We start from the raw sequence: 72089 nt of genomic DNA, 5'->3' as shown, positions 1-72089 counted from the left end.
GATCATCGAAAAGACATGTGGCGCTTCCGCCGTGAATAACATGCAGTGGCCTGTACGGCCAGAATATAAAAGTTGTATTATCATAATAGTGAAGCGCATAAGTAGTATATAAGTCAGAAAAATTGTAAGAAAATCAGTGATGGCTCTTAAATTATAATTATGAAAACTGGGCGACAGTCCAGTTAATACACATTTAAGAAAAGAGAAAATTTACATGAGGGCCAATGTAGTGGCAACCATACATCGTGAGATAGACACATTATATAACTGGTAGTGAGCTAGAGGAGTAGAAAGTGCATTATAGCTTCCTGAGGAAACAAACCACCGAGGTTACTAGCGATAATGTTATATATTAAACAGTACGGGTTTAAAGCCTTCAAAAAATTGTCTACAGGCGAGGTTCAATTGATCATTCAGTATATTGCCGTCTTTGAGCTCTAGATGTTTAAAAATAAATAACTCTTCCCACAGATCTAGTCTACGTCCTTTGGCTTGTCTGTGTAGAATAACCGTGTCTTCTAATTGTTTAGGCGTATGGCCGGCGATCAAGAGGTGCTCAGCAAAAGTAGAGTTGTGAATATTCGTTCCTTTTTTACCTAATAAATGTTCTTTATATCGTGTTTTCACGGCTCTGCCTGTTTGACCAATGTAGTATGAGGGGCAGTTGTTACAGGTTAGTTTGTAAATACCTGAATTAGAAAACCAATCCCTGGCGATCTCTATTGATTGTACAAGATTTCTTTTTAAACTGTTACCTGTAGAGAAGGAGACGTTACAGTTAAATTTTTTATTTAGAAGACGTTTGATCCTATAAGATATGTTACCTAAGAAAGGGATGGAAATAAATTTTTTAGTTTCTAAGACATCTGTGGTGAGGTTATTTCTCAAGGTCGAACAATTTTTGGAAATTTTCTTATTGAGCAGGTGATCGATCATATTCGGGTTGTACCCATTATTGACCGCAATAGTTTTAATGACATTCAATTCCTTTTTTTGGTCCTCAGGCGATAAAGGAGTGGTTACCATTCGATGAATGTCGGAATGAAAAAATGCCAGTTTATGAGCTTTTGGATGAGTTGAGTCAGCAGGAATGATATTATCTGAAAATGTTTCTTTACGGAAGATATTGAAATGGAAGGTGTTATCTTGTATAAAAATTGTTAAATCTAGAAAATTTAGTTCGCGTTTACCATTTTGAACTTCTTTAGTGAAGGAAATTTCTTCATGAAAACCGTTGAAAGTGTTAAAGAGATGCTCTAGCTCAAGATCAGTGCCATCAAAAGCAATGAAAATGTCGTCAATTTAACGCTCATAATAGCGGATTTTTTGGCGTAATTCTGAATTAGAATTGAAGAACGTTGTTTCAAGGGCGTTGATGAAAATTTCTGCTAGAATACCGGCAAGGGGGCTACCCATTGCTAGACCATCCGGTTGTATATACATTTTCCCATTAAATGTGAAATAATTGTATTTTAAAACGACCCTAAGCAAACTAATGAGTTCCGCAATCTGTGTTTCACTTAATTTTTTATGCTTTAGAAGATTCTCTTTTATAAGGTCTATGGTTTCATCCACCGGGACATTTGTGTAAAGACTGACGATGTCAAAGGACACCAGTCTAGTGTCAGATGTACAATGTACCGGCTGAATATTGTTAATTAATTCCTTACTGTTTTTTATAGAAAAATTATTTTCAAATATGAAAGCATCTTTAATTTTATAATGAAGGCGTCTTGCAAGTGTATGTAAGTATCAGCAGTTCTTCTCACATGTTATAATACAAGACTCTCCTAATATATGTTACTTTTTATTCTTGACTCGCGTTTCATACCTTTAAGATACTAATGATGTTCATTGTCTCCAGGCCATCTTCTGAAGAAGATAGTTTTATAACTATTGAAACCTAGGTAAAGATTACTTTATCTTTCGCAACTGGTTGGCTGTTTTTTATTCTTATGACGTGGAACTGTTGCTGTAGCGCAGCTATGTTTAAAATACTGAAATTCCTGCCTGCCAAGGTATCAAAAGCTGCATCCAGGTATATGAACATCAAATTAAAAATTATGAAAGCAAGTATGGCTATTGACTTTAATCACCAGTGCCTAGAGAAAGACATTATTCCTGATTATGTGAAGGCGTACGTAAACTTTAAACAGTGTAACAGAGTTCCTTCTATTAAAAAGAAGCTAGTGCATTTAACTATTTCGGAGAGCACAGTAAATTTGTATAAGAAAAAAGATGTTCTTAATAGTGAAGCATACTGTATACACCTGTTTTTAACGAAAGCTTTTAAAGATCTTTGTAACTTTCAAATTGATCACTTATGGAATAGTATTAATGAATGGCTCTTTAATCGTAAAGAAATAATCAAAGCTAGACATGAAAAAAAGCTTTTGAAATTTAGTAACAGGACCACAAGTGAAAGTGCTAATATAGCAGACAATAGTGTTAAGCACCTATTTTATGATAGAGTATTAAATAAAACCAATATTTCTTTTACGCAGGCCGAAAATGACTTGCTGCGTAAAGGCCTTAAATATAATTTGCCTACTAAACTCGATAAACATCCTGCTGTTTGTAATCTTATTGTAGATCTAAAAATCGGTTTAGAATCTCTGAAATTAGAGAAAACAGAGCAAGTCAAATGTGCCTACGAATGTAACAACATAATAGAAAAAGAAATTAAATTATCCCCTAATGTGCAATCAGATGATTATAGTATTGTAAAAAGCATTAATCACAAACTTAGAGAGCACGAGGCCTTAATCACTAAGAGTGACAAAGGGAACACTACTGTCGTGTCATATAAAAATGAATACATAGAAAAGACTGTAAAGTTTTTTGAGGAAAACGATATCACCGAGGTTACTGTAGATCCTACTGCTGAGCTGCAGGATGAAATCCGGCGTACTTTAACTAATTCCGTCAGCCTGTTTAATAAATTTCAAAAGAAAGAGCTTATAAATATGAACCCGAAACCACCTGTACTTAGAAGCCAGTTTAAACTGCATAAACGAAACCACCCTATCCGCCCCATAGTGAATGGTATAGGCAGTCCACATCATACACTTGCAGGACGCCTTCATTATAAAATTAAAGATGCTTTCATATTTGAAAATAATTTTTCTTTAAAAAACAGTAAGGAATTAATTAACAATATTCAGCCGGTACATTGTACATCTGACACTAGACTGGTGTCCTTTGACATCGTCAGTCTTTACACAAATGTCCCGGTGGATGAAACCATAGACCTTATAAAAGAGAATCTTCTAAAGCATAAAAAATTAAGTGAAACACAGATTGCGGAACTCATTAGTTTGCTTAGGGTCGTTTTAAAATACAATTATTTCACATTTAATGGGAAAATGTATATACAACCGGATGGTCTAGCAATGGGTAGCCCCCTTGCCGGTATTCTAGCAGAAATTTTCATCAACGCCCTTGAAACAACGTTCTTCAATTCTAATTCAGAATTACGCCAAAAAATCCGCTATTATGCGCGTTATGTTGACGACATTTTCATTGCTTTTGATGGCACTGATCTTGAGCTAGAGCATCTCTTTAACACTTTCAACGGTTTTCATGAAAAAATTTCCTTCACTAAAGAAGTTCAAAATGATAAACGCGAACTAAATTTTCTAGATTTAACAATTTTTATACAAGATAACACCTTCCATTTCAATATCTTCCGTAAAGAAACATTTTCAGATAATATCATTCCTGCTGACTCAACTCATCCAAAAGCTCATAAACTGGCATTTTTTCATTCCGACATTCATCGAATGGTAACCACTCCTTTATCGCCTGAGGACCAAAAAAAGGAATTGAATGTCATTAAAACTATTGCGGTCAATAATGGGTACAACCTGAATATGATCGATTACCTGCTCAATAAGAAAATTTCCAAAAATTGTTCGACCTTGAGAAATAACCTCCCCACAGATGTCTTAGAAACTAAAAAATTTATTTCCATCCCTTTCTTAGGTAACATATCTTATAGGATCAAACGTCTTCTAAATAAAAAATTTAACTGTAACGTCTCCTTCTCTACAGGTAACAGTTTAAAAAGAAATCTTGTACAATCAATAGAGATCGCCAGGGATTGGTTTTCTAATTCAGGTATTTACAAACTAACCTGTAACAACTGCCCCTCATACTACATTGGTCAAACAGGCAGAGCCGTGAAAACACGATATAAAGAACATTTATTAGGTAAAAAAGGAACGAATATTCACAACTCTACTTTTGCTGAGCACCTCTTGATCGCCGGCCATACGCCTAAACAATTAGAAGACACGGTTATTCTACACAGACAAGCCAAAGGACGTAGACTAGATCTGTGGGAAGAGTTATTTATTTTTAAACATCTAGAGCTCAAAGACGGCAATATACTGAATGATCAATTGAACCTCGCCTGTAGACAATTTTTTGAAGGCTTTAAACCCGTACTGTTTAATATATAACATTATCGCTAGTAACCTCGGTGGTTTGTTTCCTCAGGAAGCTATAATGCACTTTCTACTCCTCTAGCTCACTACCAGTTATATAATGTGTCTATCTCACGATGTATGGTTGCCACTACATTGGCCCTCATGTAAATTTTCTCTTTTCTTAAATGTGTATTAACTGGACTGTCGCCCAGTTTTCATAATTATAATTTAAGAGCCATCACTGATTTTCTTACAATTTTTCTGACTTATATACTACTTATGCGCTTCACTATTATGATAATACAACTTTTATATTCTGGCCGTACAGGCCACTGCATGTTATTCACGGCGGAAGCGCCACATGTCTTTTCGATGATCATCTCTACGATATTGCTCCTATAACTCCCACAATGTCATAACGGGAGTGGTAATTGATTTCCATTATTTTTGGTACTCTTTCTAATGATGCATTTAATTTGATATTTTACATGTTATTTCAGTACGCCATTCGGCACATAGTTCGCGACTTGAGCGACACCTGCCCTGGCTGCAGTGCTACTACGCCGGCCGATTTTACTCAGTCGGCCGTACGCTCTTTAGCCACTATGTTCTTATTTGTGTGTCTGACTAACCCTGTACTCAGGGCTATGTTTTATATGTATTAACCGAGTTACGTAGATGGTTGTAAAAACGACTAAGATATAATACTCCATGTCAATTTAACACTGTAAGTATCAGCAGTTCTTCTCACATGTTATAATACAAGACTCTCCTAATATATGTTACTTTTTATTCTTGACTCACGTTTCATACCTTTAAGATACTAATGATGTTCATTGTCTCCAGGCCATCTTCTGAAGAAGATAGTTTTATAACTATTGAAACCTAGGTAAATATTACTTTATCTTTCGCAACTGGTTGGCTGTTTTTTATTCTTATCTCCCATATTGTCCGGGAAGTAACCAAGGTGACTGCTCAAGAAGTGAACTTTCAGGCTCATTAAACATCCTAAAGTTTTAGACTTCTTTAACACTGTAGCTATAGTAGATACATATTCTGGGTCTTTTCATGTCCTAAGAACTTTGTAACGACTTGCTTAAATGATACCCATGCTTCTTTCTCATTTAAGGTCATTGTCAATTCAAAGTTAACATCAAACATCAATTCAATTTTCTAATGTCAGGTCTGACAAAGACACCTTCTTTTAGTTTAGCTTCTGAAAGGTGTGGAAACTCTTGGCAGAGATACTTAGAACATGGTCCATCTTTAGGCAAAGCCTTTACACACTGTTTCATTAGGCCTAACTTTATATGTACAGGTGATAGGAGTATGTTTTTTTGGATCTACAAGGTTTTTGCATAGAATGTTCTTCTCACCAGGTTTTAAAGACTCCCTCACAGGCCAGTTCTTTCTGCACCAGTGTTGATCGCTAGCCCTACTGTCCCGTTCACACAAGAAACATGGAAATTTGGTAAAGCCCCCTTTCTGACCAAGGAGCATGCATGTTACTTTTAGATCGCCACATATCATCCAACCATGAGTAGAATAGCCTATTTTATTTAGCACTATTTCTAGGTTTTCATAGCTTTCTTTCATATGTACAGAATGTCCAACAGGTATAGATGCATACGTTACCACTGTGTAATAAAACAGCCTTTAAACTCGTTTTGGATTAATCAATAAACAGCCTCCAGTCTTACTTTTGTATCCAATACCAAACTCATTCATCAGACTGGGAATATCTGAGCAGTACACTAAATCACCTTCTTGTTGAAAAAACTTGGAAAATTGCTGTTCTCTCTTTCTATACATGTATATGCTGTTTCCAACTTCCAATAAGTTCTTTTCTTTTAATCTAGAGTCAAGCAATTCGCCGTTTTCTTTCGTTAAGCCCAGATCCCTAACAAAATCGTTAAACTAGGTCTGAGTAAACAATTTGGGCTCTAGATTTTCTGTATTACAATGGAATTCATCATCATTTGGTTCATCTAAATCAGATCGTACATCAGAAAATACTTCTATTGGAATAGAATTTAAATCATCTGGTTGTTCAGGAAATGGCAAATCTACACCATACCCTACTGGTCGGATGGTGGACGGAAGGTTAGGTAGCTTATTACCTTCTTGTTTTTCGAATTATGACCAGTAATATCAACACTGCAAAAGTAGCAATCATCGGAATGATTTCTTGGCTCCCTCCATATCATAGGAGCAGCAAATCTAAGGCTTTTTTCTCTTTTTTGGACCATTTTCTCAGACCTTCAACACACACATAACATAACTTATGCAGTGGCCACGATTTATCTTGATAAACAAGTTTAGATTCAAAGTATGATAGATAAGCCTTTTTTACAAAGTCTGTAATATTTCTTTGGCGTTTTTTAATCACAAATTCGCCACAAATATAACAAAAAACTGTCAGCAGAGTTTTTACAACCACGATTAGACTGAGCACATGTACAGGAAGCAGGAAAGTGAGGTTAGGTTGACAGTAAACAAAACACCATTTGTTAACACAAAAATAGAATCTACCTTTTTTTGCCAGGAAGTGTTTTTGAGCAGTGCTACAAACGTCATCTACATTCATTGCACCTTCTTTTAAAATTATTTTAGCTATATAAAAGCTGTTAAATTCTTTAAGAAATAGCTTAATTTAATAAATTTAACTGTAAAATGTGAAGGAATGGTGGGTGACACAGTTTTTTAAGTATCATATTTGGATTTCCCACCCTAAAAAAACATAAGAATAAGGTATTTTCAGCAAAAAAGTTTTTCCATCGTTGGCCTGTGTTATCGAATGCTTTTTTCAGGTTGACAAATACTGTGAATGTGTCTTGATTTTCCTTTAGTCTTGCTTCCATTATCAACCGCAACGTCAGACTTGCCTCTCATGCCTTTACCTTTTCTAAAGCCAAACTAAACATCATCTAGCACATCCACAATTTTCTTTTCAATTCTTCTGTACATTAATCTTAACAGCAACATGGATGCACGAGCTGTTAAGTTGATAGTGCGATAATTCTCGTACTTGTCAGCTCTTGCAATCTTCGGAATTGTGTAGATGATATTATTCCTAAATAAACTCCTGTTTCTTCTTCTATCACATCAGACAATTCTTTCCCCCTCATAGAGGCTTTCAATGTATTCTTTCCACCTGTCTGCTCTCTCCTCTGCATTTAACAGTGAAATTACCATTGCACTCTTGTTGTTACCACCCTTGCTTCTAATGTCACCAAAGTTTGTTTTGACATTCCTGTATGCCGAGTCTGTACTTCCACATTTTTTCATGCAGCAATTTCATCTTAGCTTCCCTGCACCTCCTATTTATTTCATTCCACAGTGAATTGTATTTCTGTATTCCTGAGTTTCTCAGAGCATTTCTGTACTTCCTCCTTTCACCGATTAACTGAAGTATATCTTCTGTTACCCATGGTTTCTTCGCAGTTACCTTCTTTGTACCTATGTTTTTCTTTCCAACTTCTGTAATGGTCCTTTTCAGAGACATCCATTCCCCTTCAACTATACTGCCTAGTGAGCTATTCTTTATTGCTTTATCTACAGCCTTAGAGAACTTTAAGCATATCTCGTCATTCCTTAGTACTTCCGTACCCCACTTCTTTGTGTATTGATTCTTCCTGACTAATCTCAAACTCTTCATCACTACTACATTGTGATCCAAATCTACGCCTGCTCCTGGGTACGTCTTACAATCCAGCAGCTGATTTCTGAATCTCTGTCTGACCATCATCTAATCTAACTGAAATCTTCCTGTATCACCCAACCTTTTCCAAGTGTACCTCCTGCTCTTGTGATTCTTGAACAGAGTATTCACTATTACTGGCTGAAGTTTATTATAGAACTCAATTCTCCCCTATCATTCCTCATCCCAAGCTCACAATCTCCTGTAATACTTTCTTCTAGTCCTTCCCTTACAACTGTATTCCAGTCCACCATGACTATTAGATTTTCATCTACATTTATATACTGTATTACCCTTACAATATGCTTTCGTATTTCTCCTCTCTCTCTCTCTCAATCTTCAGCTTGCGCCATCGACATGTATACCTGAACTATCATCGTCTGTGTCGGTTTGCTGTGGATTCTGATAAGAACAACCCTATCATTGAACTGCTAACAGTAACACATTCTTTGCCCTACCATCCTATTCATAACAAATCCTACTCTCATTATACCGTTTTCCACTGCTGCTGATTTTACTCTATACTCATCTGACTTGAAATCTTGTGGAACTAACAATGATGTAACATTAGGAGGTGAAACTCTGCTAGGTAACAACACAGACGAGACAATATCCCATCTTTTTAATAACAAACTGCAAAACTATGGTCAGTTTACTGACCATGAGCAGGCTGAATTATATCACACACTTCTTAACCATAAAAATGTACTTTCAAATCATGTAGAAGAAATTGACTCCACCTATGAATTTACAATAATTCAAACGGATATTGTTTTCAAAAAAACAATATCCAATTCCGCAATCCAACATACAGGCCATCAAAGAAGAGATTACTTGAATGACCTATAAAAACATTATTGAACATAGTTGTAATCCTTACAGAAATCTAGTCAAGTCCTGACAAGTCTTGACCTCTACATGAGCTAATGGCAAATATAGACACATCCGAGGTTTTAGAAGTACACTGTATTTCTGGCTGAGGGAAAAGTGCCATCAGTTTAAGATATTACTGTTGTTTGGTATGAAAAATAGTGGTAGTGCATTATGTTTTAGGACCAATCACAAGATCCGAACTACACTCATGTCCAGAAAAAACAGAACACCATGAATGACTAGAGATAGGATGATCATATTCACAGGACATGTACATTAGTATGTTCTGCAGAAATGATTGCATTTGAACCACGCTGTCCCTTCAGGTTCAAGGTCAACATCGATATCATGGGGCAACACCACCTACCAGTAAAATTTGCCTGCGGCCCTCACTGTCACTAGAAACTGAAGATGTCACTAAAAACTGAAGATAAGAGTAACTTCAGCAGACATGGAGGTTGCCTCACAGACATATGCATGAACTGTGCTGCCAAATCAGTTCATTTGAAAGAAGGTGCATTATTTAAATGAAAGAATGTGATGCATCTATCCAGAATATTGCTGCTCTTGTACTATGAAGTGTTTCAGCAGCAGTGCAATGGGTGTGTGCAGAATGTTTCATGGAAGGCCATAGAACACAAGGAGGTGGATCAGCTCACCCCCCCCCCCCCCCCCCCCCTTTCCTGAGAAGACTGACATTTCATCCAAATGGCATTGCAGGACAGATCTGCGTGACCTCCTTGGCTCTGCCGCAACACCAGAACAGTCTAACACATTGTACACTATTACAGGTGCCAGTCTGTTGCCGTTTATTACCACATGGGTTATGTGCACTCCATCCACTTTTCCGCCTACCTTTGACAATTGGTGTATGGAACAATGCCACGGGTGGGGAGGAGGGGGAAGTAGTGTTTTCAGACAAATTCAAGTTCTGTTTGTTTGAAAATGATGGCCTCATTTTAGTTCACCACAGGCAGGAGACGGGGAGCTGCATCACAGTCACTGCATTCACACACAACATGCAGCACCAACTCCAGGCCTTGTGGTGTGGGGTGCTGTTGGGTACAACCACAAATCAAAGTTGGTGCGTGTTCGTGGCATTGTGACCAGTGTGTGCTACATGAATGACATCCTGCGACCCGAAGCCATACCCTTTCTGCACAACACCCCAGATGCCATTTTTCAGTAAGACAATGGACAACCACAACTTGCTGCATGAACATGGGCATTCTTGGTGTTGCAGGATGTCAGCCTTTTGCCCTGTCCCACCAGATCAGCAGACTTGTCACCAATCGAAAATGTGTGAGATATGGGGAAACGACGAGTGCAGCACTGTAATCCAATGCCAAGCACCAAAAATTAATTTTTGAACCAGGTGAATTATGGATAGCTATACCACAGGTTGCCATTCTCACCTTATACTCATCAAAAGCATCATCATGGATGGAACAAGTTATCAGGTCCCTCTTGGCGAATTGTCTCCCACACTTGCCTGTTGAAATGACAAAGGTAGAACAACATAGTAAGCTAAGTTAGAAACAAATCAGGTCATTACATAATGTGCCATTCAAAAATATGGTGTTATGCGCTCTTAAAAACTTGGCATAAATCCAAAATTATGATAATAAATTCAACGTCATTCAAAGCTGAATCTACCCAGAACAAGGTGGGAATAATTCAGTAAAGGGTTACATGCATGCTTAGATGAGGTTGAGAGCTATGCCAGCGGTAGCATAGCTACTGACAGCGTCACCCAAGCCTGAGTGGTCTCTACTGAGGAGCCATACAATAAAGTTAGATGGTCGATGGTATTGTAACGAGGGGTGAAATATACAAACGCTGAAGTATGAGACAAGGTGTTGCTAAAGGTGCACAATGGAATTGTTTTGAATTTAGTGGTAAAATGTGCTAACACTACCTGGAATGTATACATAGTGTGAAGCATGCGGGTAGCAGCCGATATTATTTTAAATAGCTGAATAGGAACCTGTATGATTTGGTCTGGGAAGGTTTGAGCTCCAGAGTACTGAAAAATCTGCACATTAAGGGCAGTAGATAATGTGTGTTAACAAAGACTAAGCACTAGTGTAAGAATACTTTAAAGCTCAAACAGAAAATATAGGTACTTGTATACAGAAATAACGATAAGAAAACTCATACACCCCTGAACAGGTGCTATTTACAATAATTAGAAGTACAATCATAACAAACTTTAAGTATTAATGTTTGTGAAAACAAAATAGTTACAATTCTCTGTGCAAACTATAAATATAGAAAACTTTCCAACATTTTCCTGATGTGGAGAAAAGTGATCATAAAGGCTCAGGTTACTGACTTAGGTTTAGACAAATCAACGGCATCATGGTCACTGAACTTAGCGATAGCTTAAGACAATAAGTAGTGGTCCAACACCATGACAAATCTGGTTTAGATACCATAATGCCCACAGTTGGGGAAAAGGCAACAACAAGTAGAGACCAGTGTGGAGAACAGCAGCAGGGCAGGAGGAGTCGGCAGTCTCTCATTGATGCAGTGATCAGCACTGTCCTCCCATATTCCCTGAGTATGGTAAACCCCGAAGTGGAGAAATAGAATCCCTTTCCAAATATGTCCACTGTGTAAAGTGATGATGTGGGTAACAAAGTGAATAGAGATGAATGTACAAAAAAAAGTGCAAAGTGTGGTGGCTGAGTATGTATACATGGCACAGTAAAACAACACTATCCAAAAGTCATGTATTAGAAGGGGGTTTAGAAGATAGACAATACAGTCAGAAAATTGGTTATAATAAATAAGTATTTTGATTGGATGATGAGTAATGATGTCTGCACTTAACAGCAAAATGATGCTAGAATTAGTATAAGCGGTAAAAAAACGAATCCGTAGTGAAAAGTTTGTCAAATGCAATGTTAAGGTTGGAAAGAGTGGTGGCACCACTATAGCTGTAAGAACTGAAATGTAGTTTGTGGTACTGTTTTTAGAAACTCGTGAAAAATTTAAAAACAATGGAGGTGGGGTGAGACGTAGCAATGTGCTGTCATAACACTGTGCATGCTCAAGCTGATAATTAACAGTTTAAACAATTAAGAATAATAATTCACATGCGTAACTAGTTTGAAAATCTGTCAAAATGATGCAGCATTTTATTAACATTAGAGTGGTAAAACCAGCATAATGACAGGGGGGGGGGGGGCAGGCATGCATATGTGTCCAAAGGAACATTACATTGTCATTTGGAATAACACAAGCACTGTAATATCGTACCATAGTTCCAGATTAGTGCCTTCTGATACAACTGGCATTTGGGCCAACCATTTTGTAGATAGTGAACTACTAGACTGAGCACAACAATGTCTTGGAAAGTCATAGCTATGTGATCCACTGTAACCGGAAATTCTCCAAATTCTGCAGCAATTGTGCACCCGTTCTAAAACATGACATCATTCATGTCAAACTGTAGATCTGGTCCCATATGAAATCACAATAGTGTGTCCACACATGGGGCCACTTATTTAGAATTAATTTCATAGTGATACGGACTTAGGAACAGGATCCAGGGTCCATCGCTGGAGTCTTTGAGCTGATTTCTCAGTATTTGGAGACAAAAAGAGCCACCAGTGATTTATGGTTCATGAAGAAATTACATTTGGTCCTGTATTTGAAGACATGGAATTTCTTAATGGCATACAGAATGACGCAATTCCCCCTTTTCAATCTGTGGACAGTTAAGTGTGTGTGGGTGTTACGGTTTTGGTAGTAAATGTGATTGGTTGTTCTGACATGTGAGCATTTCTCTGCCCCAATATGATTCTTCCTTTTGTGTTCTGAATAGTCTGTAGTCCACTTGATGGGGACACCCTGTTTCACAGGTGATTTAAGAGCATGTGATTCTTCAGACTAGGGCAAATTTGGAATTGTAATGGATCAAAAATCATTGGAAAACTACTGGTGCACTGGCTACACTGAACATAGGTGCTTTTAGTAACACAGACCAAACTATTTCTTTTCACTGTTATATTTTGTAAGGTCTCAATGAGTGTAAAATGCAAATATGCATCAACCAAATCTACTTTGGATGAACACTCACCTCCAGATAATAGGTTGAGTAGTTGTTCAGGCCACCAAACGTGGTAGCACTCAATTACAGATTGCAAATTGAATGTTGACTTGGAGTTGCTACACAGGTGAAGAGCTGCTACTGGTGTTCGAACCACTCTCAGGAGTGATGTCCACTGACCTGATGGGGTTGATTCCACAGTATTGAGCCTTTGCAATCTACTGAGTTGTTCTTTTAACTGTTGATCTTAACACAAGTACTGGAAAAGCACAGAGAAATTGTGGCTAGGACATCTGTTTTCATGGTATATGACTCTCATGCTCTGCTGTACATTGTAACCATGGAGAGAAGGTTTCTGTAGATTCATGGAAAGTCCATCTAATACTTGGAAGGCTCTTCAGCATATTGATATAATTTTTAATGGGAATTCTAAGGGTTTGAAAGCATTCATTCGGAAGATGTTCTGAAACATGGAGCTGTCAACAACGATCAGCATGACAGAACAAATGACCTGCGTGTACTTCATTGATCACAAACTGTTCCTTCATCAATACTGGTTATTTTTGTGAATAGCGAAATTATGGTGGTGAGTTGAAGCTGCTAAATGGCAGTGTGTTTTCCAGATTTATAAAGACATGTAGCCACCAACAAGTAAACTTCCACATGTCACTTGCAGAAGCAACTTCTGCAAATTATTTGACATGGAAGCCAACTTCTGCAAATTCTGTCTATTGGCAGAAGTAGCTTCCACAAGTTAGTGGAAACAGTTTCTTGCATCTTGCTGCAAGCACTTGCCAAACTTGCCAGTTGCTGGAAGTTTTTCATCAAACTTACAGGGGGTTTGTGTGTTCAATATTGGTACGACATTATCAATGTCAAAAAGGAGAATGGCACAAAGACAGTTGAATGAAGACAAATGTACCATGGGAACCAACAAACATATAGACTTGACCACAGTCAGCGAAGAAAGAGCAAAAAAGTAACCGATTACTTTTGTTTCACAAGTAGGGAAAGGAGAATGCCATTACAGATGTCTTTAAAGTTCAACTGGTTTTAATCTTAGCATAAATGTAAATCCATTATGTTTGTAATAAATAATGCTTGCAAAAAAATCAGAGTAATTAAATGGCAATCTCTTGGTGATACAGCTTGCAGCATTTCTGTGTTCTGTTTTTAAATTTATTACATTTGCAATAAAAGCAATGAAGACTGTTTGCAAAAAGTTAACTAAAAGGTGATCCCTTGGTGATGCAGCTTGCAGCATATTTGTATTCAGGTTTTGAATATTTGTATTGTACAACAGACAGATTTTCGAAAACTGCATACAACATTCTCATACTTTTTTAATGTGAACAAAGTCCTCGAATTTTAATTTGTTCAATAGTGTTTCTTGATAATTACATACACCTCTGCATGCAGATCTTCACCCAAACATTTCTTTTTTCTTAACTTTTTTTCTCTGTCACAATTTTTCTTCAATAATAATAATGATGCAACAATCAAGGTGGCTGCTCTGTTTTTAGCATGATACTGTGCACTTCCACTTGCCTATCTCACAATGTGTGTCTAGTGGAAACACTTCTGCAAGTCCTTACAGCAATTATCTTGTCCCAGTAACTTGCAGAAATAAACTTGCATAAGTTTTTGTTCTGATGTAAACACTTCAGCAAGTGCTTATAGAAGTTACTTGCTAGTGGACACATGCCTTAAGGGAAGCTACTGCACCTGTGCTGATGTGGAACTGGACCACAATTTGATTTACATTCAGTTTGATAAACAACTTTTTGCGAGAAATTGTTTTCTTCTCGCAGTGTCTATTTGTATCATCTCTGAATACCCGCTGTGCTTTACTGAGGAAGAATGTGTGTATGTGGTCCCACTTATGGAGAATGTACCACCACATCTCTGTGTGGTCAACAACTGCAACCATGAACACTTGGTATGCCGCTAATTGCCATATGTTGGTTTTGAGGCGTGTTGAAAAAATTAGTTGGTTTTGCTGGGAGGGGGAATTATCCAACTATACACATTACAACAGTAGAGCACATACAGTAGATATCTCAGGTAAATTTTCAAATTACTTGTTTTGATTCCGGGCAATAGCAAACATTTTATCTAATGTAGCATCCTATAATCTTAGAGCCTCCTGCCAGACTTCTCTGTTGGGTGCAGACAGAGTAAAGAAAATTAGCATTTACTGTTCTGTTGAAAACAAGATCATTATAGATGGAGCACAAGCTCAGATTTGCGAAGAATATGAAGCTTTTTCGGGAAATCATGGTCAACCTAAACCTGGAGGTCAGATTGGCATTTGAACTGCCATTTTCCTGAAGGTGAGTCCAGAGTGATAACCACTGCACCACCTTGTTTAGTGTGCAGACTGAATAATGTTGTGTATCAAGCAGTCCAAGTCAGATTGGTGGTATGTAAACTTGCTTAGCTTGTGTAGGTTAGTAATCAATGCCTACTACAACTGTTCTGGCAGTTTTAGTCTGGCCACAATGACATGATATGATATGATATGATATGATGTTTCTTATAATTGGATGAACTAAGCAAATCTGAGATTTCATTGAAAGTCAATGCTGCTGGGATGGTTAGTGAAGTCAACTTCTTTAACAAATCATAAGCATCCGTAAGGGGGGCAAGAGGGGATACAAATAAACTTTGAATTCATAACGAAAAGAAACAACATAATTCAATTTAATATGAAGCAGCTAGAAATGTTCAATATGCCAATTCAACAAGGTGTGAACACATACAAAATCATCTGCATGAGGGGCACAATCTTATAAAATCTTCACTTCATCTTGCAGGTGCTGACTTGCTGACTTACGATGGCCAGGAGTGGTGGATAGCACTAGAGCTGCTGAGGCAGCAAAGGCGTCCTTTGGCTCCCGATCCCAGCTATCAAGTAGCTGTAAGAATCTGATTGGTGTGCTGATGTGATCCTATGCAAGCACACTGATTCACTTTGCAATACTGGGTTGACACATCAGGGTTTAGCATCATGCTGACGATGAGATCATCAAAGACACAGCACAAGTTCATGCCCTCTAGCTTCACAAACAAGTAAATCAACATTACACCTGGTACTTTTCTTTCAACAACCAATCAAAGCACAGGATATGTGACATCACGCAAATGTGTTTCTGTCTGTAAAACACAACAAAGACATGTATAATGACAATGGAAATTCCTCACTGGAATAATAGGTAAAATAAAGGAAAGGCGACCACTTCTCTATAGCTGCGCGATGTGTGGCACATAAAAACATGCAACAGAAAACTATATGTAGCTTTTGCTCTTTCTCTAGTAGCTGTACACACATTCATACGAACAACAGTACAGCACCCAAATGTACACACCCATGGCCATGGGTGATTATTGATAGCTGTTGCCTGGGCAGGTGGAGGTGGGGAGGGGGTAGGGAAGGATGCACAAGATGAGGAAGGGGTAGTGAGATAGCATGAGACAGGACTTTCCACAGATAACAATATGATAACTGGAGTGAAGACAATGAATGTGATTCCATACGAAGCTATCAAACATATTAGACATATCAGAACAGAGAAATGGTTAATTTCAATATGTATTCAACATTATTCTTACTATTATGTGAACTAAGTTTGTAGTGAAGCCTGATCTGTTGCTTATCCCAAGATGTAGGTTAGGTCGAACAATGATAATTTGGTTGAGAGTTGGTGAACACACTGAACGCAGTTCCATACAAAGCTATCAATCATATTACTTGTGCAACAACATTTAAATTCTCCTGTCATCATACGTGATGACTGTGGTGTTCACTTGATGCTACATATCCTATGCTATGTTTGCCTAGAAGCAAGCTGACAGATGCCATGTTAATGTATGTGCCTGGAAAACTGAAGTGCTATATTTGGTGGTTATTCATATTTATACTTTACTATTATGAAGTTCAGTTCATACATCACATTAAATATTTCTCAAAAACGTGTCAGTTTTTTGTATAATTGGGTGCAAAAAAAGTATTGGGAATCGTCACGTCAGTGATTAAAACTGATATCAGAATGGTGTTAATTGGAAATAGGGTATTTTTGTTTCACGTTACATTTACAGCCATTGTTCTTTATGCAGGAAATTAATTGCCACTTAAAGATTATACACAATTCTCAGTGTTTAGAAAAATAAAATTCAATTTCAGCAGTCAATAACTATCAGTTACCCGTATTAGCAAAATGCTGCTCTCATACTTACAAAATTTTTACACGGAGACAGAAAATGCCAAATTCTGCTACATTTTGTAAAAACTGATTTCACATTATTTCCCAAAAAACTACTGACAATGTGTCATGGTTTACACAAAATTTTCCAGTCCCTAAACATGGAAAGCAGTTGGGGAAATGAAATAGTCACTTCTAATTCATGCAGTAGTTCATCGTGTTTAGATGTCAGACAGTGAAAAAGCCACTTTGCTTTTCATTTGCCACCAATTATCATTCAAAATGAGTGCTGCAATTGAAAATCCTTCCATTGTGAAATTCATTTTAAAAGTGACAAGTAAGGGTGTTGCACATCAACGGCATCATTTGTTTGAGAGTGGAATAATGAATTTTTGTGATGGTTCATCCGTAGTCAGCTATATGCTGGTATAAAACAACTGAAAATAAATAAATGGTTTCATGATAACTAAATTGTTGGTCGCGTTTCTGCAGCTTTCGCTGAGTGTTTTGCACAAGACTGTGACTAAAACTTAGGATCCCATAAGTTCTATATTTGTTAGGTTCCAAAACTCTTTTCTGAGAATAAAAAGACTCAATGGATGACTGCATCTCTGTAGTTTCTTTTCCATTATGAGATGAAAGCAGGAGGATTATTGAATAGAATCTTAACTGGAGGTGAGAATTGTTGCTTACGCTAACATGCAGGCAAAATAGCATTCAAGTCAAGATCCCCAAATTCTGCCTATGACAAACATGTTTTTGGGGCTTTTGTTTGTAGATTCTACAGAATGTGGAAGGGCAATCTATTCTGAAGCCTACTATTGGAGATGAAGTATACTGAGAAGAACTGTTCAAAACAAGGATATAGCCTCTTGATTAAGAAATGTCATGTTTTTGCAAAACAATGCTTGGTCCCACTCTGCCCAGCAAACACATGATCTGTACGACGCTGCCCAGCAAACACATGGTCTGTACGCCAGTTCAAATGGGAATTTTTTTTTCTAACATCTGCTCTACAGCCCAAACTTGACTTAAAGTGATTTTCATCTCTTCATGAAAAAGTGCCTTGGCTCTCAACATTTTGACTCTGAGGAAGAACTTGGAAGATGCTATCACAGGGTGGCTACAATCTCAACCAGTAGAAATCCATGCAAAGGGATTCTGTCAGCTCATTAAGACACAAGACAAATCCTTCAACGTGAGTGTTGAATTTGTAAATAATAATACAGAGATGTAGTTTTAAGATTTTTCTTATCAATTTTCTGTATTTTATTTATAACCGAATGCAACTTGCTTTCCAGATATCCTTTGCAATTTATGCATAAAAGTTCTGTATTTACCTGTTATCATCAACATGGCAGATGGAACAGACACAAAAATTACAGAAAGTAATCAAATTAAGGAAAGTTAGTTTATACAAATTTTTGTAATATCTGTATTCACTGATGACATGCCATAAATTTACTATGAGGACTAAGGGGTGGGGGTTGGGGGACAGGGTGGGACAGCAGCACTTAGAGGCATCTCAATACAAAACCAGCCAGAAATTTCAATTTACTGAAGTTCTATCCACAATTACAGAACAATGATCAGATATTACATTGGCATAAATCTGTGCAATAATTGCTCCTAGCAGTGAGAGACCTATCATACGATTCCTTTGGTGGTATGAACGGTACCCATTAATCGACAGCTGTGTTTATGATGTTGAAGAATTCTATAATAGTGTGGTATCCTAAACCAGACATTTTTTAATGTAAAATATAAATGTAATGTATAATTTTTTATTTTTAACTTTATTACTGAATACACATCAAAACACACATAAATTGTCAGCGGTTGATGAGTAAGTAAGTAATATGAAATCAGACAAAATCTATGAACGAGTATTTGTGTTGTTATCTATTACCTTGCAGGAAATTCTGATAACTTTGTGCAAAGGAAAGTAACTATTTTGAATGTGAGATAATAATATGGATTATTTGTGGTGTAATACACTATCTATGGTCTATGAAGAAATAGTGTAATCGTGCAATAATGGCAAAGGCAAAATAATAAAAAGGAGAAAAATGCTCATATGTCTCATAGAATCATTTGCTGATAAATATACCAGATGACGTATGAAGCCAGAATTTCCCTACAGATGGTGCTAGCTGTCAGCATAGGGCCCATGAGAAAGCATCTGCAGTGTCATCTGCTTCATGTAACAGCTGACAACAAATGTTAACACACAGTAATGCAAGCCCCATACATCAGTACCCGTTTCAAACCTGTAAACATGTCAAGTTTTGTCCCTACAAACTACGATTTGCGGACAGCATTGGTTTTCTGTTATCATTTGAAGAAAACTGCTGCAGATTCAAAAGTGGTAATTTTGACCTGAGAAATGATGAGCGCGGCAAACCGCCAAAAAAGTTTGAAGAAAACAAATTGCAGGCCTTATTGGATGAAGATGATACTCATACTCAACAGGAACTCGCGGAACAATTGAATGTGACGCAGAAAGCCATTTCTTTTTGGTTGAAAGCTGTGGGAAAGGTGCAGAAAGTGAGAAAATGGGTTCTGCATGAACTGAATGAAAGACTGCAAGCAAATAGAAAGACCACTTGTGAAATGCTGTTCGCTAGATACAAAAGAAAGTCGTTCTCCATCAAATAGTGACAGGTGTTGAAAAATGGATATATTTTGAGAAAATCCTAAGCATCATAAATCATGGGTGAATCCAGGCAAACCATCGACACCCACTCCAAGACCATATCACTTTGGAAAGAAGAGAGTGCCCTGTGTTTGGTGGGATCAGAAGAGTGTCATCTATTATGAGCTGCTAAAACCTGGTGAAACCATTAACACTGATCACTACCGACAGCAAAAGATAGATTTAAATTGAGTATTACATGAAAAATGACAGGAATATGGAAAAAGGCAACACAAAGTCATATTGTTCCATGATCACTCACAGCAAAACGGGTCAGGGAACGATGGAGGCATTCAGTTGGGAAATACTAGGGCATGCAGCTTATTCTCCAGACTTGGCTCCATCTGACTGACGTCTATTTGCATCACTGGGACACGCTCTAGCTGAACAACATTTCAATTCGTATGCAGAAGTACGAAAATGGCTCAATGACTGGTTCACTTCAAAAGAACTGTTTTTCTTTTGCGTGGCATTCATGTCTTGCCAGAGAGGTGGGAGAAATGTATAAATAGCAATGGAGACTAATTTGAATGAAACAATGTTTATCAGTTTCAAACAACAGACGTGTCATTATTGCAACCAAATTCCAGTTTCATACTTCTACACCTGGTAGTGAGCCCATGCATCTGTTTGCAGAGAAACAGTGACAATTATAAATTAAAATTGTGGACCAGCCACAAGCCACATATAACTTTGTCTTTATTTTTACATTTTTCATTCGACCAAAATAAACATCTTCAGAAATTATGTAGCCGAGGACCACACATTACAAATATTGGGCTATGTATATTTACATATGACAGCGCCACTACACATAGCCCCATACTTGTAACATGTAGCCCTTGCTATGTAATTTCTGAAAATGCTAACTTTAGTCGAGTGAAACGTGAAAATAAAGAAAAAGTTATATGCGACTTGTGAGTAGTCTATAATTTTGGTACATAAATAAATACACCATTTTTCATGGCAAATCTGACTTTGTTGGTGATGACTGTGGGTGTTGAAGAGAAGTTATCATTTAGAGTTATGTTTTCATACACAATGTCACTCATGTAACACAGATTAGTTTTTGAAATGGAATTAGTGTATCGAAATGAATTTAGGTAATTAAAGTAAGGCATAGCTCCATAAAATTTGGTACTGTCAACTTCGCTCTCTAGACTCCACCTGAGACCCATTTCCCCATCCTCTTCTTGAAATACATAAAAACGTGTCTGATACTAGTTTATTTGTGTGACAAAGGTACCACCACATTCAGTCTAAATAATAAGGAGATTCAAAGTATAAGCCACGATTGAATTTTAGAAGGAATGAAACAAATGAAGATAACTAGTTACCAGACAACAAAACGCTGATAGGAATAACACTTCTGAGTACAATAAAAATAAACAACAAGCGAATATAAAAGCAATTTTGCACTAGGATTAGAATTCAAAAACTGGAGCCTTCATTGCAATGAAAAGAGAGAAAAAGCAAGAAATACTAAAATTTTGCTGGCAGAGGCAGTCGTTTGGTATACAGTAAATCTTATGAACACCACATTTGTCAGTATGGACCACACACTTGCCCCTAACATATCTCTCGCATAACTCTGTTTATCACATTCTCTTCTCTTCCAGGTTTTTGCCTTCATTCCCTTTTCTCTTGCACTTTAAGGCATTTAGCGATGTGGCACAAAGATAAGTTATTCACATTTCACTCACATATTTTGTACTTGTCTTTAGAATGGAGTCACATACTGATATTATACAGAAGTCTTCCTGCACACAGTGTTGGGAATTATAGATGAAAGATACGTTTTCTCTTTTTGGGACTCTTTTTGGTATCCTTCATGCTACTATTTCCAGTCATGTAACGAAGAAAGTCTTTCATGACTTCTCTTTCTGTTCGAAGTTCTCTCTCTTTCAAGTGTTTATCAGTAGGACATTCCTCTGGGAAAATATCTGCCAGTGCCCTGTCAAGATGTGATGTGATGCCCTTCTGATCAGATTCTTTACATAAAAAACAAACACAGTTTTTAGAATGAGCGTTGTTTCTTGCAGACGTATTTTGAACCTGCTTTGTTTCCTCTACTTCTGAAACACTAGAATGTGCATCAGTTTTGCACACAAATAGTCCATCTTCTTCTACAATTTTTATTTTTACAGATGGTGTTACACTCCCTGAATTTGAGCAAGTTATACTGCTTTTCTTATCAAGTTGCTCAATAGTATTTTGAGCGCTGTGATGCACGTTTGTAGGTTTCCTCCCGTCAGTGTTTTGAGTTGATTCCAGGTTTTCACAGGAACTTAATTGTACATCTATAACTTCATAGTTTCTTGAATCCCCAAGGAAGCCTGTAGATGATGTATCACTATCAACTGTCACAATTTTATACACCTCATGACCATCATCATCTTTCTGAATGGGTACTAATTCAGCACTTAATAATTCTGCCTGTAATTCACTCTTTCTTGGTAAATCATTTACTACTGTATTTTTTGTACTAACACTATTCTTATCATCATCCAATATAATGACCACATCTTTATCCTCACACATCTCTTTCATACAATGATTATCTTTTTTATTGAATGTTGATACACCAGGCATTAATTCTGCAAATAATTCAAGCTTTCCTGGTGAATGATTTCCTACAGTATTTGTCATACTCTGATGATTTAACACCACCAGAGGTTCAGGTTCTGGATTTGTGGTATCTGCCATAGATACAACATCAAGCTGCTTTCCTGCATTATTGTCATTACACTCACTACTCTTATCATCATCAAATATAATGACCACTTCTTTATCATTACGCATCTCCTTGTCACAATCAATATTTTTTTTAGTGCTTACTGATTCACTAATGACTAATTCTGCATGTAATTCACACACCCTAGATAAATCATTTCCCACGGTATTTTTTGTATCTTGAGGAATTAATAGTATTGTTTGTTCCTGCTCTGGATTTTTCACATTGTTGTCATTACTGTTACTGGTGCTTTTCACTTCTTCAAAACCATCACCATGATCACTATCATCATTGTGGCCTGCACCTCCACAATTTCTCTTGCTCTTACTCTGAACATCTGCATGTTTGTGGCTCGAAATACACATATTAGAAATCGGGGTGCTGACTTCTGAATGCTGCATAAAGCTGGCTAATTCTTCACTCACTTCAGTAAGTTCAAGACTTCTAGGTATGCTAGTGGGTGAATCATGTTCACGCAATATTATATTACCAGAGTTTCTACTGTTACTCTGCTCAATCACATTTTCGTTCATTTTCACACAGCTAATGCAATTTGTACCTGATTCTCTGTGTGTATCAGTACAAATGTTATCATCCAAACTTGAAAAAGCTTTGGCTGCCACTGTGCCTGAATTTTCACACTTTTCGCTGTAGTTATTAAGCACTGGAGAACCTTTATAGTTAACATGGGGTGGCACAGCTTTCATATTTTCTACACACTTTGTAATTTCCTTTTCTAGGGAAGTTATCTCATTTCGTAGTTTGAATATATCCATACTGTCTTCAGTTTCAAAATCAATATTGCTTATATCAAATGCATCAACTTCCAAGACTCCTTTATCATTTGTATTCTCTGATGAAACATTTTGCAGAGTCTTGACTTCTGGGAAAATATCTGGAAATGTAACAGACTCTTCTGATGTATCAGAAATATATGGTGAGTCATCAGAATCATCTTCCTCTTCCTGTGGCCAACCTCTCTCAGACTCTGAACCTGTAACAAAAAGAAACTGTTTCTCATTCTCATTCTGGAGACTATAAAGGTGACCTTTTTTATACACATAGTTCACACACTACCATTTATTTTTATTGTACTTCAAAAAAACTGCACACAACTTTCAAACACACACACACACACACACAAACACACACACACACACAGTGATATTAAATTGAAAATTTCACTCAGGTATCAACACAACGCTTTGATTACATCATTCTCTATTCTTCTACATTATAGTCAGGCAACAGAGTGCTACAAAATGTAGAAAAATAGTATGGATGTTGGTAATCAAGTATGTTTGGCCAAGAAGAGACAATTAGTTTAGTACTCCATCTGTTGTTCAGTTTGTCTTCTATGAAAGTTGAGGACAGTACATGTGACAACATTAGCATCACACGATTGGAAAGTCAAATGACCAATACCAGGTGCTATTATTTCACATTTGAACCTGTTCATTAGCTGCCTCTCTGTAATAGAATTTTGTCTACCAGTTTCGCATCTTTTTCTGTCATTAAATGACTTATTCATTTTCAGCTGTTCTGCCAGCTTAGATTTTGAAATATTGGATGCCTTTACATAACTGATGCAAACCATTTTGGTATTCAATACTATTTCTACTGCATTATAAAGCTGCTATTTGATGTTGTTGTGGTCTTCAGTCCAGAGACTGGTTTGATGCAGCTCTCCATGCTACTCTATCCTGTGCAAGGTTCTTCAACTACAAGTAACTGCTGTAACCTACATCCTCCTGAATCTGCTTAGTGTATTAATCTCTTGGTCTCCCTCTATGATTTTTACCCTCCACACTGCCCTCCCTTGATGCCTCGGAACATGTCCTACCAACCAATCCCTTCTTATAGTCAAGTTGTGTTGCAAATTCCTCTTATCCCCAATTCTATTCAGTACCTCCTCATTACTGTAATCTTTAGCATTCTTCTGTAGCACCACATTTTGAAAGTTTCTATTCTCTTCTTGTCTAAACTATTTACTGTCCATGTTTCACTTCCATGCATGGCTACATTCCATACAAATACTTTCAGCAAAGACTTCCTGACACTTGAATCTATACTCAATGTTGACAAATTTCTCTCCTTCAGAAACACTTTCCTTGCCATTGCCAGTCTACATTTTATAGCCTCTCTAATTTGACCATCATCAGTTATTTTGCTTCCCAAATAACAAAACACATCCACTACTTTAAATGTCTCATTTCCTAATCTAATTCCCTCATCACCACCTGATTTAATTTGACTACATTCTATTATCCTCATTTTGGTTATGTTTATGTTCATCTACAGCCTCCTTTCAAGACACTGTTGATTCCATTCAGCTGCTCTTCCAGGTCCTTTGCTGTCTCTGACAGAATTACAATGTCGTCAGCAAACCTCAAAGTTTTTATTTCTTCTTCAGTGATTTAATTCCTACACTAAACTTTTCTTTTGTTTCCTTTACTGCTTGCTCAATATACAGATTTAATAGCATCAGGGATAGGCTACAGTTCCTTCTCAACCCCCCCCCCCCCCCTCGATTGTTGTAACTGACATCTGGTTTCTGTACAGACTGTAAATAGTCTTTCGTTCCCTGTATTTTACCCCTTCCACCTTCAGAATTTGAAAGAGAGTATTCCAGTCAACATTGTCAAAAGCTTTCTCCAAGTCTACAAATGCTAGAAATGTAGGTCTGCCTTTCCTTAATCTATCTTCTAAGATAATTTGTAGGATCAGTATTGCTTCATGTGTTCCAAAAATTATTGGGCAGTGCTCTCTGATAACTGCCCAATAATTTTTATTTCATTAGTCAATCATCTGAGGACTCTGTATGCTTATAATCACTGTGATAGTTGCTCTGTTTTTCCTTTTTCATTTAAGCCAAGTATTTTTCATCAATACATTGTGTCTATCATGAAATACATCTCACCATTTTAGAGCAGTTGTTCATTTCTCATCTCAAAGTCCCAAAAGACATTATAGCCACTCTGAAGATGTATCAGTTTTGGTCTCTTCCAGTTGTATACTCGTTTCCTCCAGATCCTTATTCACATTCATATATCATTGCATTCTGTCATTGGTTTGGAGTCAAGGGAATTGAAGATGTGTTTCATCCATTTCAAATCATATGTTCTATTAACATGTTCATAAAACAGAACTCTGTCTTTATGCATTGTGTTCGTAGTTTTTTATATTTCACAATGTATTTCTTGTTTCAGATTTTTATGTAGATTTTTAAAAAATAATTCCACCACTTGATAACTCTCAGAGACAATAAGACACTCAGATGCATATAGGCATACTCATTGTCTTAATCTTTGTGGCCATATTGTCGGTTGTTGCTTTATAATTATCGAAAGTATTTCAAATCAATCTTTGCAACTATTATACAAGAAAATGCATATTTTGTCACCAAATGTTTTTTACTGAAATAAATCATCATCAGTGGTCTGTGATAAAATATGTTTACCACTTTAATTGATTTCCACATAAAACAACAGCTCATTACAAAAAATGTTAATTTTACTTATGCTATATTGTCAGATTTCATTGACATCACGAAATGCTCCCTGCTTGCATATTTCTGAAGAATTCCTTTCTTTGGTACTGTTAGTTCTGTCTTAATCTTACATTGCTTTGCAGAATTATGGATTTCTTACTGTGAAACACAACATACAGTATCACAAGTACCGTATGTTTGCTTCTTTCCAGCTAAATATTTCTTGTGTGTTTTGTTTAGTGTTACCAACTTAACTGTTAGTTTTTTCTTTGATCTAAAAATATTCTCTTCATTTGCCATTTGTCATATGTTACATATATTTATTCAAAATTAAGGAGTTAACTGGATCATAAATGCAATTTAGTAGACTGGAGGATGAGTTGGTAATGATGATGTAGGAACAGGGTTGAGGAGTATGCACATGAGAGAGAGAGAGAGAGAGAGAGAGAGAGAGAGAGAGAGAGAGAGAGAGGGGGGGGGGGAGCAGAAAAGATCTTAAAAATTATTTTATATAGTGTCTGTCCAATATTTATTGGGTCACTAATGCCTTGTGTACGCAGAATTTTTCTTAAAAATGGATAAAGTGTCTGCTTATATCTATTTTATCATGTTCATATCTGTTTCTATTGTAACATAACCTTCTGTTAGCTGGACATCTATTAAGTGTTTATAACTGAAACTTCTGCTACAGCTGAACAAAATTTTTATAACTGAATGCTTTGTGTAAGGCTTCAGTGATAAAATGTAGCAGAAGTTTCAGTTAAGAATAAATTTTATATTGTCCTTGGCCTACAGAATTCTTGTTTCAGATGGTCTGTAAATGTTGAGTAATTTTCTCTTTATTTCAATGCCCTTATGTGCTTCTTATATCTTGTGTCAAACATCCTGCCAGTCATTCCAATGTAGGTTTTTTCATTGGCTGTGTAACTGAGCTGGTAGATATCAGATTGTTGCTACCTTTCTGGTTTTTTGTTTTAGTTTTTGTATGTGTTTCTGTATAGAGTTATTCATTTTGTAGGCAATGTTTATGCCCTGTTTCTTAATATATTACACCCCATGATGTCACATTAAAAAAGGTAAGACATTTTATGCCTTTTTTTGTGACTGAGCTGCTTGTATCAGAGAGTGATTTGGTTTGTTTGTGTCTTTATTTTTGTATTAATTTTATCTACCAATGTTTCTTTGTACCCATTCTTTAATACTATTGTTATATAGTGGCTCACTCTGTTTGGTAATCAGAGGTATTAAGGGAAATCTTATTGAGTCTGTTCAGCATGTAACTGACTGACTTGTTTTGTGATTCTGTGAATTTAGGCTGTATTTATTATTGTGTCTGTTGTTGTGGGTTATATGTGTATGTCAAAATTATGGTTGTGATAAACATTTGTTAAGGTTATGTCTAGAAAGCTGAGTGTGTTTTCTTCTTGTTCTATTGTAAACAATATTTTTTGTTCAGAAGTTCATCTACCATGCATATTATGATATCCATGTACCTGCACCAGTGGATATTGATGTAGCTTTTGGGAACATTAGCCAACATCCTCATGAATCATACAGAGGAACTACTATTAGAAGATGTAACAACAAAGAACAGCTATGTCATCATCTAATGATGCACATAATGTATGCCATAATGAGAATGGTTGGTGAATCTCAGAAAAAATACAATAATTACACTAAAACATAAATGCTATACACGAGAGCAAAGTTAACAATAGATAAAGAATGAAGACACGCATCCAACCTTTCTAGATGTAACCACAATAAAAGACAATCACAACCATGCCTTTTACCCATAACAACTGACCCAATGATAAATGCAACCTTAAACGACCCACAGAATCACAAACAAGCTACAATCAGATACATACTAAAAAAACTCCATAAAATTCCCCTTAACACTTCTGATTAGGAAACAGAGTGAGCAAATATAAAACAACAGCATTAAAATGAGTGCAAAGAAACTTAACAGAAAAATATAATATCAATACACGCAAGTGGCACAATCACAAAAAAATGACATACAATGACCTACCACAATACCCTACCCCACCCTGAACCATGGACCTTGCCGTTGGTGGGGAGGCTTGCGTGCCTCAGCGATACAGATGGCCGTACCGTAGGTGCAACCACAAGGGATAGGTATCTGTTGAGGGGCCAGACAAATGTGTGGTTCCTGAAGAGGGGCAGCAGCCTTTTCAGTAGCTGCAGGGGCAACAGTCTGGATGACACTTGCAACACTAACCAAAACGGCCTTGCTGTGCTGGTACTGCGAACGGCTGAAAGCAAGGGGAAACTACAGCCGTAATTTTTCCCGAGGGCATGCAGCTTTACTGTATGGTTAAATGATGATGGTGTCCTCTTGGGTAAAATATTCTGGAGGTAAAACAGTCCCCCATTCGGATCTCCGGGCGGGGACTACTCAAGAGGACGTCGTTATCAGGAGAAAGAAAACTTGTGTTCTACGGATTGGAGCGTGGAATGTCAGATCCCTTAGTCGGGCAGGTAGGTTAGAAAATTTAAAAAGGGAAATGGACAGGTTAAAGTTAGATATAGTGGGAATTAGTGAAGTTCGGTGGCAGGAGGAACAAGACTTTTGGTCAGGTGAATACAGGGTTATAAATACAAAATCAAATAGGGGTAACGCAGGAGTAGGTTTAATAATGAATAAAAAAATAGGAGTGCGGGTAAGCTACTACAAACAGCATAGTGAAAGTATTATAGTGGCCAAGATAGACATGAAGCCCATGCCTACTACAGTAGTACAAGTTTATATGCCAACTAGCTCTGCAGATGATGAAGAAATTGATGAAATGTATGATGAGATAAAAGAAATTATTCAGGTAGTGAAGGGAGACGAAAATATATTAGTCATGGGTGACTGGAATTCGAGAGCAGGAAAAGGGAGAGAAGGAAACATAGTAGGTGAATATGGATTGGGGGTAAGAAATGAAAGAGGTAGCCGCCTGGTAGAATTTTGTGCCGAGCGTAACTTAATCATAGCTAACACTTGGTTCAAGAATCATGAGAGAAGGTTGTATACATGGAAGAACCCTGGAGATACTAAAAGGTATCAGATAGATCATATAATGGTAAGACAGAGATTTAGGACCCAGGTTTTTAATTGTAAGACATTTCAAGGGGCAGATGTGGACTCTGACCACAATCTATTGGTTATGAACTGTAGATTAAAACTGAAGAAACTGCAAAAAGTTGGGAATTTAAGGAGAAGGGACCTGGATAAACTGACTAAACCAGAGGTTGTACAGAGGGTCAGAGAGAGCATAAGGGAACAATTGACAGGAATGGGGGAAAGAAATACAGTAGAAGAAGAATGGGTAGCTCTGAGGGATGAAGTAGTGACGGCAGCAGAGGATCAAGTAGGTAAAAAGACGAGGGCGAGTAGAAAGCCTTGGGTAACAGAAGAAATATTGAATTTGATTGATGAAAGCAGAAAATATAAAAAGGCAGTAAATGAAGCAGGCAAAAGAGAATACAAACGTCTCAAAACTGAGATCGACAGGAAGTGCAAAATGGCTAAGCAGGGATGGCAAGAGGACAAATGTAAGGATGTAGAGGCTTATCTCACTAGGGGTAAGATAGATACTGCCTACAGGAAAATTAAAGAGACCTTTGGAGAAAAGAGAGCCACTTGTATGAATATCAAGAGCTCAGATGAAAACCCAGTTCTAAGCAAAGAAGGGAAATCAGAAAGGTGGAAGGAGTATATAGAGGGTCTATACAAGGGCGATGTACTTGAGGACAATATTATGGAAATGGAAGAGGATGTAGATGAAATGGGAGATACAATACTGCATGAAGAGTTTGATAGAGCACTGAAAGACCTGAGTCGAAACAAGGCCCCGGGAGTAGACAACATTCCATTGGAACTACTGACGGCCTTGGGAGAGCCAGTCGTGACAAAACGCTACCATCTGGTGAGCAAGATGTATGAGACAGGCGAAATACCCTAAGACTTCAAGACGAATATAATAATTCCAATCACAAAGAAAGCAGGTGTTGACAGATGTGAAAATTACCGAACTACCAGTTTAGTATGTCACAGCTGCAAAATACTAACGCGAATTCTTTACAGACGAATGGAAAAGCTGGTAGAAGCCGACCTCGGCGAAGATCAGTTTGGATTCTGCAGAAATGTTGGAACACGTGAAGCAATACTGACCCTACGACTTATCTTAGAAAATAGATTAAGGAAAGGCAAACCTACATTTCTAGCATTTGTGGACTTAGAGAAAGCTTTTGACAATGTTGATTGGAATACTCTTTCAAATTCTAATGGTGGCAGGGGTAAAACACAGGGAGCGAAAGGCTATTTACAATTTGTACAGAAACCAGATGGCAGTTATAAGAGTCGAGGGGCATGAAAGGGAAGCAGCGGTTGGGACGGGAGTGAGACAGGGTTGTAGCCTGTCCCCGATGTTATTCAATCTGTATATTGAGCAAGCAGTGAAGGAAACAAAAGAAAAATTTGGAGTAGGTATTAAAGTCCACAGAGAATAAATAAAAACGTTGAGGTTTGCCGATGACATTGTAATTCTGTCAGAGACAGCAAAGGACTTGGAAGAGCAGTTGAACAGAATGGACAGTGTCTTGAAAGGAGGATATAAGATGAACATCAACAAAAGCTAAACGAGGATAATGGAATGTAGTCGAATTAAGTTGGGTGATGCTGAGGGAATTAGATTAGTAAATGAGACACATAAAGTAGTAAAGGAGTTTTGCTATTTGGGGAGCAAAATAACTGATGATGATCGAAGTAGAGAGGATATAAAATGTAGACTGGCAATGGCAAGGAAAGCGTTTCTGAAGAAGGTTTGTAGGACATGTTCTGAGGCATCAAGGGATCACCAATTGAGCATTGGAGGGCAGTGTGGAGGGTAAAAATTGTAGAGGGAGACCAAGAGATGAATACACTAAGCACATTCAGAAGGATGTAAGCTGCAGTACGTACTGGGAGATGAAGCAGCTTGCACAGGATAGAGTAGCATGGAGAGCTGCATCAAACCAGTCTCAGGACTGAAGACCACAACAACAATAACAACAACATTACGCTTCCGCATGCATCGCATTGCCTTCACAGCTGACAGAGAAGATGTATCAACAAGTTGTGGTAGTGGATGAAGATCACGCCTATCAACGAATACTGTGGAGGAGTGACAGATCTGCACCACTGCAGGAATATCAGTTAAAGACAGTCACATACAGAATGGCCTGTGCACATTTTCTTGTGGTACAATGTATGTTACAATTAGCTCATGAAGAGGGCAGGTGTAACAAGGCAGCAAACATTCTTGCTAATAACTTCTATGTGACAATTGTATCTCAGGTTGCGATACAGTAGAGGCTGCAATCAAAGTCCAGCAAGGTCTCATGAAGCTTTGGAAGAAAGGTAATTTCTCAATAACTGAAGTGGTCCAGTAAAAGTGTGGAATTCCTTGAAAATATCCCCTCAGAGTTAAGAGAGACACAAGTACCCTTACGGCTTGATAACGACGAGGATATTAATACTTTAGGTTTACTCTGGCACCCAGCTGCTGATCAGTTCCAAATTGTGAATAATGTCAGGCCAGCAAGTAAGGTCTACAGCTCCACAAAACGCATTGTACTGGCTGTCACATCATCCATTTTTGATCCTCTGGGATTAATCAGTCCCATTGTTATCACATTCAAAATCTTTTTGTAACGTCTGTGGCAGCTTTAGTTAACGTGGACAAACCCTTGCCTCAAGAGTTGAATTGCATGTGGCAGACACTACACAGAGGGTTTCGTATGATAGATAATATTCGTGTCGATCGGAGAGTCATTACAGAAGGAAAACTTGTCAGCATTCAACTGCACGAATTCTGTGATGCTTCAAAGAAGGCCTACGGCTGTTGTGTATATGTATGATCAACTAATCATCATGGAATCACATGTATCAAATTATTTAGCTCCAAAACATGAGTAACTCCACTGAAAAAGTTGTCCTTACCTTGTCTGGAACTCTGTGGTGCTTTATTGCTGTCATGACTACTACAGCATGCTGTTCGCTTGCTGGGTATAGACATTGAACAAACTTGCTTGTGGACTGACTCATCCATTGTACTGGCATGGCTCGCTTCTCCACCCAAGCGGTGGAAGACATTTGTGGGGAACCCTGTCGCTGAGGTACAGGGAAATACAGCAGCTGTGATGTGGAACCATGTATCTACAATGGAAAACCCAGCAGATTTGACTTCACGAGGAGTGTCTCCTGCAGACCTGCAAGAAAACGGCTTGTGGTGGGAACGACCAGCTTGGCTTAAGGAAGACATCACTTCATAGGCTGTGATAGACACTTCTAGTGATTCTGTAGCCCAGGAGCTGCCATAAGAAAGGGCTTAAGCCCTCTGTCACATCAGCAGAGCAGTTCAAGATAGTATCATCTGTCGATTCTCAAAGTTGTCACGATTACAGCGGATAATGGCATACTGCCTTAGATTCATTAATAACTGCAAGACTGCAAAGGAAATGAGAGTAACTGCTGAATTGTCTCGCAATGAACTGCATGAAGCTTTGCTACAGTGTGTCAGGATAGCACAAGAAGACTTGAAGACCGTAACACTAGTGGATAAAAATAGCAAGCTCAAATCACTGCATCCTATCCTCAAAGACATGAGACTGCTATGGGTTGGAGGAAGGCTACAATATGCTGATCTGTCATATGAGGAGAAGCATCAACTCGTACTGCCACCTAACCATCATCTCACATGACTAACAGCGGAAAGTGAACATCATTGTCTTTCCCACACTGGGTGTCAACTGTTGCTTACGTCTCTCAGAAAGCAATACTGGATACTTGATGGACGAAATGCAATCCGGCGTGTTCTGCACCAGTGTTTGACTTATCAGCGATTTAACGTGAATCCTGCACAACAGCTCATGGGAGACCTGCCACGCCCACGTGTAGAAGCTGTGATGCCTTTCTTCTATTGTGGGACTGATTACACAGGACTGTTCTATGTGAAAACAGGCTCACGGAGATCCAAATTAAAGGAAAAGTGCCATGTTGCCCTGTTTGTGTGCTTGGCTACACGAGCAGTGCATTTGGAGGTAGTTGGCAAATTGACGACTGAAGCATTCCTGTCAGCCCTCAGAAGATTTGTTTGACAGCAGGGTAGGTGCCAAAACCTGTACAGCGACAATGGAAAAAACTTCGCTGGAGCTAGTCGAGAACTTCGGGAGTTACAAGCTGCTGTGAGCAGTCATTATCAGCAGACACAGGTGAAAAGCTTTATGCGCGAAGAAAGCATCGATTGGCACTTCATTCTTCCTGCATCACCACACTTTGGTGGAATATGGGAAGCTGGAGTGAAGTCCTTCACGTACAACTTGCGGCGAATGATGGGAACCATACGTCCAACTTTCGAAGAGCTGACAACCCTGACTTGCTAGATTGAGGCTTGCTTGAACTCTCGTCCTCTCATGCCACTGTCTTGCGATCCTACTGATCCCCAAGCCCTCACCCCAGGTCATTTCCTGATTGGAACCGCAATCACAAGCATCCCTCTGCCAGATCTATGTACAGCCAACTAGAGCTTGTACAAAAGGTGGGAACTACTGCTGCAAGGTTTCCAAATCTTTTGGCAGCGCTGGTCATCTGACTGCCTGCATCACCTGCAGCAGCGGACCAAGTAGATGGTCCCTAGTCAGAATGTGCAACCTGGTGCATAGGTCATGGTAAGAGAAGATAACCTGCCACCCTTATGTTGGAAGCTGGCCGTCATTGAAGGAGTACACCCTGGGATTGACGGAATGGTACGAGTGGCCACTATTCGCACACCGCAAGGGGTTTTCAAGAGACCAATCTGCAAGCTATGTCTTTTACCAAGTGACGTGTTACAAAAGTGGACAGTATATTCATGTTTTTTATTTGTGTGTTTCTCCTTTTGTCTTGTGTGTACCTTGAAGCAGACTCAATGTATTTCGACATGTTTTATATTTAAATATATATTTGTTTATGTGGTTGTGATTTATAGATATCAGTTACAAACTCTATAGACAGAATACCTGATTCAAGGACGTAATGTTGTGTGCATTTACTTGTGTTATTTTCTATGATTTAGCAGGGCTTGTATTACTTGTATTATGCTGGAAAGAAATTAATATTTCTTTGACGGCCGGTACGTTCGGTCGTTACATGTGACTGAGTCTCTGGACAGTGCTGCCCTCTCGTGAGGTATTTTACATGAGGGGGAGTGGTCAATGTGCCACCCCTCCAAGGGCACCTAATGGTACACTCGCTGCATCGAGGGAGATTGGCAGTTGTGAATGGACACTCGGTCTGGCGGCTGTCGCATGTCGGGGCCCACACACCTCATATGCTAAAAGGCGAATATGTATATTTTCTTTGTGTGTGATTGCTGTCAATAATAAGTGCTTCTCTACATATGTTGTCATTCATTACAGTCCGAATGGATTCAAACTATTATATAGTCCGTTAAATTCCTGGTCCTCCGGTAAAATTGACAATTCAAATTTCCACCTGCGGGCGCTAACAGCAGAGATTAAAAAAAGATCTACATTTGACACAAGATATGAAAAGCACATGAGGGCATGGAAATACAGTACAAACCACACATTTTCAGACCACCTCAAACAGGAATACTACAGGCTAAGCACCACAGAAAAAGATGTGACTACAGAAATGTTCCAAGAAAACTTACACATACACAAAGTATTAACATACAACAGTTCCTCAAGGACCAGATTGCAAGAAACTAGACACTATATAAAGTAACTGAAAAATTCATACCATATTTACTCGAATCTAAGCCGCACTTTTTTTCCGGTTTTTGTAATCCAAAAAACCGCCTGCGGCTTAGAATCGAGTGCAATGGAAGCGAAAGTTCTGAAAAATGTTGGTAGGTGCCGCCACAACTAACTTCTGCCGTCGAATATATGTAGCGCTACACAGGCATGCTTTGTACGCACAAAGTTAAATACTGGCACCAAAACCTCTGCGTCAGTAAATAAATTTTTAAAAAAAGGTGGAAGACGAGCTTTTTTCTCCGCCCCGAGTTTCGACCACTGCATTTTCATACATTATTCAACGAAGCAAATACAAATTCCGTATTGTTCATCTTCGAATGTAGCAGAATTTCTACGAGTATGTACTACGAAAATCCGACTGGCAAGACTGTTACGGATGTTTGTCAATATGGCCAACTCTACATTCGGAATTTTTTCCTATCTGTGAGAAGAGATGGTTGCTAATAGGAACCTGATGAAATATGAATCACATGCAGCATTCTCTTCACCATAAGAATAATACAAATATAAACATTTTGCCATATATTCTTTCATGTTTGCTGCTATCTCATTTAAATCCTGTCTGCCTAATAAACTACGAAACTAGAGTGAGACAACAGCAAATGCGAAAGAATATACATATCATGTCATGTTTATATTTGTATTATTCTTATGCCTAGTAGTGATACAGTCAGAACTGAAGCATGGCAACTGCTAAATTTTGAAATCCAAGATAACTCTAATTTCTGTGCAGAATTTGATGTACTAAAGAAGCGACCGCGAATATTTTCAAACGGAGAAAAATTTTCGCCTAACTCTCGTTCAGAACATGTTCTATCATACGCAGTCTATTATTTGGTTCTTGTTGATCATTATCAAAGAAAGCAGCAGTGTAAGTAACAACAAATAGCAGTCTCTTGCCATTGTTTCGAATGAGACGATTCCTCTTCTTCTTTTTAATTGTAAGCGGCGTAAGCGCGCACAAAAGCAAGCCATGCCGCGAGCGGTGACAGGCCGTAAACACGCACTATCAGAATGCGACAAACAATGCCTGACACAGTACAGTAATGCATTTTCAGCTTAGAGTGACGTAAACACCTATAACAAAGAAAACGGCACTTATCAGATCAAAGCAAAATAAGCAATCGATTCAAACCAGACGAAGCACGTGAAAAAGGAAGCGTACCCGTATAAATACGGACGGAGTGCCTGACGCATAGCAATGGCTACCTGGTAAAGCTTAACTGCAAAGCTTACGACTTGAACCAAACTACTGTAGCTGTATCGTCATTCATTCGACCTAAATTGTGTCTCATATTACAATGGACCACCTTTGTTTCGATTTGGAGGTGCGGTCTAAAACTTTTCTCTCCCCTTGAATTTCGAGTCTCAAATTTCATGTGCGGCTTAGATTCGGGAATTTTTTTTTTCCTTTATTTCGAATCTCATTTCTCAGGTGCGGCTTAGATTCGAGTGCGGCTTAGATCCGAGTAAATACGGTATATACTGGCGCACAAAAGTGAAGGACGAAAGCAACTTTCACATGATGCTTCATTGCCTAGTAACACAGCTCAATTGAACTTGGCATATACATAGAAATAATTGCTACGCTAAGGTGACAAAAGTTATGCGACGTCTCCTAACATTGTGTTGGACCTCCTTTTGCCCAGTGTAGTGCAGCAACTCGATGTGGCAGGGACAACAAGTCGATGAAAGTTCCCTGTAGAAATACGGAGCCAAGCTGTCTTTATAGCCATCCATAACTGCAAAAGTGTTGCCAATGGAGAATTTTGTGCACAAACTGACCTCTCAATTATGTCCCATAAATGTTAGACGGGATTCATGTCAGGCAATCTGGATGGTCAAATCATTTGTTCAAAATGTCCAGAATGATCTTCAAACCAATAAGGAACAACTGTGGCCCAGTGACATGGCGCACTGTCATCCATAAAAATTCCACCTTTGTTTGGGAACATGAAGTTCATGAATGGCTGCAAATCTGCTCCAAGTCTCCAAACATAACCATTTCGAGTCAATGGTTGGTTCAGATGGACCAGAGGACCCAGTCCATTCCATGTGAACACAGCTTCACATCATTATGGAGCCACCACCAGCTTGCTCAGTGCCTTGTTGACAACCTGGGTCCATGGCTTCATGATGTCTGAGTCACACTCAAACCCTACCATCAACTCTTACAAACCGAAATCAGGACCCTTCTGACCAGGCACGGTTTTCCTGTCATGTAGGTTCCAACTGATATGGTCACAAGCCCAGGCGAGGTGCTGCAAGTGATGTGCTGTTAGCAAAGGAACACGCATCAGTTGTCTGCTGCTGTTGCCCATTAACACCAAATTTCATTGCACTGCCCTAAGGGATATACTTGTTGTAGAGCCCACATTGATTTCTGTGGTTATTTCATGCAATGTTGCTTGTCTCTTAGCACTGACAACACTACACAGACACCACTGCTCTCAGATGTTATGCGAACATATTCAGTCACTGTGATGTCCGTGGTGAGAGGTAATGCCTGAAATTTGGTATTCTTGGCACTATCTTCACACTGCACACTGCGTATCTAAGACTATTGAAATCCCTAACGTTTTTCGAAATGGACTGTCCCATGTGTCTAGCTCCAACTACCATTCTGTGCTCAAAGCCTCTTAATACCCATCATGCAGCCATAATCACATCAGAAATATTTCCACATGAATCACCTGAGTACAAATGATAGCTCGGCCAATACACTGTCCTTTTATATATTGAGTACATGTTACTACCACTATCTGTATATGTGCATACCGCTATCCCATTTCTTTTGTCACCTCACCGTAGTACAGAAGGGAACAAAGAAACATGTGATGAGATGAGCAGAAATGACACTTTTATTCAAAGATAATAATTACAGTGAATTACCTGAAGGCACAATGGTCCTCTGGACATTGCAAATGGTTCTTAATAGTGTGTGTGATCATCATGAACAGCAGAGAGACATGGCAGAGACAGGCATCCTGTCATAATACAGGCAGCCGAGTGGGGAGGGGGGTTGATGGCCACAAGAGCATGGTTTGACAGTTGTGGGCCATGCTAGACAGCATGAACTTTGCACAACATGGCCAGTAGGTGGCAGCACCTTTGATGCGTAATGATTTGTGGAGCTCAAGGTATGAGAAATCCCAACTGCAAGTCAGCTAGCCTGACACACTGAACACACAGTGGGGAAATGCCAACCATTTTAATTAACTGCAGAGGGTAGCCACCATGGCTAGAGGGAAAAAAAAAAATAATAATAATAATAATAATAATAATAAGTAATGGAAATTCGAAATAAAAACTGAACCATTCCAGTGAAATTTTAAATAAACATTTTTCTCCCTCAAATAGAACTTCTACTACATCGTAAGTGCAAGCTCTGAAACGTGCTCCTATGCTGCCTACAAGACTGGTAAGGAATTCTTGTTGTAGGACATTCCATTTCTCCACCAGCATGGTTGACAACTGCTGGAGGTCACTGGGGCATTGGTGCATATGTCTCTATCACATCCCACATGTGCTCAATGGGATTTAAGTCAGGGGAACGGGCAGGACAGTCGATACACCAAATACCCTCTCATTCCCACAGCTCCTCCACTTGCAGTGTTTAATGTAGTCATGCATTGTCATAAATACCGTGCGTGTACTGTGCTGAAAGATATGGAGGTCAGTACACCCTGCAACATTGGGTCTCCCCACACAATAAACATGGACTGCTAAAACAATAATATTTAACTATGCTCTAAGGTACATTATGTGTTACCACCTCTCAGCACATGAGGGTATGTCCAAAATCGCTACTCAGCCTGAATCTGCTCTCATTGGGGAACATCACACAATCCACTCTTTGTTAGTCCACTCCCTATGCCCTTGGCACCATTGCAAACAGTGCTGCCAATGTGCAGGTATCAACGGAAAACATTGTACTGGTCATTGGGCAAAGACACCATTCCCATTCATTTGCTGTGCCACTATGGAACATGAGATTGCATGCCTTGCAGTCCTGTTAAAGGTGTCTGCAACTGCACCTGTGCTTTGATATGGGTCCCTTTTAGCATGTTGCACAATGTAGCAGTCATCTGCTGTAGCTGACAGTGGTCAACCACCTCTTCTTCAGGCAGCAATGCTTGTGGTTCAAAATGCTCCATACGCATGTGATGCAGCACTGTGAGCAGTCCCAAACTCCTTGCCTACACTTTGTCCCCCTTCCAGTTTCCCAATGATGCTTCTCCAGGTTCACAATTATTTTTCTCAAAGTGAAGCCATCCTAGAGCTGTCTCCAAGCCATGCTGTAATGAAGAAAACCACCACAGTACACCATAACTGCTCACTGGACCACAAACACACTGTCTTTTCCTATTTCTTCAACTGCCACGCATTGCAGGGCCAGCTGCATTTGGCATACAATCACGCTGACCTCACACTGTGTGATATCCAACTTACTGTGCAAGACAGTGAGAATGGCAACACGCTCCCACACGTTCATTCATTTGCACCAAGTAATTAAAATGTCATATTACTTTATCTAGCTCATACCTATCTTATTGTAGGGTGTATAATAATTATGTTGTTCAAAGCACAAAAATACATAAAGACTTATTATAGGTTAAACGACATTTTAGAGAGCTCAACACATTAAACCACAATATTCGGAAGTGGCAGCAGTCAAACAAGGAAAGCCAGCACGTGTGTTGACATTGGCCATGCAGAATGCTTCTGCCCAACATGAGAAGGCTGATGAACAGCAAAGTTTGCGCAGCAGCAGTCAGCACTTCGACGGATTAATGACCAAGCACACATGCAACGTTTCCACGGAGAACAACAACCAGCACAGTTCGCACATCAGCGGTCAATGCTCCAGGAACTGTCAGCATACTGAACTCATGTGCATGATGTATCTGCAATGCGGATGCGGAGGAGGATGACAGGGAACACGCCAGCATAGAGGTAAAACAATGGAAAGCCAGCACATGTGTTGACATTGGTCATGTTTCTGCCCAACATGAGAAGTGTAGATCAATGACTGAAGAGTCAGTTGCTGCCCTAGAATGTTTCAATAACTGTTAGTGGAACCACCAATGTTTCTCTCACACCTCACCCACTGAGCCAAGCACAGAACCCATTCCACAGGTCACAAAGTGTCACTTTCCTTCCCGCCATCCCTGACAAAATAATGACCTTTGCTGCCCTCTGTCATTGATTCTCAATATCTAGTGTCACTAAACCCCAACCCACTACATTTGGTGTCGTATAACCTTGGCTCTATTTTGAGGTGTACATGGTAGGGAATTTGTGGTACAAGAAATTTATGATGTCATCACCAGTGACGGGCCACGAACAACCCACAGATAGCAGATTACAACCTGCAGCCAACGGGCAGTATCTCAGCACATTGGTAAGTGCAAATTGGTTCCAAATGTATTTCCTTTTTATGTAATGCTTTCACAGTGTAAAAAACAAATGATGTAAAACTCTCATTCTTTCAAAGAAATTTGACACTATAGAATTCCTTTTCTGAGCCTATTTTCTTGTAGTCAAAGGAAGTATATTTTTGGGAATAACCATTTGTTGAACAGGGAAGCAACACAATGACAGACAGTAAGACACAAAGAGTTTCTACCCACAAGGCTATTCAGAACCTACTTAATGACCAACTGAGGTCTGACAATAGCGAATTGTGGAATCAATTATCAGAGTATAGGTTGATATCTAGATCAACCCCCCCCCCCCCCCCCATACTGGATTTATCAGCAGCCACCCTTATGATTCCCTTCTCTGGCAAGCCAAGCGAGGATATAGAAGAATTTTTTGCTGATTTGTCAGCAGCCACTAAACATGGGTCTTGGTCAGATGAACAGATGTTGCACATGACAAAATTACAGTTAATCGGGCAAGCTAAGACGCACATACTACACCATGAGGAGTTATGAAACACATTAACATTTGATGGATTGCAACAGGATTTGTTCAAAAGGTTTAAAAAGCAGAACAGTTGCTGTTTTTATAGGGAGCAGTTGAACACCATGTTCCAAAGACACAACAAAACAATAGAAAGCTTTGTGGATAGAATACAAAAAGTTAATAGTAACACTTACCAGCTGTCAGCCAGCGATGAAGCCAATACTAGAAGCGGGGAATAGGGCGTTAGATACCTTTTTGTGTGGACTGCCACTCCAAACATTATGCTGTGTTAGCACAGAATGTCCAAAGAATGCAGTGAACACTGCTACAGCATTAGAGGAAATAGACAGCGTGACAAGGTGCAAGGGAAGAAATAACATTGTCCACAGGGGTCCGCTGTTTCAGATACGATTGGCAGGGACACATCATGAAAAACTGTCACCAATCACAGTGTACAAATTGTCAAAGTGTGAGCCATACATTTGGTGAGTGTAGCAGTGCAGGGAAATTTGCAAACAGGGGTCCGTTAAACAGGAATGGGAACCCCGAAACCACAGCCAGGCATCCCCATTAAAATTCCATGCAAAGGCAGAGTGCAGGTTACCAGGCACTATTAATGGTAAAAAATGTACACTATTAGTCGACACTGGGACTCATGAGTCAGTCTTAAGTAAACAGTGTACTGGCGTCAGCAGATACAACCGTCCAAGATATAAGTTAAGTGGTATAGGCAGAAATGACTTATGTTCAGTAGGCTGTAAGTCACTAACCTTTCACATTGAGAGTGTAAGATTCCAAGAGGTTGTGGAAGTCGTACCAAGGGTAAGCAATGAATATGTTGCTATCCTACGGTTAGATTTCCTGAAAAAACATCACGCCAAAATCAACCTCGAGCATAAAACAGTGGAGCTTAGCGGGACATTGTTTCTATTACATGACACAGCTGCCAAGGATGCTCTGCCGCAAGAGCCCTCTCCCCAGAAAGAAGAATCATCTAAACTGCGAGCAATGTCCTTGAAGGTAGATTCGCAGGATAAAATCCTTCACTACAGAAAAGCTTCTTTGGGTGAATATTAATGCTGCTTTACCTGCAAACACACTATGCATAGTGGAACTGTTAGAGGAAAATGATGAATTGGACACAGCACATTGTTCTGTGCGTGGGGGTATACTTTGTGCCACAACAATTGATGGAGTACAGAAGATACTAGTGCATATAGATAATTTTGGAACAGAAGACAAGGAGTTACAAAAGGGAATGTTAATAGCTAACATAAGTGCCTTATAGGAAGATGATTTCGATTGGTCAGATGTAGACAATAAAGACAAACCAGCCGCCTACCAAACTGCATTGTGCCAGAAGATATCACACAAGGAAATGAATGGGATATGATAGAAGCAGTGTTGGACAAGTTTCAAGATCTGTTTAGTTCACAGGGACTGCTACCAGCAACGAACATCACACAACACAGGCTTCCAACAAGAGATAACACTCCAGTTTATAGGAAACCATACAGAGTTCTTCACCAGTTACAACAGTTACTTGATGAATTCACAGATACACAATTAAAGGATGGTATAATAGAGTATTTGGATTCACCATACAGAGCAAATGTCATAATTGTGCCAAAGCAATCTGCTGACAGTGCAAAACATTAAGACTCTATTGTGATTACATGCATTTAAATAGCAAAACAATTTCAGACGTGTATCCATTACCGAATATCATAGATATCATTGACCATCTCATCAACAGTAAATATTTCTCCACAATTGAGTTGAGTAGTGGGTATCATCAAATAGAAGTTGCACCAGAGGACAGGCATAAAACTGCTTTCTTCACCCCTTCAGATCATTGGCGTTTCTTAAGGATGCCTTTCAGATTAAAGAACACCCCCGCAACATTCCACAGAGTACTAGATGGTGTGTTACATGGATTAAAACTTCAACAATGCATTATATACCTCAATGATGTAATCATATTTTCAAAAGACATCAAAGAGCATGCAATTCACTTATGAAAAGTTCTGACATCTCAGGCACACTAAATTAACATTAAATTTGGAAAAGTGGCACTTCACATTAAAGGAAGTAACATATTTAGGCCATGCTATCAGCTAACAAGGAATCAAAACCAAACCACGGCTAATAACCGCAGTTAAAGATTTTGCAACACCGCAATCTACCAAGGAAGTACAGCAATTTCTAAGGCTTCTCAAATTTGTAAAAGACTATGTAGAAATAGCAAGACCTCTCACACAATTATTGAAAAAAAGGTACTAAATTTCACTGGACAACAGATTGCTACACAGCATTTGAAACACCGAAATACAAATTAACACACAGTCCTGTATTCATCTACCATGATTTCAGCAAAAAATTCATCCTGTCCTGCAATGCATCTGGATATGCTATCAGAGCAGTTTTGGGTCAAAATATTACGGGTGCAGAACATCCAATAGTCTACGCATCTGCACAATTAAATACGACAGAAATGAATTACTCAACAGCATAAAACGAGTTACTGTGTGTCATCTATGGTACAAAGTATTTCAGGTGCTATCTCTATGGGAATAAATTCAAGCTAATCATGGACCATGCTGCTCTCAAGTGATTACTTGGGCTAAGAGACCCATCAAGTCATTTGACACGTTGGTCCCTATGCCTCTCCGAAATGGGCTTTGAAGTTATTCATAAACCGGGGAAGAAACGTTCCAACGCAGACTGTCTTAGAAGAAAGTTAGCAGTATTAGAAGCAGCAGGTCGTGATGCAGAAGAATGGCAAAAGGCACAGGCTTCAGATGCATATTGCAAAAGATATGTGACACGATGGCAGTTTTGCATACAGGATGGAGTCTTGTATCGAACAATTAGACTTGGACTGGGAATCATGGTTCCCAAACACCTCTGACAGGAAGTCATGCAAGAGGCCCATGGACACATTCCTTCAGGTCACAGTGGTCAAAGAACTACTGAAAGACACATTGCTGAATGTTCCTGGTGGGAGACAAGAAACCACAATGTAGCACAATATGTGCACAATTGCATACCGTGCGCCCAGTGAGCAGACTATTGCTGTCAACGTATAGCAGGAATGGATGTATTGGTCCCTTTAATAAAACATCAGTTGGGAATAGGTACGTACTAACAATTATAGATCATTTCTCAAAATATCTAAGTCTCTCTGATCAACAAGGAAACACCATCGCACAGTCTATGGCCAATAATTGGATTTTAAAATTTGGAGTACCAGAAGCACTTATAACTGACCAAGGTAGTAGCTTCACATCGGGCCTCATGAAACAACTTTGCCGTCCGCTGAAAGTACATAAATTACACACCACCCCATTACAAACACAGGCAAATAGATGGACAGAAAGGGTCCACTACACTATTGGGAAAATGCTTTGTTATTTTATCAATGACCAACACAACAGTTGGGATATCATCATTCCACACTGTGTAAGCACATACAATGCCAAAACACATGAAAGAATGAGCATGTCCCTTTATGAAGTTATTATGGAAGGAAGATGCTGTCACCATTCAATGTTATTAAGTCCAAAGAAGGAAAGAATGGAGAAGCAGTTAGGGAATTTGCTCGAAGGACATGTGGAAAAGATACAGAAAGCAAATACCAGAGCATCAGAACAGCAAGAGAAATCAGGCAATGTACATGCTAAGTATCCAGAATTCAAAATTGGACAATGGATTTTCCTATCCACTTTCTATGTTGCTAAGGGTAAGACAAAAAAATCTGTGACAAATTACCAGAGTCCTTATCAAGTTGTTGACATCACATCACTAGTTAACATCAAGTTACAGTTACCCACAAAACATTGTTCATGCAAGCTGGTTTAAACCTTTTAAGGGAGTAACTGATGTAATGCCACCAACAGTAGCAAATACTGTTCTGAAGCATGCTGGACCACGGAAACGGAAGACCGCTGATCAACCAACACAGAACACACACACAGCCTCGTATAACCTTCAGCTGCGCGCAGTCAATTACACATCCACAATGCAAAATGTACCTTTCTAAATGTCAATAAGCTTTGTATACTACAGATTCTAGTGATAATGTACTAACAGGGAATTAGCAAAATACATGAAGGGGAATTCTGGGTTTTAAATAATAGGAAGCACTGACATATGTTTAGACACTGAGTGCTTAAATAAGTATAAGTCATTCAGTAGAATGTATTAATAAGAGAATGTAGGTAATACAAAGTGCACAAGAATTCTTCTTTTGCCATAAAACCACAATTATGTAAGATGTTCTTGGCCATACTACTTTCCATATTACAGGTACAGCGGACTGATAGCTAATGGCACATTATGTTCTCTCTTAGGCATGAAATTTCTGCTGCATTATGCATTATGTTATGCAGAGCAGTGTGTATACAGGGTGTTACAAAAAGGTACGGCCAAACTATCAGGAAACATTCCTCACACACAAATAAAGAAAAGATGTTATGTGGACATGGGTCCGGAAATGCTTAATTTCCATGTTAGAGCTCATTTTAGTTTCGTCGTCCACCTACACTCAATGGAGCATGTTATCATGATTTCATACGGGATACTCTCTGCCTGTGTTGCTAGAACATGTGCCTTTACAAGTAGGACACAACATGTGATTCATGCACGATGGAGCTCCTACACATTTCAGTCGAAGTGTTGCACGCTTCTCAACAACAGATTCGGTGACCGATGGATTGGTAGAGGCGGACCAATTCCATGGCCTCCACGCTCTCCTGACCTCAACCCTCTTGACTTTCATTTATGGGGGCATTTGAAAGCTCTTGTCTACGCAACCCCGGTACTAAATGTAGAGACTCTTCGTGCTCGTATTGTGGACGGCTGTGATACAATACGCCATTCTCCAGGGCTGCATCAGCACATCAGGGATTCCATGCGACGGAGGGTGGATGCTTGTATCCTCGCTAACAGAGGACATTTTGAACATTTCCTGTAACAAAGTGTTTGAAGTCACGCTGGTACGTTCTGTTGCTGTGTGTTTCCATTCCATGATTAATGTGATTTGAAGAGAAGTAATAAAATGAGCTCCAACATGGAAAGTAAGCGTTTCCGAACACATGTCCACATAACATATTTTCTTTCTTTGTGTGTGAGGAATGTTTCCTGAAGGTTTGGCTGTACCTTTTTGTAACACCCTGTATAAAAAAAATAAAATTCTTCTTTTCCCATTCTTCACTCTCCCGCCCCCCCCCCCCTCCCTTTTTCTATTCACCTTTTGCTCTTTACCCATTTTTCTCCATCTCACTACCAACTCACTCTCCATTCCACTACTTTGTACTCATTGTTCACACAGTTTGCCCCCATCCCCAACATACTCACTATTTAGATCTTCAACTCCATCATTAATCCTTCATTCATCCTACACATCAAATAAATATATATTAAATTAATGGAACAACATAGCATACATATGATGAATCACAGAGGAAGAAAACATTTTTATATTAAAGGAGAAACAAGTGGTTAAGTTGGTAACATTACACAAAACACAAGAAAATATTTAGCCAGAAAGATGTAGTGATGCTACAGTGACTCGCGTTTCACATAAAGGAATGCATAACTCTGTAAGACACTGGATTAAGTTGGAATCAACAAAGCCATATGAAGGAATACCTCAAAAGCGTGCAAGCAGATGGCATTTCTTAACATGTGTGAAATTCTTGCATAAAATACCATAGATAAAAATCAGCATCTTTTGTAATAAACTGTTTCCAATCTAGATAGCAAGCCAAATTGTAAAGATCTTTCATTACATCCTACTAACAATGATTTGTTTCTATAACACAAAATGCATTTGGTGACAAAATACACATTTTCTTGCAATTGCACAGTTGGATTTAAAATACTTTGAATAACACTCATTTTGCAAAAGTGCTGTAATGATGATATTTAAAGCCCTTTATGTGTTTTAATGTTCCATATCTGGTGATATTTGACATTACTTATATTTTTCCCACAAGATATTTGCACAGCAGTTTTTTCCGCTACTTTTCAGTACATTAATTTATTTTGTTGCTTGTTCAAAATCTGTCACTATGTCTATAACAACCACACATCCTATTTCAACACCAATATTCTTAGTCCTGATCATTAAAGACAGGTTCTGAAGTTTTTATTCCCGGCATGATTCATGTATTATTTTTTCAAAAACATAGTTGAACAATAGTGTCGAGTCCATCTCTCTGTTGAATACCTATTGTGATTTCAAGGAACTTAGAGAAACATGCTTGAAATTTTATTTTGGGCTGTTTGTTCACCAGGATAATTCTTATAATCCCTAGCAGTTTTTCATAAATTCCCATTTCTGCCACTATGTTAAGCCGCATGCAACAGTCAACAAAATCATATGCATTTTTAAGATCTACGATAATAGATACCTGGCTTTCTCTCAGCATGTAGTATTTTATTAAATTTTATTAAGACAAAGTAGGAGTGATGCCTCCGCAATGTAAAAATTCCACGTGGTATAAGCTTTGTTGTTGTTGGTTTTTTTTTCCCAGATTCTAAGGTACATTTTTTCAAAATCTACCTTAGCTAGAGAGCTATTTCTTTAGTTTATGCTCACATCTTTTGTATCAATGTTGAAACAAAGATATTGCACAATCTTGTTTGAAGAGTCAAACTACATTACAAAAAATTCTTTTTATTGCCTGTAAATTACTTATTGTGCAAGTAATGGATGTAATACTGTTTCAGTACAGTCACATTAGCTGTTTAAGCACTCACAGAAAATCTAATGACTCTACCTTTAGTAAAAGTTGATAAAAGACACATTAAATATGGAAAAAGGAAACTTACAAAAAACTGAGATTTGAGCAGTGATAAGTACTTTGTAAAGAAAGGTATGAAAGCAAAGGCCATTAATGCCAATTTAAAGAATACACTGGGGGACTCCACTCTTTCATATTCAACTGTTTCCAAGTGAACAAATGAATTTAAATTTGGTCAGGAGAGCTTAGATTATGATCCGCACAGTGATTGGTCAGGATGTGTCACTATTCCAGAAATCAATGCAAAAGTGCACAAAATGGTCATGGAGAATCGCCGATTGAAAGTGCATGAAATTGTTCATGCTTGCCATCTGAATGGGTATATCACATTTTAACTAAAGAATTAAAAATGAAAAAATTAACTGCAAGATAGGTGCCATGACTCTTGACGCTGGATCAAAAACACATTAGAATGAACATTTCGGAACACTGTTTGGCCCGTTTTAGGAGAAATGTACAAGATTTTTTGCACCGGTTTGTAACCACAGATGAAATTTGAGTGCACCACTATACCTCAGAGACAAAACAACAGTCAAAGACAGTGGAAACATGCTGATTCTCCACCATCAAAGAAAGCAAAGACAATTCCTTCAGAGGGAAACGTCATGCCATCAGTGTTCTGGGATGTGGATGGGGTTCTGTTTGTAGATTATCTCCTCACTGGACAAACAATTATGGAGAATACTATTCTAACCTCCTGAACAAATTGCAACAAAATATACGTGAAAAAAAGGCCAGGTTTAGCAAGGAAGAAAGTCATCTTCCATCAAAACAATGCGCACCCGCACACATGCCGTAGTCATGGCAAAATTACATGAACTAAGGTATGAACTGTTGCCACACCAACATTATTCACCTGATATGGCTCCGTCAGACTTCCATCCCTACCCAAAACTTAAAAGTTTTCTTGGTGAATGAAGATTCACTTCAAACAAAGAATTGATAGACAGAGTTGACAACTATTTTGCAGGCCTGGAAGAAACTCATTTACGAGATGAAATAAAGGTACTGGAACATCATTAGACCAAGTGCATTAATCTACAAGGAGACTACATTGTAAAATAAAAAAAGTTTCAGTGATGTACATACTTTTTTTCTATTCTGTTCTGAGAACTTTTCAAACCAACCTCGTTGATATAGAAGACTTCCTATTGTCACTTGATAACTTACATTCATATCACCTGATTCAACTGCTTCAAAGTCCAAAGCATGTTCAAGTGGTGTTGACACTGGCTTGGCTTCGTTCATTCCAAATTTCTCCAGAACTTTTTTTGCATAGGATTTCTGGGAAATACAAACTTTTCCTTTTACACAATCCTATGTAATTTCCGTGCCTAGGCGTTGGCTTATCTGTCCTAAACATTTTATCTCATAAAATCTCTTCAAAGGACTTTTGAATTGATCCAAAACACTTCTGTCATTAGAGAATAATAGTATATCATCAACATATAAAGCTGATGATGACTGGACGCTTTCTTATCACTTCATCAATTTTTTTATTCCAATTCCTACCAGCCTGTTTGGAATCCATAAACAGCTTTCTTCAGCCTCTATACTTTTCCAGGAAATGAAAATTTTCTGGTGGAATGACATAAATTTCTTCATTTATCATTATATCTCCATAGAGATAAGTAGTAGTGATGTCAACATGGTCAATCTGCAGGTTCTCTAGAGCTGCCATAGACAAGAGGTATCTAATGGATGCATGCTTGACCACTGGTGCATGGGGTTTCCTGATAATCAACACCTTGAACTTGGGTGCATCCTTTTACCACTAGGCATGCCTTAAATGTTTCTGGTGTACTGCTAGTCCCAGGCTTTATTTTTAATACCACTTGGTCTTAAGTGGTTTATGTCCCCTGGGTAGCTCTTCCTCTTCAAATGTGTTATTATGAACTAGAGATGATAATTCTTTCTTCATTGCTTTTTTCAATTCTTCATTATTTGCCCCTTCCAAAGCTTCCTAGACATCAATGTCTTCACTTGGAAGTCCTTCTTTCAAATAGTAAGTAAAATGATCAGGCCATGTCTTGAGTTTTGGTTCTCTGTTTGACCTTCAAGGTGTAACCTCTTGAACTATGGATCGATTCTCACGACACTCATCTTGAGTTTCAGTTTCTATTGAATCACTGTCAAAGCAATAAAAGGGTTCATTATCACTGTCTTGTGATTTAACTACTACTTCAGTTTGTGAAGTACTGACATCCTGAAGAAATGTTTCTTGTTCCAATCCTAAGGCACTTGTGATCTCAGTTTCCTCTATCTTCGAACTTGAAAAATTCTCATCCTCGAAACATTTTACATTCCTGCTGACAATTATCTGGCCAGTCTCCCAACTGATGAAACAATAGCCTTTGGTTGCTTAATAGTAGCCTACAAATGTTAACTTCTGTGATTTTTTATCCCCCTTCTTGTGATGTGATTTTGGGATATGAACCTTGCACTGCAGTTAAATATTCTCAAATGCAGTAAACAAGGGTTTCTCATATGCCAAAGTTCATATGGCATCTTATCTCCTAGTGTGGTGGACGGCAAATTTGACAGGTATGCAGCTGTAGACACAGCTTCAGCCAAATACCCCTTTGGTAGGTTAACATTGCACATCATGGTATGAGCCTTTTCAACCAATGTTCTATTAGCTCTCTCAGCAACACCATTTTGCTGTGGACTGTAAGGCACTGTAAGGTGGTGGATACCTTCAGAAGTCAGAAATCTTTTTTATTCATCATTGACGTACTCCTTTCCATAATCAGACTGCAACCTCTTGATATTTCTGCCTGTCTGCTTTCCCACCATGACTCTGAAGTTTTTACATAGCAGTGTTACCTTGCATTTTTTCTTCAAGAAGTAAATATCTTGAAAAATCATCAATTAATGTGAGAATTATTCCCATGAAAAGGGTAATCTGGGAACAAGGCTTTTTGTCTCTATTATTCCAAGAATTGTCCTATCTCGTCGGATCTGAAGGTTGGTTTTCAACAACATCCCACAGTTCGTCATGGGCCAAATACAACTTCAAGACAAATAAACGCATCAAATAATTTTCACATCCAATCAACTTTTCAACCACTGGAACTCCAGTTCGGGCTGTACGACTCATTTTTAGTTTTGGGTGGGGCAAAAAAAATATCGGCAATCTGCACAAGTAAATGATCAATCGGCAAAAATTAAAAGATCGGCACACCAGTATGAGCGTAACAACACTTACATACCCCAGAATCCATAATCACCACTGAATATTTACAATTTAAAAAAAAAGGTTGATATCAATTTACATATCTCAACAGTAATATCAAATGTCAATGTTAAAAAATCATACAAACAGAAAGTACAGAACAATTAAATGTGTGAACATAGTAAAATACCTAAACTATTTGATTACATTGGGGACTAGATAGTACTATCTGTGAGATGTTTACTTGTACCACTAAAATGAAATCAGACATTTATATTAAAAAACGAAATAACAAATACATTCCAAACAAAGAAAAATCAGACAATATGTGCAATTACAGAGTTTGGTTTTATGGTCAACTATGAGGAATGAATGACTCTAAATGGATGAAACACATTTGATTCAAAAATAAAAACAACTAAGCCCTCGTACATGAATGTATGAAAAATAAAGGAAATGGGCATACAACTGGAAGATGTACCAAAACCATGACATCTATAGAACAGCTTCAGCGATTTTCAGGTCTTTCTGAGATGAGAAATGGAGAGCTTCTGTCAGATGGATGAATGCCATGCTGACAAAGTGAAATGATGAACAATATTTCACTAAAAACAGAAGGGGGATGGGGCAGGGGGGGGGGGGGGAGAGAGAGAGAGAGAGAGAGAGAGAGAGAGAGGGGGAGAGAGAGAGAGAGAGAGAGAGAGAGAGAGAGAGAGAGAGAGAGAGAATAATTAACTGACAAACCTGGTATAATCTTGCCATCTCGACCAACACGGACAAATGTGTCAGGATACTCTGTACTCACTGGAAATGGACACTGGAAAATAAAGATAGCTTGAGATAATATTTTCAATATAGTTAGATTTACTAAATAATTTCAACTGAATTACTTCATTGTTAACTTATTTCCTCTATAATTTATGCTACAAGACCTAAATAAGCTTATTCTATATTTTTTACAAGCAGGAAGGCATACTAACTCGGGCATCTTTGGTGGTCTATGTCATGTTTCCTTATCAAGTTCTCACCTACACTTAAAATTTTGTAAACTACGTTTCATTCTACTGTACCTACTATTTACAACAGACTTGTACTGTGGGCTGTCACCTCTCCAGGAGATCGCACATCAATAGCTCACATCAACAACTCACCAAGCTGTTTATGTCCTAGCCTCACACAGCTCGGGCCATTTACATCATAACCCCACACAGCCTCCGCAGTGTTGCGCAAAACCAGCATCGCCAATAGGCTATTGTGCTGTAAATAGTGCTGTAGTCATGGGCACCACTTTTCTATGCGTGGTCACTTGCCCACTCATTGTCATGCTAGTATCCTTCACTGGAGGGTATTTATAGGCTGCCACCCAATGACACTGTGGCTAGCAGATACTCCAGGCTTCATGCCAGCTGCATCTGCAGCCCACCAATCTAAGTAGGCTTTGCCCTTGCCGTGACCAGCTGTTATTGACACTTTGCTGAATTTCTTTCTGCCACTCCCAGGTACCACACTTCAATCAACTATCTCACATCATCCCACCGGCTGCAGCCATTATCAAGCCATGCCTCCAACATCCATCGAAGTAAAACATCTTGGGGTCACTGTCATCCCAACGGAAGCTACTGTTGATTGAGCCACACACTCATCAGCTGCTGACATCCCAGAAGTAGGGTCATCTTTGAGGGCACATCCTCGCCTTACTGGATCCTATTGGTAATCGTTCTCGGCACCTTTTTGCTCCACTGTGTACTACGGCTTTATGAACTTCATCACTGTAGGCACCTTCCAGACATCAGCAATTGATTCATTCCCAAAAACTGTTTTTTAGTTTAGTTTCTTAATTCAGCAATAAACAGTTGTTACTGCGACGTGTGCATTTCAATAGTCATCTGCTGCAGCTCTTGGCCACAGACGCTAAATATTCATTCGTCTCCTCTAACACGTTATTGTTAATAGAAAAATCAAGGACTGCAATTTAGAACTGAATGTACTAAGTTGTAACTAAGTTTAGGAAGAGTCAATTCACAGGGAACTAAATACTTTTCAAGCAAGTAGAACTCTCACTTTCTGGTAGCAAAGTACTTCTGTAGACTTTATATCATCATCATCATCATCATCATCATCATCATAGGTAACTACTTTATAAAGTTTTTATTAAAAATGCAATTCAGACTGCAATTTGCAGATAGTCAGCGTGCTTTCTCTATATAAGAGTTCACTCACTGTCAAAGCCATTCTGAATACAGGGTATTGTTTAATCTGTCAAATGTTGAATACTTGCCATCAGATTAAACTAATGCTCAGAGACTACTGGAACAAATGAATGCCAGCAAGGATGAATAATTACAGAGAAGCTACACTTGTAAAAGAAAATACCATCTGACTGGGCATGAGTGAACTTTTTGTTAGCCTCAATTGCCTTCACTTTTTGGGCAAGTTATCTTCTTCCTAATACCTTCTCAGGCTAAGTGATGCAGTGCTTAAGTCACTTAAGTTGTACTCAGGAAGAATGGGGTTTACATCTTCATTCAGTCATCCAAATGTAAGCTTCTTATGATTTCCGCAAATCGTTCCAAATAATCACTAAGACACTTCCCGATCAAAGCGTTAAGCCAGTCCTCCCCTATCCTTGTCCATTTGTAAATTTGTGCTTCATCTCTAATGATACTGATATCCACGGGACATGAAATACAAATATTCCTTCTTCTCTTTAACAACACCATGTTATTCTTATCACCCAATTGATACCAATTATGTTGATGGTTTTTGGCACTCTCTTGTTCCCATCCATTTCTCCCTCACTCCCTCATTTTTTTCTTTCATTTATCAACTTTCAGATTTTTCTTTGTTAAGATGATTTTTCCTCACTAAAAAACTTACTTTTCTTCTGCCCACTTATCTCTTATATGTGACCATACTTCTCCCTCTAGTCTTAATTAATTTCTCAGCTGTTGACTATCTCTACCAATTCTAATTTTTTAGGCTTTCAAATTCAGATCTGTCCATAGTGAGCATTTATGTTGATTTTCCTATTCTTCAATCACCCCTGACCTAGAGTTTTGAGACAGTTACTTTATTAATGTGTTTTTCTACTGTAATAGCCACCTAGATGGAAACAACAATTTTGAAAATTTTGGGATTCTTACCAATTTTATATTTGATGTTTCATGAAATTTCTGTCCACTCATTTATAATTTCACTGTTTCAAATGGCTTCTATCTATTCAATGGTTTTCAATGACACTAGCCACTTTTGGCCATCGAAATGAATCAGAGGTAACAGGTGAAAATTTGTACCGGACCGGACCAGGACTCTCCCACTTAATGCAAGCAGTTGCCTTAAGCGCCATGGAATTTTACACAGGGTGTTTTATTTGTTGTGTGGAAATTAGTGTTTACTTCTGGTGCTAATAAGTTGTTTTTGCTTGTTTGAAATCACGTAATATGAACGACATTAGGACCTGAACTGTTAGCTGTTAATCAAATGTACACCTATTCAGATATCATCTGAGTTGGTCTGCTAAAGTTCAGTCTGAACCCTTGATTAATATATTTGTATCATCAGCAACACTAGTTAATTGGGTGGATGATCATTTATGTAGGTTACAAACAAGAGGGTGCTCAGTAATGATTCTTGAGGAACGCCACATTAAGAGTAAGTACTCCCATTCTGAAGTTAGTTTCAGAGACCCTGTGGTTTCTATTATGAAGATAAGACTCCACCCAAGCAAGAGGTTTGCCACTAATGCCAAACATTTTAGTTTGCATAGCAGAATTTTGCTATCCACAGAATCAACAGCTTAGGCAATATCACAAAATATGCCAGTAGGATCATTTTTCTCATTTAGTTCTTCTAGCATTCATTTCTGATGTATTCATATTGCATTATCCACAGAATATCCCAATAGACAGAGAACCAGTTAACAAGTTCTGATCAGCTAAATGAGTCAGCATTGTATCACAAACCACTTTCTTGAGCGCATCTGGAAAGACTGGAAAGATCAAGAGAGATGGTTAGCTTATGCCCAGTTTTGTGGTGGGTCACCAGAGCATGCTTTCCATCCAACCCAAATAACCACCCTGTTGCATATTAATAGTGCAGACTCACGTACCCATGAAACGCTCATCCATTTCAGATTCCTGCAAAAGAACGCGCCTGGTGAGCACCTGCACTGAAAGATTGGATCCTTGGTCTTCGCATCTTACTGATTATATATATATGTCTGCTTGTGTCTGTGTATATGCGGATGGATATGTGTGTGTGTGCGAGTGTATACCCGTCCTTTTTCCCCCTAAGGTAAGTCTTTCCGCTCCCGGGATTGGAATGACTCCTTACCCTCTCCCTTAAAACCCACTTCCTTTCATCTTTACCTCTCCTTCCCTCTTTCCTGACGAAGCAACCGTTTGTTGCGAAAGCTAGAATTTTGTGTGTATGTTTGTGTTTGTTTGTGTGTCTATCGACCTGCCAGCGCTTTTGTTTGGTAAGTCTCATCATCTTTCTTTTTAGATATATATATATAGTTAGTTATAATAGAGGGAAACATTCCACGTAGGAAAAATATATCTAAAAACAAAGATGATGTGATTTACCAAATGAAAGTGCTGGCAGGTCGACAGACACACAAACAAACACAAACATACACACAAAATTCAAGCTTTCGCAACAAAGCTTGAATTTTGTGTGTATGTTTGTGTTTGTTTGTGTGTCTGTTGACCTGCCAGCACTTTCATTTGGTAAGTCACATCATCTTTGTTTTTAGATATATTTTTCCTACGTGGAATGTTTCCCTCTATTAGAACCATATCATTAATTTGAACCCAACAATTACGTTTGTTATTGTCGCTGTTGCATTTCGAAATCTTTCCTGTCATCTTATTTTCTCTTTCTGTTTTTACCAGTAGTCTCACTTTGTATTCACCTTCCCCTTTTTACCGTAATCTACAATACAATTTTATCCCGCCTATATATACTCAATAATACGTAACCCACTTCCAAACCATAACCAAAAAAATTTTATTTTCCGCTTTCAACACTACCGCTGCTATAAAATCCACCGTTTCTAGTTCAATAACAGCTGCTTTCACGTATTAAACAACCATTTCGGCTAGTTCTAATAACTTTCACTTTATTTCCACTTCCGTTTTTCGCACATCACTGATCATTTTTAGCCGCTCCCCACAGGTTTTAACGTCATTATTTCTTCGTCAGACAGTTGTTAGCCCCATTTTCGTAATCTTTCACCAAAGTCCCTCTTTCCTGATGAGGCAACAGTTTGTTGCGAAAGCTTGAATTTTGTGTGTATGTTTGTGTGTCTGTCGACCTGCCAGCACTTTCATTTGGTAAGTCACATCATCTTTGTATATATATATATATATATATATATATATATTTCCACGTGGAATGTTTCCCTCTGTTATATATATATATATATATATATATACATTGTTTTGTCTTTAAACATGTCTGTATGTGTGGATGGATATGTGTGTGTGAGCGAGTGTATACCTGTCCTTTTTTCCCCCTAAGGTAAGTCTTTCCGCTCCCGGGATTGGAATGACTCCTTACCCTCTCCCTTAAAACCCACATCCTTTCATCTTTCCCTCTCCTTCCCTCTTTCCTGACGAGGCAACCGTTGGTTGCGAAAGCAGAATTTTGTGTGTATGTTTGTGTTTGTTTGTGTGTCTATCGACCTGCCAGCGCTTTCGTTCGGTAAGTCACCTCATCCTTGTTTTTATATATAATTTTTCCCACGTGGAATGTTTCCCTCTATTATATATATATATATATATATATATATATATATATATATATATATATATATATATATATATATATGAATATAACAGAGGGAAACATTCCACGTGGAAAAAATATATCTAAAAAGAAAGATGATGAGACTTACCAAACAAAAGCGCTGGCAGGTCGATAGACACACAAACAAACACAAATATACACACAAAATTCAAGCTTTCGCAACAAACTGTTGCCTCATCAGGAAAGAGGGAAGGAGAGGGAAAGACGAAAGGATGTGGGTTTTAAGGGAGAGGGTAAGGAGTCATTCCAATCCCGGGAGCGGAAAGACTTACCTTAGGGGGAAAAAAGGACAGGTATACACTCGCACACACACACACACACATATATATATATATATATATATATATATAATAGAGGGAAACATTCCACGTAGGAAAAATATATCTAAAAACAAAGATGATGTGACTTACCAAATGAAAGTGCTGGCAGGTCGACAGACACACAAACGAACACAAACATACACACAAAATTCAAGCTTTCGCAACACATCCTTTCGTCTTTCCCTCTCCTTCCCTCTTTCCGATGAGGCAACAGTTTGTTGCGAAAGCTTGAATTTTGTGTGTATGTTTGTGTTCGTTTGTGTGTCTGTCGACCTGCCAACACTTTCATTTGGTAAGTCACATCATCTTTGTTTTTAGATATATTTTTCCTACGTGGAATGTTTCCCTGTAAAATATATATATATATATATATCTGTGTGTGTGTGTGTGTGTGTGTGTGTGTGTGTGTGTCATGTCTATTCTTTAGGATATGTCTGAAAGATTAGAAACTGCATATATATGGATTATATTTGTTTGTGAAAGGTTTTGAGTCAATTTAATTGCCAAGACCATTTTGAAAGTAGTAAATTTGATGGGTATGATGGTGTTTCTAGGATAACATTAAAATTTTGAACTGATTTGAAAGGATTACCTTTAAGTTACATTTGTGATAAATCAGTGCCTCAGGCCATATATCTAGACAGACTCAAGTATGATGCAGTAAAACTCGTTACAAAACTTGATATAGGCAAACTGTTTCTCTTGCTCTTTTCAGTCTTTCCCGGTGTGCTTGGGAAAGCGGCCTATAATAGAATACCGATTCATTTAACTGATCAGAACTTGTTAAATGGGTCACTGTCTTTTGCAAAGGAATACTCTGCAGATAACGCAATACGAATACATTACAAATGAAGTGCTAGCAAAGCTAAACATGAAAAATGATCCTATTGGTATATTTTGCAATCTTGACAAAGCTATTGATCTGTAGATCACTAAATTCCACTATGAAAAACTACAATATTACAGCATAAATGACACCTTTCTTGTATGGATGGAGTCTTATCTTCATAAAAGAAACCACAGTCTCACAAATGGACTGTGTCATAGTGGTAAAACTAACTTCAGAATGGGGATACTTACTCATAATGTAGGACTACACAAGAATTAGCATTGGGACCACTCTTGTTCATATCCTACATAAATGATTTTCCAATTAATTTAAAGAGCAATTTAAAAACTAGTGTTTTCTGACGACACAAACATACCAACCAAGGGTTCAAACTCAATTTTTGCAGCTACAACTCAGATGATAACCGAACAGGTGTACAGGTTGTCAACAGCTAACAGTTCAAGTCTTAATCTGATAAATACTCATATTATGTGATTTCAAACAAGCAACAATGACCTGTTAGTACCAGAAGTAGACACTAATGGCAATACACTAAATAAAATATGCTGTGTAAAATTCACTGGGGTCCAGTTTGGATAACAAGTTAAAATAGAGAGTTAACACACAGATAAAGTAATCAAGAAGTTCAGTCCAGCATTTGTTTTGCCCTTATAAACATCTCTCACTGTGTAGACCTACAGACGAAAGTGGTAGCTTACTTGGCATATTTTCATTCCACATTACTCTATGAAAAGAGGCAGTGCAGCAAAAGAAAACAGTAGTCAGCTGAACTTACTAACACTTACCTAATGTCAGTTTCATGTTTTAACATAATCAAAATGTGGCATGTGATGCCACATGTGTACAACCAGACGGAGAACAGAATATGGCAAATATTTCTTTTGCGCCTGTAGCAGTTTCTTGACTGTAAGTTGTGATGACATAGTGATCTGCATGAACTTCCAGCATGCTGGAATAGCTGTGAGTCAGCAACTTCTGTTAATCAGTACAACGAAAAAACCAGTCCAAAGTTGGAAATTTCTTTTTTTTATTCACTCAAAGACGATTTTCAGGCCGGGGCCCATTTTCAAATCATCGTAACATAGTCAAAAATAGTATTTTGGAAAACGCAAACTGTCAACTATCTGTATGCACTGTATTTGTTTGTTTGCACATTTTTGACATGGTTCCTGCATTTTCAGAAATACCATTTTTAACTACGTTACAATGATTCAAAAATAGGTACCAGCCTGAAACTAGCCGAGTGAATAAACTGAATTAAACCTCAAGGTCTAGGTTTGGGTGAAAGGTGACAGTTTGGTTGTGAGTTTGTAAAGCAGTCTCAAAGGGTTCAGTTAATCTGTAAATAGTGCGTTTATTTAGCAGAAGTGAGCATTGAGAATACTGTGTAAATTACATAACCATACAGCTTGTCGAAGTCTTTTAAGGATAGCTATGTGGCAAATAAGTCACCATGACTAACCATATCCTCACCCACAATTACTTCTCCTTTGAAAGCATTCCCTACAAACAAATCCAGAGTATGGTTATGGGCAAGCTCAGGACACCATCCTGTGCCAACCTATTCATGGGCCATCTGGAGGAATCCTTTGTAAATACCCAGAATCCTAAACCCCCTACCTTGTTCACTTTCATTGGTGAAATTTTCGTGATCTGGATCGAGGGTGAGAACAACCTATCCACTTTCCTTCAGAACCTCAACACCTTCTCCCCCATTCACCTCACCTGGTCCTACTCAACCCAACAAGCCACCTTCCTCGATGTTGACCTCCACCTCAATGATGGCTATATCAGTATCTCTGTCCACATCAGACCTACCAACCACCAGGAATACCTCCACTTCGACAGCTGCCACCGATTCCATACCAAGAAGTCCCTTCCATACAGCCTAGCCACCAATGGAAAACGCATCTGCAGTGACAAGCAGTCCCACGAGCTTTTTGATGATTAACACCATATTCTTCATCAGAAGATGACTGTCTACCATAAATGAAGTCTGTTTCCTTTATAATAGCATTCGAGCTTGGCACTGGTCAGGTGACATTGCTTGGAAATGCAGGACAGGATCACCTGGAATCTGAATTTAAACGCGTTAAGAATGTGTTCAGGAAAAGCAAATGCAAATCGCATCACATTAGAACTGTATTTGTTGGTATAAATAGGGGTAAACCCATCCAGCCAATGGAAGAAGACAAACCCACAGCATTCCTTCCAACAGCAGGGTGACCTCAAGAAAAATCAGGCACATATTACATAAATATGGTAATAGCCCAGTATTCCAACCTCCAAAGAAAACTAACGATTTGCTGCATCCACTGAAAGACAGCATGGATTTGAGTGTAACTAGTGTTGACAATGTGTCACTTGCAAGTGCCAAGAATTATTAGAGGACAGATAATCAACATCATAACTAAGTGCTGCACTGATCATAAACAGCCTTCATGGTGGGATATGTAGTGTCACAAGCTATTTTGTATGAAATAGCATTAAGAATGTGTTCAGGAAAAGCAAATGCAAATCACATCACATTAGAACTGTATTTGTTGGTAAAACCCCCTACCCCACGAGAACTGCATCAAACCAGTCTCAGGACTGAAAACAACAACAACAACAGCAGCATTTCACACTCAAGGTTTAACTTAGCTGATGAAATATGTTGGAAGATTTCTCAATGTGTAGGCTAGACAAAAAGACTAGACAGCCCACTGTGTGGGAACTTCTGTCCAGAGACAGAGTAATCCATGGATGCTGTATATTTGGGGAACACTACAGGTGTTAAACCATCACCACCTGGTGTAATATGAGGCTGCTTGCTGGTGGTGTCCCATGGACGAGCTCAGCCCACGGAATAGTGCGACAAATGACAATACGCGACCAGCTTCTTCTCTGTGCAAAGATATCAAATTTGTTGATTTTGACCTTGGGTGATGATCTGTCAAATAAAGAACATTGTCTGCTCTAGCAATTGTAATATTAATCCGATATTCTTCAAGATGTTAATGTGAAACGTTTTTTACAATGCTGAAGAACATATAAGTTAAACTGATGTCTGAGTATATGTTAATTTAGTGATGTTAGTTGGAGAAAATTCTCTCTTACAGCTCCGTGACTATCATGGCAGACTGGAACTGAGTAGCGGCCTGGTCCACTATTGCAAATGGCGATCAAATTATTTAAGGAATTCATGAGTATTAAGAACACAAGACAAGATGGTGTATGCACTTGTATGTACGTGTACTATATACATAAGTAAAAGCATCAATCAAGCTACCATGACACAGCAGAATCATGGAAATGCGTCTCCATGTAAAGCTGGAGGCAACCAATGGGAGAATTGATGTGGGAGCCAATGAACATGGATTTGAGGGTGTAATGCTAACATAAGAATTAATCAAATTTTATGGATGGCCCTTCCTTCACATTCTGCTTTTGCTGTCAACATTTCTGTTATCAATATATACACTGATTAGCGAGAACATTATGACCACTCCCATCACAAGACTGAATGCCACTTATTGATGTGGGAGGCACATGATACAGTGAGGACAGTATATAAGCAGAGCAGAGAAGAGGGGGGAGTAATTCCAGCAACAATACAGGCTGCAAATGGGGAAATCCATTGTGATAATCGATTTTCATAAGGGGCATTGTTATGGCACAGTGTCAAGGAATGAACATCTTGGAAATGGCAAAGCTGGTCAGCAGTTCACATACTACTCCCATTAGCATCTAAGGAAAGTGGTTGAAGGGTGGTAAAACTAAGAGGAGGTGACACGATTTTGTACATACATCTTCATGTTTTTATGACTCAATAACTGCTCCATTAATTTAGGAAGTGCAGCCACATAAACTCAGCATCGTTGAAGACAACTTATGTTCACATCTCATCACACAACACTGTCAGATGTTGGAGGCTCGCCTTCTCTTTAAAGTAGGATGCATAGCAATTGGCAGGAGATTCAATAACAGAGCCAATTCTGAGGGAATCAGATTAGGAAATAAGACACTTAAAGTAGTAGATGAGTTTTGCTATTTGGAGAGCAAAATAACTGATGGTGGTTGAAGTAGAAAGGATATATAATGTAGACTGGCAATGGCAAGGAAAGCGTTTCTGAAGAAGAGAAATTTGTTAACATCAAGTATACATTTGAGTGACAGGAAGTCTTTTCTGAAAGTATTTGTATGGAGTATAGCTATGTATGGAAGTGAAACATGGACGATGAATAGTTCAAACAAGAAGAAAATAGAAGCTTTTGAAATGTGGTGCTACAGAAGAATGCTAAAGATTAGATGGGTAGATCACGTAACTAATGAGGAGGTACTGAATAGAACTGGGGAGAAGAGGAATTTGTGGCACAATTTCACTAAAAGAAGGAATTGGTTGGTACGACATGTTCTGAGGCATCAAGCGATCACGAATTTAGTATTGGAGGGTAAAAATTGTTGAGGGAGATCAAGGCATGAATACACTAAACAGATTGAACAGGATGTAGGTTGCAGTAGTTACTCGGAGATGAAGAAGCTTGAACAGGATAGAGTAGCATGGAGAGCTGCATCAAACCAGTCTCTGGACTGAATACCACAACAATAATTCAGAAAAGCTTATGTGACAGTACCAGCATAGCCAGACACATGAAATCAAAATTGATTACCACTGGCAGATGAAGAAAATTGCCAGAAATCAATTTCAAGAAACAACACCATACTGGAAAGATCTCACGAACCAAACAGGCTGTAACTACCAGAAAAAAAGGGCACAAAAAAGCAAAAATTCATGCAGATCAGTTTATAGGCGTGCTAACAAATATGTAAATCATTGTGTAACACACTGAAAGTTCTTGCATCTCAGATTAACTTCTTGAGTAATTCACAACCAAACTTTCACTTTTTAACATATCCTTGGCCACGGCCTCTACTACAAATCAGTACATCATCACAACTAACTGATATCATAAGGTTCAGTGAGCTGGACATTTCTCTGTGCCCATGTTATGGAAATGTTAATTTAGGCTATGTAATGGGTGTTTCATTGTCACGGTTAGGACAGTTGTACTACATTTTTCAACAATTGTAAGCCAATATAACAAAGCCTACACAGAAATAAACTAAAAAATTGATTGATGATCATATACACAGATGTTTCATCTTCCCTTTAAATATGGAAATCAGAAATTAAAAAAGTGAGCTGTTAATCATCTTTAAATATCTTTTCACGGTTGGGATACTAAATGGACATGTAGAATTGAATGCACAACAACATTTTACAAGAATTCTGTGAATTATGCACTTATTTTCTTTTGAAACCATTCTCCACGTGATGAAATATCAATAAATGTAATATTATTGATACTTTCCAAAAAATTGCAATTTTTCATAATTAGACCTCACTTCTTATTTATGCAACCTTGTATGAAAGCTTTGTTACCTAAAAATCACAAGAGTTTCAGAACAGTATTATTTTAATGTCCTGAGTAACTAATTATTTTAATTTAAAAAGTCCACTACTAAAAAAATTATGCAGATTACAACACATCCACTTTAAAAACGTCTCAATTTAATGGAAATTCCTAATATACAGTGCTGCTAACATGTTTGATAACTGGAGTTTGGAGAACGTTGTTGTGGTCTTCAGTCCTGAGACTGGTTTGATGCAGCTCTCCATGCTACTCTATCCTGTGCAAACTGCTTCATCTCCCAGTACGTACTGCAACCTACATCCTTCTGAATCTGCTTAGTGTATTCATCTCTTGGTCTCCCTCTACGATTTTTACCCTCCATGCTGCCCTCCAGTACTAAATTGGTGATTCCTTGATGCCTCAGAACATGTCCTACCAACCGATCCCTTCTTCTAGTCAAGTTGTGCCACAAACTCCTCTTCTCCCCAATTCTATTCAATACTTCCTCATTAGTTATGTGATCTACCCATCTAATCTTCAGCATTCTTCTGTAGCACCACATTTCAAAAGCTTCTATTCTCTTCTTGTCCAAACTATTTATCATCCATGTTTCACTTCCATACATGGCTACACTCCATACAAATACTTTCAGAAACGACTTCCTGACACTTAAATCTATACTCGATGTAAATAAATTTCTCTTCTTCAGAAACACTTTCCTTGCCATTGCCAGTCTACATTTTATATCCTCTCTACTTCGACCATCATCAGTTATTTTGCTCCCCAAATAACAAAACACCTTTACTACTTTTAAGTGTCTCATTTCCTAATCTAATTCCCTCAGTATCACCCGACTTAATTCGACTACATTCCATTATCCTAGTTTTGCTTTTGTTGATGTTCATCTTATATCCTCCTTTCCAGACACTGTCCATTCCGTTCAACTGCTCTTCCAAGTCCCTTGCTGTCTCGGACAGAATTACAATGTCTTCGGTGAACCTTAAAGCTTGGAGAATAGCAAGAACTTATTGAAACCTGATATAGGATACATTCTCCTCATGTACCATGAACATCTTTGCTGAGTCTCTCTCACACGTTTCACACACACCATTTGTATTTCTCAATTTTCTTCAAGAATCTTCTGTGCAACTGCAGCATTCCTGCATTTGGCTGCTGATTTCTTTCTTGCAGTTTTTAACTCCAACAAATAGTGTTCAGTAATTTCATCGAGAATATGTGTCTGCAGGTCTTTGCAATATGAGTGTTCATTACACACTTTATAAATTGTATAGTTAAAAAATTGTACATTGTGTGTAAAAAAAAAAAAAAAATGGATTTCTGTATCTGGAGATATATATAAGTAAAGTTCCTTTACTGTCATATTCAAGCAATGTTTCTGAAAGCTCTTTTTCTAGTTGCTGGATCTGCAATAGAATTGATATCATTCATACTATGTAATTGCCTACTGATTGTGAAAAAGTGTAGTTACAAGGTGAGGTTTTCTTCTCTCCTTAGAAAATCTGCTTGCTACCTTTTTAGGCAGGCTTTCCCATAGGAGCTTTTTTTATGACTGCTGAATTTTTTGAGGTGCTGGAAGGAACCACCTTCTTTACCCGAGAAACACCCCTGCTGAGGGATTACAGACATTTATATGATCCTATCTGGGAACCACAGGTTTCCAACTAATCTTCAGCTGGTACAGATTTTTGTTTAAGCCTGTACTTTATTTTTCCTTCAGCTCTCTCCTTACAATGTTCAGTTACAAATTTTTCACAGGACGATGGCTTTAGCTTCATGCTTTCACACCTAATTTTATTCTGTTCTCTTTGTTTTTCTTTCTGGGTGTTGCATTTGCTGACATCCTTTTGTAACTTTTCTCAAAGTTTTCACATATGCTCTGATGACATTGTTTTTCCCATTATCTGGATAAATAATATGTGAATATTAGTGTTAACCATTGATGCAATAGTTATACCAACCAATGTAACTTAAGAATGCCAAGAAGCATTAAATGGTTTAGATTTTAGCAACAATCCAAAAAACTGTCATGGGTAGGACTTAATTATTTTCAACATTTATAGGTGGTCATTTACTTACTAAACACTGCTTTGTAGGTGACTAGATGTTTTTAGTTGCTTTTATCATTTCTATCCCAAAATCAACAAAGTCATTACAATTGCCAAGTTGTAGAGTACGCTTTTTCGTATTTTCATCATGGGTGGGGAACAAAATGTATAGCAGTTTTTGTAAATTAGCTGCATACTTAATATCTTACTGTCCTTTAAAAACTGAAGTTTGTCTAAAAGTTAAGATTCTGTTCTTGAAACTTAATAACTGAAACTAGCTGCAATTAATTAGGTTCATGCATAAGTTTGTGGTGTTTTTCCTCTTGCATGTTTGTATTCCGGTTGCTATTGGTTTATTTATCGATTGTCGTTTCTCACTTGTAGTTCACTGTCCCTCTGTGAGTCTACATATCACTTGGAAATAGTCAGTTGAATGTGGCCACTAGAAAATGGAGTGCCAATTGGAGAAATTGAAGCATTTCCTATACATTCTTCTGTTTACATTCAGCAAAGGGATGACAGCAGCGCAGGCAGTCAGAAACATTTGCACCATGTATGGGGATAATACCACTCGACAGAGTACGCAAGAAAATTGTTTTCTGATTTTAAGGAGGATCATTTTGATATTAGTGGCTCACCACATTAAGGAAGACCTTCACTGTTTGATGAAGATCATATAATTAATCCACAATGATCCACATCAGTGTACCCAAGAACAGCAACAACTGGCAAACGTGATGAACTGTGATCATTCCACCATTGTACAACATTTTCATGCAATGGGAAAGGTTCAAAAATTGTGTGTATGGCTACTGCATGCTCTTAGCCAAAATAAAAAAAAAATCAGTGGGTGGCCACATGTGCATCTCTGCTTGCTCATCATCATCGGGCTTGTGAACACCACCAACCGCCCCTACCCTGTATTGTTACCAGTGATGGGAAATGGTGACTTATGCTAACATACAGAAAAGAAAGGAATGGCTGAGCCAAAACAAAGCACAACTCCCCATACAAAGACCTGCACACACACACACACACACACACACACACACACACACACACACACACACACACACACACACACACAGAGAATATAATGTTATGCATCTGGAGGAACAGAGATGGTGTGGTGCACTATGAATTGTTTCCCTGAGGTGTAACCATACCTGCTGACATTTATTGTCAACAAGTGAGACATTTTGCAGGTGAAATCCAAGAATAATGACTAGGAAGACTGCATGAAGTGATGCTACTCCGTGATAATGCCCACTCGCATTACGCTAGACTGGAGGGGGGGGGGGGAGATTACAGGAAGTCATTCCACACCCAATTTATTCACCTGATCTTGCAACCTCAGATTTTCACCTTTTCTGCTCTTTACTGATTCAAACAGTTCTTCACCTCAAAACCACATGATTTCTACAGTCATGGAATTGAGAAGCTACCCCAGCATTTGCAGACTGTTGTAAACAGTGACAGAGAATATATTACTGATGACTAAAGTCTCCTATGGGCATCTATTGTGTTTATTAAACATATGGAAAAATGCTACAAATTTATGCACCACCCCAATAAATGGTTGACAACTTTTTATCCTTCATTCTCATCCATAGAAGTGCCAACTTTGTTTAACTATATTCCTATAAATAATTTTGTAGCTTTGACAGTTTTTTTCGGGGCAGTAAAATGTAGCCTTTTTAAGTTCAGAAAGCTATGACATAAATTTAATTAAAAATAAAATGAGGAGCCTTGGGGAAAATGGGACAGGCCCTATACAAAATGAGAATACAATGTTATCTAAGCCGATACACATTTTTGGCAGGCATATATTTCATATGCAAATAATATTGTTGAACAAAATGTAGAAAGCACACTATAGCAAATAAAGCTTTTGAAAGATCTATCTAAAGCTAACTGGTCTCTATTACACATACATATAAACATAAACACGAATATTTTTCCAGGTTTCAAACACTAGATTTACAACAAATGTCTGATATCATAAGACTGGATATGAATAAACTGGCTGAATATAAAAATAAATATTCTAAGACCCATAGTTTTTCTGTTACATATGGGAATGAAGAGAAATATTCAATATGAGTCAGCAGCTTTGACTACTGATATAAGGAACAAATGACATAAACAACATGATGACTATAACAAGATCCCTACAGCAAGTTTTTCACATGGGCTATGCTACAGATCACGCTGTCACCACAGAAAGGTTTTTTAGCTTCACATTTGTGGTCTCCCAAAGTCACAACTAGATTGTCACCTTCCAAATTACTTACAGCAGACAATGGGGTATGCAACAGACCAATTTGACACCACAACCAGGTACACCCCCCCACCCTTTCCAATTCATTGGCTTTGCCAACTAACAAAAAGACTGAATGTACACACCAAATCATGAAGTCACAGCAGGCACTAATATTACATAATTGGTCAAAGCTGATGGTACTCTTATCAAATACTTCTCTTGATCCACAAAGGGAAGGAGGACTGAATGAGACAAATGCGGTTAAAGTGTGATATTGGACTCGCCCTCATTTACGTAATTTTGGCTGTTATGTCAGATTGATCTGCAACTCAGCGCGAGGTCTAGGGAAGGTTGAAAGGCGGTAATTTGGTTGTTTGCTGGAGAAGCCGACGCATGTGAAAGCCCAATAAAGATAGTAGTAAAAGTTCACCGGTAGCACAGCATAATGTTTACGTTCACAAAATATCGAAAAACGGAAGGAAGGTCTAAGACCAACGTACTGATATTTAATACAAGCTGATGGAAGGTATCTACCTCTTTGTGACAAACTGTGGCAATCTACCAACACACAAACTTCAGTCTCAGAACATGCAGCAATACAAACACATTACTCTAGATTCGAGTACATAACTTATCAAAGCTCGGGCAGCAACTGGATTTATTTCTGATAAAAAACTTATCATTCAACAAAATATAAATACCTTTTTGTGTTTACATAACAAAGCTGCGACACGTAAATTTAAGCGGAAAAACTTCAATTTCGAATTAATTCCTTTCGTTTTGCAGAGCGGACAAGTGCTTCCTTCCTGAAAGAGGTCAACGCATTACTGAAATATTGTTATTGCAAGTGAGATAGTCACAAACGAAATTTTTATGCCTACTATTCTGACAACAACTAGATAATTTACACAGAGCGTTGTTCCCAACACATTACGAAAAATTGTTAGTGATAAGTGAGATAGCACAAAAGAAAATTTTTATGCCTACTCTTCTAACAACTAATGCGTAATTTACCCAGAGCGTTGTTCCCTGCATGCTTCACTACAGAGCACCAATTTTAACCGCGCTTAACAAAAGGCACGAGGCGGCACATACTGTTTGTATACATCTATGTGACAAGTGACACCGTACACTGTGAATGTCAATGATGCTCAACGACGAAGATTACTTGGTGCACAATAGATCGCTCGGTATGTATCTCGATACTATTTTTGTGATCTTATTTCGCGTTCCAAATTGTTTTCCATGAGAACTGATCAAATGAGACACCATTCCTCGATAAGGAAAGAATTTTTGTTGGCATGCAAATCAGTAGCTCTACTGAGATTGAACGACTAGCGCCAAATACCTTTGTCAGTGACGCATCTAAATCCCTCTACATCTACATCTATACTCTACAAACTACTGTGAAGTTCACGACAGAGGGTATGACCCCTTGCACCAGTTATTAAGGTGCCTTCCCGTTCCATTCACGTATTGGGCGGGGAAGAATAATTGTTTGAATGTCTGTGCGTCGTTTAATTTTTCTAATCTTAGCCTCACGAACCCAAGTGAACGATACGTAGGGGGCTCAGTGTATTCGTAGACTCATCACTTAATGCCTGTTCTTGAAACTTCGTTAACAGACTTTCTCGGTATAGTTTAGGTTACGTTACATTAAAACTTGTTCCATATGTCATGAATACGACATTTTGTAATGATGTGGGACAGGTTACTTTAACATAAAGCTTTTTACACGATATATTTTTTATAATTACTATTTCATATCTAAAAATTCATCTATTAAGTAGAAAGAGTTGTCATTCAGAAATTTTCTTAATTTGTTTGTAATGTTGGCTGGTTATCTGTCAGATTTTTAATGCTATTTGGTAGAAAATCAAAGACTTTTGTGGCAACATAATTCATCCCTCACTACGCCAAACGCATAGTGAAGATCATCCTTTCTTCTTGTGTTGCAGGTTTTCACTTTGCTATTATTCTTGAAATGGGATAAGTGAATATATTTATTGTGAAGATACTACAAATATACCCAGTTCGTTGAATAGAAGTCTGCAAGATGGTCTTGGGTGGGCTCCAGCTATTATTCTGATTACAAGCTTCTGTGCAATGAATACTTTTTCTCTTAATGATGAATTACTCCAAAATATGATGCCATGTGAAATCAGAGTATAAAAAGAGTTATAGTAGTCTAATTTAATAACATGTTTATCAGCAAAATTTGTAGTAAAACTAATAGCATAAGTAACTGAAATCAAACGTTTCAGCAGATCATCCATGTTTTGTTTTTCCTATTCAATTTCTCATCAATGCTTACTCAGAAATTCTGAATGCCTTAGTAACAGATTTCTGTTCGAAGTTTATATTTATCAATGGCTTTATACCAATTGCTGTGCAGAACTTATATACCGTGTTTTCTCAAAATTTACTGAGAGTCCATTTGCAGAGAACCACATAATAATTTTCTGGAAGACATTATTTACAATTTCCTCAGCTAATTCTTGTTTCTTGGGTGTGATTACTATACTTGTATCATCAGCAAAAAGAACTAGCTTTGCATCTTCATGAATACAGAGTGGTAAGTCATTAGCACTTACACACACACACACACACACACACACACACACACACACACATAAAGAACAATAAGAGACCCAAGACTGAGCCCTATGGGACACTGTGAGGCCTCAGATAATTTTTGCCGACTATCTGTACTGCAAATTTCAACTTTCTTCCAGTTAAATACGAATTAAATCATTTGTGCACTGACCCACTCATACCGCAATGCATAAGCTTATGTAGAAGAATTTCATGGTTCACATAGTCAAAAGCCTTTGGGAGATCACAGAAAATCACAATGGGTGATGTTCGGTTATTCAGAGCATTTAATATTTGGTCAGCGAAAGTATATATAGCACTTTCCGCTGAAAAGCCTTTCTGAAAACCAATCTGACATTTTGTCAGTACTTCATTTTTACAAATACGTGAAGCTACTCTTAATACATTACTTTTTCAAGAATTTTGGATAAAGCTCTCAGAAGTGAGACTGAGTGATATTTGTTAACATTAGACCTATCCCTCTTTTTATGCATTGGTTTAAAAATAGCATATTTCAGTATATCTGGAAAAATGCAGTGTTTCAGTGAGCATATGGGGCTGAGAATCCTATTTCTCTTTTGGAACAAGCTTTAAGTACTCTGTTGGAAATGCCATTAATTCGACGTGAGGTTTTACTTTTGAGTAAATTTATTATTTTCCTAATTTCAGTAGTAGAGATGGGTTGAATTTCAGTTTTATCGAATTGCATATGTATTGCCTCTACCATATACAGCCTTGTTTTTTTTCCAATGAGCAGCTGGATCCTATTTTCTCTATAAGACTTAAAAATGATTATTAAAATATGTTAACACACGTTTCATTGAGTTTGATAGAAATTCATTCTTCCTGTGCTCTCAGTTGCCCTGGTTCCCTCTGAACAATATTCCAAATCATCTTAATGTTATTATCAGAGTGCTAATCTCTGACGTAATGCACATACTTCTAGACTTTTTAATAACTTTTCTTAATACAGTGAAGTAATTTTTATAAATTTGACTGTTACGGGATCGAATGAAACAATCATTTTACTGTTACCAGTCACTATTTATATCCACAATGTGTTAAACTTCCATCATCAGGTGGATTTACACATGTTTGTGTCATATATGTGTATATTGTGCTACATTTTTCGCGTAACTCGTGGCACTGGTCATAGGCGCCTTTCATTATTGTAACACGTCACATATAAATTGTCACATTTCATAAAATAATAACCCCTAATAATTATTATAATGTAATCCCACAAGGAACTGTAACTGCTTGTACTATGACTGAATGAAAATGTTTATAACTATTAAACATTGTACCAGAACTTCATGCGAATTGTAGACAGATTTCTGACTGCATTTGGAACATTTATAGTATTTATGTAATCACCTTTAGAAGACATGCTCATGTGAAGTGCCTAGAGGCAATCCCACAATACTTTACTGGTTGACTCCACAATTCTTACAATACTTGTGAATACTATTGTGAACATCAGAGCTGTGTCTCGAAAACTTCTTCTGGGTTCTAGTAACCCATAACAATTGTTGTTTCACCGACTGTCAAATACCTTAAAAAATTATGTTACTCAATTGAAAGAAAATCTGCAGCTACTTGTATATCGAGCTAGATAAGGAAGTTACGCACAGTAAGCATATGGCAACGTACTCTGCTCTTTGCATGCTGTCATTTGCCAAAATCTTGTTTCGACATTTCAAACCATTTATGAGATACGAGAGTGTTACAAATATTTATCGTCTGGGCGCACAAGTGAGATGAAATGTGCTCAAAAAAATCAATTACAGAGCTACAGGTCCCAACCCAAGTTTAAGGAATGATTAAATACGTTGACTGCATTTGGTATGCAGCAACATATGATCTAATATGCACCGAATGCACATTCATAGCGACTTCTAT

At 38.2% G+C, this 72089-nt stretch overlaps 1 protein-coding gene across 1 annotated transcript; it reads right to left on the bottom strand.

The window, feature by feature from the left end:
• Positions 1 to 18722: 18722 nt before the first annotated feature.
• Positions 18723 to 68723, bottom strand: LOC126194699 (uncharacterized). Its single transcript, XM_049932924.1, has 4 exons — positions 68607 to 68723; positions 68294 to 68398; positions 51631 to 51703; positions 18723 to 23685 (listed from the first exon to the last, which is right to left on the bottom strand). The coding sequence occupies exons 1-4, from the start codon at positions 68625 to 68627 to the stop codon at positions 21737 to 21739; spliced, it is 2148 nt and encodes a 715-aa protein (XP_049788881.1). The 5' UTR covers positions 68628 to 68723; the 3' UTR covers positions 18723 to 21736.
• Positions 68724 to 72089: the final 3366 nt, after the last annotated feature.

This window comes from Schistocerca nitens, chromosome 7, assembly GCF_023898315.1.
Source record: "Schistocerca nitens isolate TAMUIC-IGC-003100 chromosome 7, iqSchNite1.1, whole genome shotgun sequence".
NCBI lineage: Eukaryota > Metazoa > Arthropoda > Insecta > Orthoptera > Acrididae > Schistocerca > Schistocerca nitens.
This window is presented reverse-complemented; position numbering and strand designations above follow the sequence as displayed.

Coding starts and splice junctions, on each gene's coding strand:
- LOC126194699 (XM_049932924.1), bottom strand. CDS start 68,627: ATGCAGGGAACAACGCTCTGG. Junction 68,399..68,606: donor TGCAGGGAACAACGCTCTGG/GTAAATTACGCA, acceptor GACCTCTTTCAG/GAAGGAAGCACTTGTCCGCT. Junction 51,704..68,293: donor TGTTATGTAAACACAAAAAG/GTATTTATATTT, acceptor TTTATTTTCCAG/TGTCCATTTCCAGTGAGTAC.